Source organism: Lemur catta, chromosome 9 (assembly GCF_020740605.2).
Source record: "Lemur catta isolate mLemCat1 chromosome 9, mLemCat1.pri, whole genome shotgun sequence".
NCBI classification, from domain to species: Eukaryota; Metazoa; Chordata; class Mammalia; order Primates; family Lemuridae; genus Lemur; species Lemur catta.
The window spans coordinates 18,398,153-18,470,241 of record NC_059136.1 but is presented as its reverse complement, the minus strand read 5'-3'; the positions used below and the strand labels follow the sequence as shown (position 1 = coordinate 18,470,241).

General features: G+C 42.0%; 2 non-coding genes across 2 annotated transcripts; one reads left to right on the top strand and one right to left on the bottom strand.

The window, feature by feature from the left end:
- The first annotated feature begins 49,919 nt into the window (after positions 1 to 49,919).
- On the top strand, positions 49,920 to 50,023 carry LOC123645318. The gene has a single exon (XR_006737510.1). It is a non-coding gene; the product is annotated as a U6 spliceosomal RNA (small nuclear RNA).
- Positions 50,024 to 53,063: 3,040 nt separating this feature from the next.
- Positions 53,064 to 53,170, bottom strand: LOC123645296. Its single transcript, XR_006737489.1, has one exon. It is a non-coding gene; the product is annotated as a U6 spliceosomal RNA (small nuclear RNA).
- Positions 53,171 to 72,089: the final 18,919 nt, after the last annotated feature.

Here is a 72,089-nt window from a genome sequence, read left to right as displayed (position 1 = left end):
CTGGGTGACAGAGTGAGACCCTATCTCAAAAAAAAAAAAAAAAAAATTGTAGTCTTGATGCAAATACAGACAAATGGGCCCATAGCATAGAAAAGAGCTTAGAGACAGACTTGTATATGACAGAGGCTTAATATATGTTAAAGTAGAATCACAAATCAATAGGGAAAGTTTCTATAGAAGCTTTATAGGAAAAAATTTATATCTAGAGAAAAATGAAACTGGATCCATATCAAGCCCTGCATATAAAGGTTAAAAATAAAGACTTAAATGTGAAAGATAAAACTATAGAGTTAATTGAAGAAGGCTTAGGTATAGGAAGGACTTCTTAAAGAAAACTTCAAGAGCACAAATTATAAGTAAAAATAATGAATTTGATCACATTGAAAATTAAGAATCTCTGATCCACAAATCTACTTTGGGTAGCATCAATAGACAGATGACAGACTTGGAGGAAATATCTGCAATACCAAGGAACGATATACAAGAAACTCTTCTAAATCAGCAGGACCAAGAGGAGCCCAAATGGAAAAATGACCAAAGTATATGATCAGCCTTTTATGGAACAGGAAAATCACAAGGCTAAAAAGCAAAAGGAGAGATGCTCCAAGTCATTTTTAGTCAGAGTAGTGTGCATTGGAAAGCAATCGGCTGGCCTTTTCTAAATGAGAGGGACAGTGGGGCATCTGCTTCCTCTGAGCCTTCCACTGTTAGCTCTAACCACACACCTGCATGAGCTTAAGAAAATGATACCTCCCTACCCCTTCCAGAACTGTCATTTAATAATGACAGAGAATGAGAAGAAACATAAATAGTTTCCATTTGTAAAAGGTGGAGACATAGGAGCTAATTAGAAGGCATACTTTCGAGGAGAAAGGGAACAGTGGACCATAGAGGGGAGATGGACAGCTCTATGGGCAGAGAGGCCCCCAGGAGACCAGGTCGGGGCAAGAAGTGCCCCTCTGGCCCAGTGGGAAGCCGTGGAGGCTGAAGGGAAAGGAGGTGATGCTCCTGGTCACAGCGTAGGTTCCTCCTTCACCACTGGTTGGGCTACCCAAGATGGCAATAGTCACCACCAGGACAGAATCAGCCCAGAGTGTGGAAACTTAAGAGGCCAAAGACTCCTAATACTGATGCAGGCAGGGGTGAGAAGGGCAGGTTCTGACCCATCAGCAAGGGTGGTCCTGCCGCTTCCCAGGGAGGTACAAGGAGGGTTGGGAGCTAGAGGGAGAAGCACGGCTGCACAGTCCCCTGAGCGCTCTCGGGCAGTGGTGGGGTAAGGTCTTGGGGTCATTTTCAGTGTCCTTGTGCCAGCTGCCCCTTGGTGTTTGGTGTTCAGTGTCTCCTGGACATGGTGGTGAGGAGGGTGACCATTGTGCATGACAGTGTGGCAGGACTACTCAGAATTCCCAGGTATGCCAGGTGGGGGACAATCTGCCACCAGCCTGTATCCCTTCCCCACCTGGGCTGTTGCCTGAGGGCTGCAGGGAAGAGCTCCCTGATGACACTGTCAACCCAGCACTGGGGTCCCAGTGAGTATTCACCCAGCACCCTGGAGGCCAGTCACTGTTCCGGGACCTGTGGCTGCAGAGGTGACCAGCAGATGAGGGCTATGCTCAGAAGCTGGGGGGAAGACAGAATACATTTTATATATGCATAAAGAAGAACATTATCTGGTGAAGATAATTGCTGTGCAGAGTTAAAACAGGCTGGCATGATAGAGGACTACTTCTGCCTGAGGATGGAAATCAAGGGATAACCATTTAAACACTTCGTTGCATTGCAGACCTTGGTTCTTGCCCAGTCATGAAGCACAGGTCTATTCTGGCCCTTGGAGCATGTGTCCTTCCCTTGTTTGCTTATGCTAGCTCATGTGGGTTTCTGTGGTCTGTAGCCCAAAAAGTCTTTTGGCATGATGGCACCATGATCAGGCACATTTTTATGGCACATTCTTATGCATCCTGCTCAGTGTCTATAAGGCTGTTTTAATGCATTCATACACAGAAGAAAAGGAAAAGAGGTATAAACATTGGAAAGACAGAAACAAAACTATTATTCTTTGAATCAATATGATAATTCACCTAGAAAATCCAAGAGAACCCATTCATTCATCCAATTATTCAAAAATGTATTCTTGAGTGCTACTCTGGATCTGGCATCGTGGAATGACTTAGAATTATAAGAGTGTTCAGTAAAGTGGCCAATTATAAGATAATTATATAACAGTAGACTTTTCATGTTAAATAAAGCATATTACAAATTCTTTAATGTTGGACAAGGTTTGGGCCATTCCTGGAAGATCCCACATTAGATATACTCTTAGGGTCTTATGCCAATGTGAACTCCCAGATTCCTCCTAAGGACTGAGCTGTATTTAAAGACTTTGCCGTATTCTGTTCGTAGGAGGGAGTTTGCACTGCTGTGAGTTCTGTGAAATATATGACATTGCCTGCCATTTCTATGAGCCTCCCTGCATTGTTTCTGCTTAAAGCATTTCTCACCATTGTGAATTCTATGATGTATTCTGAGGCTTAATTCAAAAGAACTCCCTACATTTATCACTTTCAAAGTGATTCTCAGCAGTGTAAGTACTTTGATGTCAAGAAACTTGCTGGTGGTCATCAAAGGCCTCCCCATATTAGTCATGTCTGTGGGGTGCTGCTGCAGTGTGAATTCTCTGGTGTATTCTAAGGCTGCCACCCAGGTTAAAGGGCGTCTGCATTCCTTATGGTCATTGGGTTTTCCTCCATTTTAATTCTTTGATTCGGAGTAGGAGATGTATGCTTTTTATAAGCGGACATTTTCACAGCTGATTAGCTCATACCTTGACTCCAAATTTGGAAAATTTCTACTTTCTATTAGAATATCAAGTGCTTTCTTGCTGTTTCATTTAAGAACTCAGTTTCAGGGTAACCAGTGAGCTGCACTTGCTGAGCCAGCAAATACCTGTGCACTGTTACCTTGCTTCTTCCCTGATGGCCAGTAAGGGCCCCTTTCCTTGCTCCAGTAAAGAGATCACATCTGGTCAGACAAACAATGCCCAGCACTGAGATCAAGCTGCCAGTTCTCCAACCCCACATCCTGGTACAGCTTCTTTGGAGCAGGTCCAGACAGCCTGATCTATGGCCACATCTCTGCATGGCATTGACCTCTAGGCCGTGGTTTTTGACCTGCATATCTGATCAGTTCCCCTTGGATGTCTCCACTAGAGAAGCTCTAAAACATATCTAGAACGAAACATTGACTTTTAGATATAAAACAACATTTTCTTCCCTCCTCTTTACGTCCTTCTTTTGGAGAATAATAGGCCTCACATACATGATGAGATGGAATGAGGAGAGGGGCTGGAGCCTGTCCCTCTGATATCACTGCTGGGTCCCTGGGAAGAGCTCTGGGGATGCTGTGATTCTGAGCCATGCAGTTGCCCCTTCAGAGCTCTGAGGGGAGACCTGCTTAGACCTCCCTGTCCCAGAATGAGTTAGCTATACCTGCTTGCTGGAAACCTCGGTTCTAGGACTTGCTAGCTACTTTGCTTCTTAGGGACACTTCTCCGCAGGCCTATGACACACCCCATAGCACCCACTCACATAAAGCCACACGCCCATCACCCATCACGCAAGCACTGCCCACAGCTCCTACCACGCCCACACCCTTGCCTGGCCACACACTCAGCCTCTGACACACACACCTGGCACACACTTGACCTCTGTCTTACACACAAAAAGAGGTTCCAGTGATGAGACACTTTGTGCTCCAGGCCTCTTTGCCTTAAGTGCCCAGACAGATTTGTCAAGAAGTGCTGTTGGAGGATGGAGAACTTGCTCTCCTAGATAATAACGTTTATTATAAATAACAATGGTAGCTAATGTTTAGTGCTTATTTTATGCCCAGCTGCTGTATTAGTCTGTTTTCTATTGCTTATAACAGAATACCTGAAACTGGGTAATTTATAAAGAAGGAAATTTATTTCTTATAATTACTGAGTCTGAGAAGTCCAAGGTCGAGAGGCACATCTGGTGAGAACTCTGAAGAGTTCTGAGGGGGCGCAGGGCATCACATGGCTCAGGTCTCTTCTTCTTATAAAGCCACCCCCTCTTATGACAACCATTAATCCATTAAGTCATTAATCCATAAGTGGATTCATCCATTTGTGCAGGCAGAGCCCTCATGACCCAATCACCTCTTAAAGGCCCCAGCTCTCAACACTGCCGCAGTGGGGAGTAAGTTTCAACATGAATTTGGAATGGACACTCAAACCACAGCCCCAGCCCTGCTTTGTTTACTTTATCTGTATCATTTAATCCTCTGACCAACTTTATTAGGCAGGTGCTAGCTACTCTCCTTTTATAGGTGAGGAAACTGAGGCACAGTATGAGTATCTCATTTGTCCAGAATCCCACAGCTAATCCATGGCTTAACACATTGATTGCCACACTAGAAAAAAAATTTTTTCCTCTGGGGCCACAGTGTATTATTAAAAGAAAACAATCATTTCTAATTTATTTTTTTATTGTTTTCTGTGCATGAGTTATATGCAATACAATCTGTGTATTTACAATTAAGTTGTCAATATTAATTGTAACAATAAGGGCATCAATAAGTAAGATTTTCACGAACCAACCACAGGGTTTTGCTTCATGAGGCCCCAGGGTCAAAACTAGCCTGAGTTAAATACAACTCACATGGCAGTCAATGTGTTCAATGGGACAGATTCACACTGCTGTGCCGACAGACCCAAGTAACATGCCTACGGCACTGGCTGGAGTGGAGGCTCCAGGTGGGGGCAGGATCTTGTCGGGTGCCAAGCTTTTGGGGGTGCTACCATCTCCAGTGGCCAGGTCTGGAAATGCCACTCACCTTTTTTCTGTTTCTCTTTCATCAAAAAAAGAAATACAATCTAGTACAATCTTGGAGTGAGGGAAGCAGTTTCCAAACAGAAAAGTATGAGAGATATTTCAAATGAAAATATCTGTAGATTAGAATTTATTAAAATTTTTTTAAATGCACCAAAAGCTTACTAAACATTCTAAAAGGACCAGCTAAGAAAATGTCTCAATGCATACTTATGGGGTTTAGATGCCTCTACATTCATGGTGTCTACATGCCCACACTTAAGAGACGAGCCCAGGTGGACAGTGTCACCCCCTGCTGAGTTGACCCTGCCTTAATTCCCACGTACCCAGCCTGCCTTCTGCAACTCCACAAGGCAACACTTATCAGCAGAATGGTCTGCATTCACTGTAGAGTCTTTAAGTCCTGGGAGCAGTCAGGCTCACAGTAGTGGATACAGAAATTTTCATTGGAAAGCTCAGATTTTATCATCAGCAATAAAATACTGTTGGGGTTCTCTTTGAAGTGACAGTCTCACTCCATTCATTTTTAAGAGAATACCTGCCACATACCTATGTCTGAATAACCATAGTTGGTCAGTTGTTCGTTCAATTGAAAATGTTGTTTCGGGAACGTGCAGCTAGTTCAGGGTGCAGCTCGGGCTGTCACACGGGCACTTTTTCTCAGGACCCAGTGGGCACAACGCAGAGGTACTCAGAACATGGGAAACACTTGTACTCAGGGGTTGCTCGTTAATACAATTAGTTGTTCTCACAACTTCCTCAAGGACATTCTTAAGTTAAACCGGTTTCCATGTGTGTTTTGTGTTTGGTGTTTGGCTTTGTCACTAAGTGATGGTGAAGACCGTGAGGACTACTGGCACAGTCTTGTGCTGCTGCCTCGACTTGTGCAAAGGCGCCAGCTGTTTGACCCACCATTGCTTTGGCACCATCAGAGCATGGTGAAAAGGCAGATCTCATCTCAGAATGATCATGAAAATAGTCTTGACCTCATGGAACCTCTGCTTTGGGATTCTTGCATGGCATTGATGTCCAGACCCCTAGGTGGCGGGGGGACATTGTCCCCTCCAGGCTCCCCCAGCAGCAAGTGTCCGTGTTACCTCCACTTTTCCATTTCCTCTGGTTTCTGGCAGCTGGGGAATTCTGCCTTTTTTTTTTTTCTTTCCTGGTCTTCGTTAAGCATTCTTCTCCCTTGGTTTCCAGATACCACAGCTTTTTGGTTTCTTTCCAGCTCAGTGGCTGCTCCTTTCCCGTCTCCCTTGCTGGATCTTGGTATTTCCTTCTCTGCCTGACCTTCAGTGTTGGAGTTCTTGAAAGATCAGCCCTATTCCCCTTTAACTCAGCTCTCTTTGAGTGATCCCAAGTCCCATGGCTTTAAGTACCAGTTTTGTGCAAGTTCCTAAAGTCACACTTTCCCAGCTCAGAACTTTCTCCTGAGCTTGCGTGCGGGCTGCCGGTTGCTCGTGTGGTGTCTCCACGTGTTCCAAAGGGGCTCTGACCCTGCCTGTCAACCATCAGTCCTCCCGTTTCAGAGCAGCTTCGTCAATACTGAGACTTTCAGAAATTTTGGAGTCATATTTGACATCTTACTCTCCCTTCACAGCCAGTCCTAAAGTCACAAGAAGTTATTTCTAAAATTACCTTCTTTCCGTTGTCACTGCCGATCCGCTGCTGCCTCCCCACAGGCCCCAAGGCCTCTGCCCAGGACAGTGGCCATCGTCTTCCACCTGGCCCGGCTGGCACCCGCTCCAGCCCAGTGCCCATGGGTCAGGCCCTCCCTGCTGACCACCCATCGGCAGGCACCTTCCCACTGCCCTTCCTGTGAACCCCAGTATCTGCCTGTGGCCACAGAGCCCTCTCCGATTTGGCTTGTCCCTAACTTTTTGACCTCGCTTTGTGCCTCAGGTCCAAGCACATTGACCTCTGGGCTTTGCAGGGCTGGTTACGTTCTTCCCGTGGTGTTCCTTTGGGTCTCAGTTCAGCAACAGTGATCTGCTCCTCCCATGTGCTCCTGTGCACCCCCTGCAGACTGCTGCATTGCATCACCCTGGTCACCTCCCTCAGATCCATGGGCCCTTTGAGTTGTCACAGTCCTCTCTGCAGTGTGAGTCCAAGCCACCAGCATCTGCCTGTTCATAGCAGTGGGGACTGGGCTCGGTCACTGTAGGTCATGTCCGCGGCATCCGTAAAGAGCACTTACCAGTCTGTAAGGAAAAATCCATACTCTCAAGTGACCAAAAGACTGGGACAAACAGTTCACAAAAGAAAAATTAAAATGACCAATAAAGCTTAAAACAGCATTCAAATTCACTAGCAATTGGTTTCAGGAAAACCACCTGGCAGTATCACCAGGATCCTTCAAACTGACGCTCAGTGTCTCACAATTGCAGTTTAAAGAATCTTGCCAAAGGAAATGGCTCAAAATAGGATATAGGTTTCTATGTGAGCACATTTATCCATTATTATTTTAAATCGGTCATAAATACTTAGAAGCAGGGCACATGCCCCTCAACAGGATAATGTTTAAAGAAATAAGTAGTAGGTGAGGTGAGTGGCCTTGTGTGGCTGGAACAGAGACAGTGTCCCTGAGGACGCAAGCACTGTGTCGGGCCCAGGAAGTAGGGGGCACTGGGTGCCAAGTGAGCAGCCAGAACAAGTGTGACTGTCAGGATTTAAGGGGAGGTGCTAGTTGCGCCAGGGTGGACCTGGGTGTGTGTTACCTGTGAAGATGTATGTTAGTACATTGGTGTAATCATGTAATATGTTTGCATGAGTGAGACTGCAAAACTTAACGGTTTAAAACAACCCTTTCATTAAGCTCCCTGAATTCAGATACACACAATGTGCATGGCTCGTCTTTGCTCCCTGATGTCTGGGATGCCATCTAGGGGCTGCAATCACGCAATGGCTCATTCTGGGGCCTGGGTTTGGGTGACTCAAAGACTGGGACTGCCAACCAGAGCACCCACATGTGGCCTCTCCTGTGGCTTGGCTTCTTCACAGTGTGGCCACCTCAGGGGCTTTCTTAGATGGAGTCCCAGGACTCCAGGCTCATGTGTTCCAGTGAACGAGGGTGCATCACCCATGATGACCTATCCTTGCAGTCGGATCGCATCCCTTCTGCTGTATTCTATTGCTCCTAGCGGTCATGAGCCCACCCAGAATCAAGGGGCTGGGTCACAGACCCCTCCTCTCAACGGGAGGGGTGGCAAGGCCATAGTGCAGATGAGCAAACAGCGTGGGAGACACTGCAGTGACCATCGTTAGAAAATACACTTTGCCACAAGGGGTATTACTAACTTTAACCAACCAAACAAGAGGCTGATGTATAACCCACTTTTTAAATTTACCATGAAAAATATAACTTAAGTAGATCCAGAATATTTGTGCCTAGAGTCACCACATTCTTTCCCCTGTTGTAAGTTTGCAGAAGCTGTTGACTTTTTAGAACGTGGGAATGCAGGAATTCAGTGCAGTGAATGGCAGCGACTAGCATTTTCAGCCGTCAGATCTAATGCCAGGCCCTCTTTACTGTAGAGATGTGCTTCGCAGATGAACTTGATGGAAGGCTCAGAGGCTCCCTTGCCCTTCCTCCAATATGGAAGGCAGTTTGCAAAGCTCTTTCTTGCTGTCTGACTTTTGCAGTAAAGAAGACCCCTTTCATTAACTCCTTTTAGCTTGTCTTTTCTCCCAACAGGCTGCACTTCGGTGGAGGACTTTCTGTGAGAAATCCCTTATTAGTCCCTTTCCCGGCCTTGGTGTCTTCAGGACCACTGGGGGCTGGGGCTGTGGTCAGCAGACCTGGGCTCAGGGAGTCACCTTCACACAGCTGCCGCTGGCTCCCGCCCCCACCTCTAAGTACTAGAGTGCCTGCCTGTAAGCGAGGCTTGATTTAGTTTCTTTTACTTTTTAGTTTAAACCAAGAATTTAGTCCAGAGTGTGATTTATTTTCCCCTCTTAATTTCCAAAAGACAAGTAACTATTTCTCAATGTTTCAGACACCCTGCTTTAAAACTGTGTGTGTGTACATACACATACACACACATACATATATGCATTAAGTAGGAACTAGTGTGAATGTTACGTGCTTATTGTGTATGTTATTAGAAGTGAAGAAAACAGTAGGGAAATCTCCTGAGGTGTGCGAAATTGATCATGGTTGCTTTATTTTTAAGTGATTCCATAAACTAGAGGGGCAGATACTGCAGAAAGAGTAGTGTAATTGCAGCTGTCTTGGCTCGTCTGCTTCTGCTGTCCTTGTTATTTAGTCACTCCAGGCACTGTTCTCTGTTTGGGGATGGCAGCCTCCCTCTGAGGAGGGAGCAGATCCCAGATACATGCTGCTGTGTCCTGGGCTGGCTTCTGGAGACTTCTGTTGCTCACTAAGAAGATTTCAAAGGCCCTTACCAGAAGCAGTCAGTTTGTACAGTTCCAAATCACTGGTCAAGGTCAGCAGGAACCTTGGAGAGCATGAACTCCAGACCCCCACCTTCGGGTGCTTAGGCCCCTCCTTGGTGTCTCTGCATTGTGGCCCTCTCCACCCATCACCTCCATTTCCCTCTCACCCCCTCCACAGCCTCCAGAGTGGCCCAAGAAGAGGGTTCTGGTGGCCACAGCTTGACAGTGACAACCGGGGATGATGTTCAGGAAGTTTTACCAGGAGCCCAAAGCTGTGCTTTACAAGGTATAACGATACATTGAGGTCCTTTCCTGGGCTCTCAGACCCAAGCAGACTTCTGTTTTCAATATGTAGAGAGGCCAAGAAAAGGAGGTTTCTTCTTCTACCTGCTTCTTTACCATGAACTACCTTGTACCCAGCAACAGTGCTTTTTTTTTCTTGTAAAGCAAATGCTATTTATATGAACTGATTTGCCGGTGAGATAGTTCTAATATAACAGGTTGGCCTTATGAAAAGCAGAGGTTCCTCATACAGCTTCTAAGAACATGAATAAAAAGCACATGTGGCCTGGCTGCCTTCCAGGGAGAGTTTAAGTCAGTGAAGCATACTTTTCAGATTGCATTAGTGGCCGGCGTGACGAGTTCTGAAGGGAGTTGGATTTCAGAGTTTGGAGCCAAGGATTTTTTTTTTTTTTTTTTGGGTGATAGTGTCACAAAGGGCATGGAGACCCCAGAAGGTACACTTGGCCTTTGGGTTAGAGAATGCACCTGGGTTAGGGAAGTGCAGTCTTAAACTTTGGCAAGGATTCGGAAAGAGAGCTGCGAAGGGAAGGAAGTCTTTTATAAAATGACCCAAACTCGTCTGTGGAAGTGAAATGTTTAGATGTATTAAAAATTCCTAAAATAACTTTATTTTCACCAAGTAGAGTTTATCCATTCAAGATGTAGCTGTTCCCTCAAGCACCCATGTCTGTTAGGCTCCCTTCACAGTGCTGAATTATTGCATTTTTAGCCCCAAAATTCATGCCCATATTGATCTACATTCCATTCATCATGTTTGAATTATTAAACTGAATAGTGAAGATGCTATTCTCGATGGTGGACATGGAGATAGGAGAGGAAGGGCAGAGAAAGAAGGGAATCCCCCCCACATTCGTGTGTGTACGTAATGTGTATACATATATATGCTTTATTTTTTCAAAGAACTTATTTCATCTTTCCCTCATGCCCTCCAGCTGAGGAGAGATTTTCCTGTGCAGTCAGGTGTCCCGCTAATCCACGCACACACTCTTTCGTGTAAAGACCAGCACCCTCACACCTGGGCTGCCCCCAGTGGCTGGGCCCCTGCTCCCTGGCAGCACATGTGTTGTCCGTGGTTCATGGGCATTCTTCAGCTAGACTGTGTGAATGTGTGGTTACTTTCTTAAGTAAGTAGAAAATTTTTCCCATCTTTCTTTCTTTGGGAAATATAACTTACAGTGAGTTTCGTATTCCCAGTCCTTCCCATCACTTTCAGGGATCCGGATCTTCTAGCGCTCCCCCTGCCCCATGGCACATTTCTTCCCACCCAGCTGCCTCTGTGAATATTATTGCTACAATGTGACCGGCCTCCCCTCCCCCGTATCCCTCCGTGTGCTCTTAATCTCTGCACATTCTGCCATTCCCGCCATGCTAGTGTCTCAGGCAGATCTATCCCTTCAGCCCAGGCCTTTTCCTGACACTGACAGCCCTAGATCCCACTGTCCCACATGTGGCCAGCCACTAACAACCCTGTGTCTAAGAACTGTTCCCTTACCTCGCAATCACTCCATCATTCCTGCCTGCTTCACCTCCCCGTGCTCATGCCTGCTCTCACCACCCTCTGCTGCCACCTTAGGTTTTGCAAGTGCTGGAACTGCTTGGCTCCTTTGCTCTGACTCTGAGGCCATCCTCTCACTGGGCTCCTGCCTTCCGCCTCTTTGCCCACAGCTGCCAGAGTTCCTGGTCTGCCCCTAGGACTCCTCCACTGAGCCTCCTTTAGGCAGAACCCACCTACCCACCCACCTACTCCAGCGGCTGCTGTGAGGTCTCCTCAGTGTGCATCTGGCATGGAAGCCCCAGCCTGAGGGTGGAGAGCCTGCACCAGCACCAGTACCCCAGCCTCCATCACTTGCCTGCCCTGACCCAAGACCCTGGAAACCCCATAGTCCCTCCAAGGTCTACATATATCTGGATAGCCCACTCGGCAAGGATTGTATTTAATTATGGTTCAGCATTGACCTTCTGGATGACCTTGGACCCATGGATGTACCAAACATTGGGGGATGCCATAGACAGAATGTGTACCCCCCACAATCCATATGTTGAAGCCTAACCCCTAGGGGATAGTATTAGGTGATAGGTCCTTCAGGAGGTGATTAGGACATGAGGGAGGAACCCTCATGGATGGGATTAGTGCCCTTATGAAAGAGACCTGAGAGAGACCCCTTGCCCCTTCTGCCACGTGAGGATGTGGGGAGAAGGTACCATCTATGAACCACAAAGCAGGCTCTCGCCAGACATGAAATCCACCAGTGCCTTGATCTTGGACTTCCATCATCCAGAACTGTGAGAAATAAACTTCTGTTGTTTATAAGCCACCCAATCTATGCTATTCTGTTATAGCGCCCTGAACAGACCAAATTGGGGGTCAGATGGCTTTATATTAGCAAGATGCTCCATTTCACAAAAGGAGGAATGATAGAAACCTGTTCAATAGCCAGCCTCCCTGAGTATGCATTTAAAGCCCAAGTTTCATTTACTAGAAAGTTAAATGACCACCTTTAGGGACAAACTGATGTCAACAGTTCTGCTCACGCAACCCTCAAAAAGTGTTGCAAGGACCTTCCAGTTCCTTCAGACCCTGGCAGTCAGGGTGCATTGTAAAGCTGTTGCTACACAAGGGATACACTGTTTTTTCCTTGGTGTTCCTAAGTTTTGTGGTCATTTGGCTTTAATTTGGTTGTAGCTTTAGGTGAGCAAAGCAGGTTTCCACTGTTATTGGGATGCTACTATCCTCACGTGTAAATCTGACCACAGTAAATCTGAACTCAAGGAAAGGAAAGGTGAACCTCCTTAGGGCAGAGTGGCTGCCACTTCTCACCAGGTGGCTCTAGAGGCCCCTGAGGAAGGAGAAGGTGGTGAGAGGGGCTGCCCACTGTCGGGGTCCCCAGGCACACCACAGGCTAATAGGCAGTCCTTGCCCCTCGCCCTTGCTCCCCCCACAGATTCTGACAGCCACTGCCCAGGAGATACTCCAAGCCAGCAGAACTAAACAAAAAGTCACACCATGGGTTTGTTGGCCTTTTTGAAACATTTCTGCAAAGCTCGAGTGGTTTGGAAATAGGTGTGTCACTATGTGGAAGTCACACACTGATAGTATTATGTGGAATAAGCTTGAGCCACGGCCAGGTGGTGTGCCAGGCCCTGTTGGAAGCGGTGCAAGGCCGGCATGCTAAGGGGACCTGGCTGGAGCAGCTGTCAGAGGCCCGGAAAGCACACGCCTCCACCCCTCCCTGGAGCCCAGCCCAGCGCGTCCACTGCATGTCAACAGCGCCCTCTCCTTATACACTCCCCTGTGCCTCCTTCCCTGGAAATGTTCTGTGTTTCGTGTGGTGGTTGGTTTCACCTCACGTATTAATTATGTGACTTCTGGGCTGAAATGAAGCTTTTAATGCACCGCTGCTGGAAACCAAGCAACTATATTGAGAAATCAAGGCACTCCCCTGAGTGGTTTGACTTTTGTCCAGGCCCAGGGGCAGCCAGTTCAGAGTCTGCCTCCCAGGGAATGCGCTCACGTTCTTCTCTTTCTCTTTCATTCTTCTCCTTCTCGTCCCTGCTGCCTCGCCCACTTCTCTTCATTCTTTCAGGCATCCGTGAGCCAGTCTTGTCCCCAGAACCACAGCCCCATTCATTCAGTGGGACTGAGTTAAGAGTGGTATCCGCTGTGGGGGGGAAAAAAAAATCACATTTTGTTGCTTAGAAAAATCAGTCTTCAAAGAATATTTTCCTTCTATATACCAGCACAGCTGACCTTCATCAGGCTTTTGCACAAGTGTCATCTTCGTAATGAGGCTCTTTAATTTTACAGCCCACTCTCCTCACGCCACCCCCAGCAAGCCAGATTGTCTGTTATAGTCACGGCACTCACAGACTCATAACCTATTGTTTACTTGACTTATTTTTATGCCACATAGTGTGCTCTTTCTCTTTTCTTGCCTATTTGAATGTAAAATTCACCAGGACAGGGATTTTTGTTTATTCACTGATGTGTGCTTGAGCACCTAAAAGAACCCGCATCCAGACATGGTGGTGCGCTCCTATAGACCTGGGTACCTGGGAGGCTGAGGCAGGAGGATCTCTTAAGCCCAGAAGTTCAAGGCTGCACTGAGCTATGATGATGCCACTGCATTCCAGCCTAGGCAACAACGGAGTGAGACCCTGTCTCAAAAAAAAAAAAAAAAAAAAAACACAACACTCCATTATGCCATTATGTGATGTGATTACTTGTTGAATGAATAAATATGCTGCTTTTGTTATTTTAAGTGAATCCACTCTTTGGTCTTAAAAATGTACATAGGTCTGTACATGTTGGCATTTTATTTGGTAAGCAGTTGAGTCTTCAAGAAAGCAACTAAGGATGATGGTTACTGCAGTCAAACTCTCTAGAACATTGGAATGGCGAAATGCTGAGAGATGGGGGAGGAGTATGTGTGTGTGTGAGTGTGTGTGAGAGAGCATACTGTGTAGGACAGGAGAGAGAAGACTTGTGTTTGGGTATGACGTTGTGTCTCTCTTTCTTGTAGTATCACCATTTTTCACACTGTTTTCAATCAACACTGTCCCACTGAGAAGGCACCAGGCCCTCCTTGCCTGATGAAATGGCCTGGTTCCCACAAAAAGGCTTTAGAATCTTCTTTGGGTGGTCTGTGTATCCTCCTGGTCAGTTGACTTTTAATTTTGGAAGAAGACTGTTACAAGTTTTTTGTGTTTCAGTGCAAATGTCTTTTCCTGTCCTGAATTGAGGGGAAATGAATGGGGCTGACAGAGTCTCCTATACAACTAGGATCTCTTTCGAAGCCTCATAAAAAGTGTGCTAAATAATCTCTAGATGCCACATGGACACTGACGTTGCTGTGATCAGCAGCTAGAGGTGAGTGTTTGAGATTCCCCCCTCTGGAGATATACCTGATTGCTTTTATGTGGCTGATGCTAACATATCCTCACAGGTAGACGTGTGCCGGATCTTTATTTCAGAGTGGTGGGTTCAAGCCAAAATGTTTCATCGCATGCAGAGAGGCATTTGCTTTTCTTCTGGGCTGCTCTTTCTTAGTTCCATTTTTCTCCTCCTCAGAGGACAGTATTTTCCAAGGTGTTGGAAGCTCTTGGTGATTAAAGAAGTCTAAAAGCAGTCATGAAGGGCTGACACAGAGGCTTCTAGGTGCAAGGCATAGGGTGACCACAGGGCTGGTTGCAGAGCTGTCCCTGGATTGGCTGGGACCCACCTGGCAGCAGGCGGCCTGCTTCAGCCTGTTCCCGGGCTGCAGAGAGCACCTTGCTCAGGTGAACTTGCTGCTGACCTGTAGTTTTTTTTGTGTGTGGTCCAAAAAACTACTGAGCAACGTTCAGCTCCAGAATTCATTTCTGTGGACCACCACTGGCTTTACTGGGGGAAGAAAAGAAGCCTCTCACACTCCTCTCTCATTAAGAATGGCTGTGTGGCTACTCTTGGTTCATCTTCAGATAGCCTGGTTTTTATCTTTGTGCCGATTGTGCTATTAGCTTCATTTCAATAAGGCTCATAGGAAGTTTTCTTCTTGAGCATTAAATAGTACACTTGCTGGTGATCCATTCTTTTGTTGTTGATTTTAAAGGCACTGGTCAACAGATTGTGATGTGATTATAAAGTGCCTCTCCCAACCTCCCACCACCTTATTCCCCGTTTGTGTGGCACGTAAATATGTCGTGGGCAGTGGGAGAGTTAACTTATGTGAGTGTCTGTTGATTGATTGGAAACAACGTGTTTGTATATTTCATATGATTTAAACTTACCAAAAATTCCAACATCTACCTTGTTCTCATATTTCAGATGAACAACTGAAATACAAAGATTAACAAAGTCACCTGAATTTATACAAATGGTTAATAGTGGAACCTGGGATTGAACTAGTGTATGGATTGGACGTTTGTATCCCCGGGAATTCATATGTTAAAATCCTAACCCCCAAGGCAATGGTATTAGGAGGTGGGGTCTTTGGGAGGTGATTAGGTCATGGGGGTGGAGCCCCCATGAACAGGATTAGTGCCCTTAGAAAAGAGACTCCAGAGGCTCCCTCACCCTTCTGCCACGTGAGGATGCAGGGAGAAGGCACTGTCTGTAACACAGGAAGCTGACCCTCATCAGACATGGAATCTACAGATGCCTTGGTATTGGACTTCCAGCCTCCAGAACTGTGAGAAATGTCTGTTTTTTTAAGCCATCTAGTAGACAGTATTTTTGTTATAGCAGCCCAAACAGACTAAGACAACTGAATTGGGTCTGGAAAATGTTGCTTCACCAGATAATGAGTCTGTCAAAGAAAGTATCACTTATTTTACCAAACTGTCAACATGAAAATGTCTTATATAAACAACACTCCATCTTTGATTTTCTACATTGTATTAATATAATATTGAGCTGAGTACCTGCCAAATAATATTTGTTCATTAAATGTTTGTGGAATTCATCTATACAGATATATATATAGGATATATATATATAGAGAGAGAGAGAGACAGGTAATATTGATAGTAATAAAATCAGCTAAAAATTGAAAATAGTACAGGAAAACACCACTTTCAGCATTGTTAATATTGAAACAAGTGTTTATGTAACATTACTTGACATTATATACAAACTTCTTGAATACATTACAAATTAGCAAATAAAAGTGGTTGTCCATATTAACCACAGTTACAATTTAACAGCACATCTTGATATTTTGGGGCTTATAAAGTATATTTCAGGAGCCATTTGAACTTCACACATGTGTGGTGTAAATAAAAGGAATATAGTTTTCTTTTCTTAAAGAGCTCATTATTATATGATTTTTTTCAGAGAGTATATGTCAGTGGTTCCCTAATTTTGCCAAACATTGGAATCACCTGGGGGACTTTTAAAAGTACTAATGTATGGCCCTCATCCCTAGCCATTATGATTTAATAACTATAAGATTTAATCTGTATATTGGGATTTTAGAAACCTACTTAAGTGATTCTCTTGTGCAGCAAAGTTTAGGAATCCCTAGTATATGCAATGCATGAAGAATCATCAGTTTCTGTGTATGCTCCACAACTCATGGATTTATTGCTTTATTCCTTTACTCACTGTGCATTTGCATTAAAAAAAACCCACCAACTATCTGCCAGGCATTATGCAGATGCCAGGTACATAAGTGTGAATGAAAAAGGCATAGCACTGCCCTCCTGCAATCTTAGTCTGGCAGGGGAAGACAGACAGTATACAGGAAAATAAATCAACACTCTAAAAATGTTTTATATTAAAGCTTGCAGAAAGTGAGAAGGTCATGAACTAAGTGCTGTTGTGGAGAATAAATGTAAGTCCAGGCAGGAGAGCATGTATGAACACTTGTGGTTCTAGGACCAAACAAAAGACTGAAGTGTCCTCTGGGAGAGGCTTAAGAGAAAGTTGGAGAGAGGTTTCTAGTGTAGGGGTTTCAAAGTCATGCCAATGACTTTGGATTTGGACTTGGAATATTTTGATGGTATTGGTTATTTTAAGCAAGGGGACTTGGGTAAGTGGGGGTGGGGACAAGAGTACAGTTAACCATCTTAGAAGTTCTTTGTGGAGGCTCTTGCATCATTCAAGTAAGAGACGATAATGGATTGAAGAAAACCGGTGTAACACAGATGGATTCACGATATGTTTGAAGATACAACCTACTGGTGTCACCATGAAGTGCATGTGTGATACAAGGGCAAGAAAGATAATTGCAAGTGTTTGGCCTGAGGAATCAGGTGAATCTTGGTGCCATTTGGTGGGAAGGGCGGTGGTCCATGGGAAGTTGACATTGGGTGTGGATTTGGGAGTAAAATCAATCATTCTATTTGGCATAATAAGTTTGAGATGCCTGTTTGACATCTAAATGGAGCTGATAAATAGGCAGTTGAATAAACCAGTACCCAGAACAAGAAAGAGAACATTACCAGATCACCAGCAATGTCTCACTCCTCCTTCAGCATCTACTCTCCTGTGACCTTATTAAATTTATGTTTCAGTTCTAGTAATTTTCATATAGATTTCTTGGAATTTTCTACATTGAAACTCATGTCATCTGTGAATAAAGTTAGTTTGGATTTACTTCTTTCCATTGTGGATACCTTTAATTTTTTGTTGCTGCTGTTCTTATTTCATTGGCTAGAGCCCCCAGTACGATGTTGACCACAGTGCCTTTGCCTTGTTCTTGATCATAGGTACAGAGCATGCATACTGTCATCACTAAGTGTGATGCCAGCTGTTGGGTTTTCAAAGACGCCTTCTGTCAGGTTGAGGAAGTCCCCTTATATTCTTAGTCTGTTAAGAATTTTTATCACAATGGATGTTGGATTTTGTCAAATGCGTTTTCGGCATTTTCTGCATCTATTGATAATGTTATTTTTTATTTATTATATTAATATGCTGTATCATATAATTTATTTTCCTATGTTAAACCAACCATACATTACTGGAATAAATCCAAATTGGTCACAGGGTATAATTTTTTTAATATGTTGCTGAATTTGGCTTGCTCATATCTTGTTCAAGCTTTTTATGCTGTGTTCATGAAGGATATTGGCCTGTAGTTTCCTTTCTTGTGATATCTTTGTCTGGTTTTGATATCAGAGTAATACTAACTTCATAGAATGAGCTGAGCAGTGTTCCTTCCTCCTATATTTTATAAAGGATTAGTGTCATATTTTCTTTAAATGCTTGGCAGAGGGCACCATTTTGAATTGGGCTTTACTTATGGAAAGAATTTTTATTACCAATTCCATTCCTTTACTTGTTATTGATCTCAGATTTTCTATTTTATTCTCATATAATCTTTGGTAATTTGTTTATTTCTAAGAATTTGTACATTTCATGTGAGGAGTCTGACTTTTTTACATGAAGTTGTTCATAATAGTCCCATATAATTAATACTTTTAGTATCTGTGGATTTGGTAGTGGTATCCCCTCTTTCACTTATGATTTTTCCAATTTATGTCCTCTCTTGAATTATTGGTAATCTGACTAAAGGCTTTTCAATTTTGTTCATATTTTCAAGGAACTAACTTTTGATATATTGTTTTTCTGTTTTCTATTTCATTGATTTGTGGTCTTCATTGTTTCCATTGTTCTGCTTTTGTGTTTAGTTTGTTCTTCTGTTCTCTGTCCCTATAGGTTTGCTTTATTCAGAGTGTCATATAATTGGGATCATATGCTATGTAATATGTTGGGACTAACTTTTTCACTCAGCATATCACATTTGAGATTCATTCTTCTTGTTGTGTGAAACAATGGTTCATTCCCTTTCATTGCTGAATAGTAGGCCATTGTATGGATGTACCACAGTTTGTTTATTCATTCACATTTTAAAGGACATTTGGGAGGTTCCAGTTTGGGGCTGTCATAAATGAAGTAGCTATTGACATTCATGTACAGGTTTTGAGAAAGCTAAATTTTCATTTCTGTAGAATAAATAGCTAGGAATGAGATTGCTGGGACATGTGTAAATATTAATATATGTTTAATTTTATAAGAAACTGCCAAACTATATTCCAAGTGCTTTTTTGCTTCATGTATTTTGAAACTCTATTGTTAGGTGCATACACATTTGGGATTATCATGTCTTCTTGGTAAATTGAACCTTTTATCATTATCTACTGTCTCTCTTAATCCGTGGTAGTTTCCCTTGCTGTAAAGTCTACTGTCTGATGTCAGCATATCTGATATTAATATAACTACTCCAGCCCTCTTTCCATTAATGTTTTCATGGTATATTTTTGTCCATCCTTTACTTTTGACCTACCTGTCTTATTATACTTAAAATGGCTTTCGTGTAGAGAGCATATTGTTGGGTCTCATTTTTTAAATCCAATCCAATAGTCTGTGTCTTTTAATTGATATATTTCAACCATTTGCATTTAGTGGAATTATTGATATATTTGGACTTAGGTAGACAATTTTATTATTTGTTTACTGTTCGTTCTTTCCTTTTTGTTCCTCTTTCCTATCTCCCTTTTGGATACTTGAATTATATTTTTTTTAGTATTCCATTTTAATTTACTTATTTTAATATTCTGTCTCTTTCTATAATTTTAAATGATTTTTCTGGAGATTACAGTATTCATATTTATTTTTCCACAGTCTGTGTATAATTAACACTGTACCATGTAAGGTGGAATTAGAAACCTTATCACTGTATAAGTCCCCTTACTCCCTTTATGTTATACAGATATCTTGTATCTTATTACATCTACAGACATGGAAAGTCCCATCAGACAATGCTATCACTTTTACTCCCAATCATTGATATTTTGTAGAAATTTTGAGAAGACTCTATTATATTACCACATATGTACCATTTCTGTTGCTTTTCATTCCTGAAGTTTCAAGTTTTCCTCCCATATCATTTTCCTCCTGTCTGAGAAGCTTCCTTTAGCATTTCTTTCAGAGCAGTTTCAGTAACTGATTATCTTAATTTTCCTTCATCTGAGAATATCTGTATTTCCTCTTCATTCTTGGAGATTATTTATACTGAATATAGATTCTGGGTTAACAGTTCTTTTCTTTCCTCCCTTTAAAATTGTGGTGTCTCTGTGGTTTCTGATGAGAAATCTACAGTCATTCAAATGATTCTTCCCTGTTTATAATGCAGCATTTTTTCTTGGCTGCTTTCAAGCTTTTTGTCAAAAACCATATCTTTGGTTTTCAGCTGTGTGATTATGATTTGTCTGGGACTGGATTTCTTTGATTTTATTTTGTTTGGGGTTCCCTGAGTTTCTTGAATCTATAAATTTGTCTTTCACTAAATTTGGGAAGATTTCAGCCACCATTATTTCAAATATTCTTTTATGCATCAGACTCTTGCTCCTCTCTTTGAATTTTGATGACATAAACTTTCAGCCTTTTGAGATTTCTTTCCCCTCAGGTTCTTGAGTCCCTTGTAATTTTTTTCAATCTTTTTTCTCTCAGATGTTCAAATTAGACAATTTCTATTGCTCTCTTTTCAAGGTCAATACCTCTTTCCTTTGCCATCTCCATTCTGCCATTTAACCCATCCAAAGAATGTTTTTTTAATTTTAGTTATTTTTCTTCATCTCAAAAAATTCCATTTGATTCTTCTTTATATCTTGTTTCTTTGTGGAGATTTTCTATCTTTCCACGTGTATCCTTCCTTCTTGGAGCATGGTTGTAATAGTTGCTTTTGTCTGGCAGTGCCAACATTTTTGTCATTTCAGGGTGGCATATGTTGTTTGTCTCTTCCTTTGCAAGTTGAGGTTTTCCTGGTTGTTCCTATACCAAGTAATTTGGATTAAATCCTAGACATTTTGAATCTTATGTTATGAGAGTCAGGGTCTTTGTTTGTGTGTTTGTTTACCACGCAATTGACCTAGTTTGGTTTAGGCTTCAAGTTCTGACCCTTCTTGGGATGTGGTTCCAATGTCAAGTCTGTTTTGAGAGCCTTTATAATGCTATTTAGATCTTTCCAGCTTATGGACCACTCAGTGGCAAGTCTGGGACCTGGAGGTAGTTAGTCCTGTGATTCTGTTACCAAAGCCTGCAGTGCACTGTTTAGGGTTAGATCCATGAATGCACAGCTCAGAGGTTAGCTTTATGGGCTTGGCTTCTTCTCCTCACGGTTTTTCTGGTTCTTGGCTCCTTTCAGTGTGATCTGATCAAGAGCCAGAGCTTTAGCGTCCCTGCACTGCCTTGCGCTCCCCATGGATTCATCTGTGTTAGGGGCCACATGGGGAGGGGGTAGGACAAGGAGAGAAAAAGAAGCAATGAGGCTTTGCTCCAAACCCTTGAGACTGTAGCTCCTGTAGGCAGAAAGGGGGGTTCCCATCCCTCAGAGTGTTAGGTACACGCCTGGAAGCTACAGCCAGCACTCCTGCTGCTGCAGAATTGGAACCTCACCATAGGGTTCTTACTGTTCCTTTTGAAAAAACAATTTGATTGTGATATAATCCACATACCATAAAATCCACACATTTAAAGTATACAGTTCATTGATTTTAGTGTATTCACAGATACATGCAACCATCGGCACAATGGAAATCCCTTATGCATTAACAGTAACTGTCTTACATACCCCACCCCCCAGTTTAGGCAACTATTAATCTGTTTTCTGTCTTTATAGATTTACCTATTCTGAACATTTCATACAAATGGAATCATACAATATATTATCTTTTGTGTTTGGTTTCCTTCACTTAGAATAGTATGTTCAAGGTTCATCCGTGTTGCAGTAAGTACCGCTACTTTGTTCCTTTTTATTGCTGAATAATATTCAATTATATGGATATACCACCTTGTATGTATCTGTTCATCAGTTGATGGATATTCGAGTATTTCTATGTTGGGCTATTATGAATAACACTGCTGTGACAATTGGTATACAGTATGTTTACATTTCTCCTTGATATCTGCCTAAGAGTAGAATTGCTGGGTCAGATAGAAATTCTATGATTAACTTTTTGAGGAACTGCCAAACTATTTTTTCAAGTGGCTGTATAATTTTACATTCCTACCAGCAACATATAATGATTAGATTTCTCCACATCCTTACCAACACTTATTATTGTCTTTCTGATTGTAACAATCCTACTGGCTATGAAGTGGAATCTCATTGTGGTTTTGATTTGCATTTCTGTAATGACTAATGATGTTGAACACCTTTCCATGTGATTATTGACCATTTGTGTGTAGTCTTTGGAGAAATATCTATTTAAATCCTTTGTCCATTTTGATTGATTATTTTTCCCTTTATTATCGAGTTGCAAGCGTTGTTTATATATTCTGGATACAAGTCACTTATCAGATATATGATTTGCAAATATTACCCCCCATTCTAAAGGTTGTCTTTTCACATTCTTGGTGGTATCCTTTGAATCACAAACATTTGTAATTTTGATGAAGTTCAGTTTATCTATTCTTTTGTTCCTTATGCTTTTGGTATCATACCTCTAAAACTATTGGCATAGCCAAAAGATCACAAAGATTTACTCTTATGTTTTCTTCTAAGAGTTTTTATAAAAGTATTAGCTCTTACTTTTAGGAGGTCTGTGACCATTTCGCATTAATTTTTGCACAGTATGAAGTACAGATGCAACTTTATTCTTTTGCATGTGGATACCCAGTTTCCCAAGCACTATTTGTTAAAAAAGACTTTTCCTTCCCCACAGAATTGTCTTGGCATCCTTGTAAAAAAATCAATTGACCACAACTCTAAGGATGTATGCAAATACTACACTATCTTAATTATTGTAGTTCTGTAGTAAATTTTGAAGTCAGAATGTGTGAGTCCTTCCTTATTTTTCAAGATTGTTGTGGCTATTCTTAGTCCCTTGAATTTTCATATGAATTTTAGGATCAGCTCGTCAATTTCTGCAGCAAAACCCAGCTGGGAGTTTGAAAGGGACTGTGTTGAATCTGTACATCAATTTAAGGAGTGTTGCCCTATTAACAATATTAAATTTTCTGGTCCATGTGTATGGGATATCTTTCAACAGTAGCATTGGGGGCTGGAAGACAATGGAATGGTAACTTCCATGCATTCAGTGCAAAAGCCTGCAAATCTAAAATTCTATTCCCAGTGCAAATATCTTTATAAAATGAAGGAAAAAGAAGTGAGCATTTGGTGACAGAGAGTATAGATACATCTTTAAAGATTGCTGCTATAAAGGAGAGCAGCAAAGGGAGTGGTAGCTGGAGGGATTTAGGCAGTGTATTTTTAGGATGAGCAATTTGAAAGCATAATCAAGTAGAGAAGGAGAAATTGATGATGCATTGGAAATTGAGGCTAATTGGAGGGATGATGTCCCTTTGCCACCTTTAGCAGGCGAGGGTGGCATCCAAAGGGAGGTAAGGTGAGAGAAAGGTGAAGGATGAGGGTGCAGAAGCTGAAGAGTTGGTGATGGGAAGGTCGGTTCTCCGCAGACCAGTATGCTGAGTAGGCAGGGAAGTCATCAAAGAGACTGAAGGTGGGGGGAGAGGTTGTTGGAGATTTGGGAGGAATAGAAAATGAAATAGTCATCTTAGAGAATGGCAAAGTAAATTTCTAAGGAAATAAAAGAGTTTGGCAGTTTTCAGTGCCTATATGGTATAAATGTGAAAAGAGTCCAGTCATCAGAGTTTTAAGATTTTTTCCAAAAATGTTCAAATGCTTTGGAACAAGTGCAAAGTAAGTGGCGTGGAGTGGAGGGAAGGATGAGTAAAGGTGTGAAGATGATGTGTAAAAGCATGGCTGTGTGTTGAGCTGTGCTCTTGTAGGCTAGGCAGCTGGAGAAGCAGGACTCAGAAGGAAGATTAAGTATGAAAGATGAAAAGACCAGCAGATTGGAAGTCCTGAGAAAAGACCATTGGATACCTTGCAGAAATCAGCGATTACTGTTGGAATAGGTGCCAACCTACTAAATAAGTGGTATTTGACTCTGGCAGTACATCATAATCACCTGAGGACCTTTAAAAATGTATCAGTGGGGTCCAACCCAATTGATTCCAAATCTCTGAGCATCAATGTCTTTTAAAAGATTCACAGATGTTTCTAATATGCAGACAGACCTGATAGCTATTACAAGAGAGCATGGAGCACCAGAGACCCCAGGGGTCGGAAACACAGAGCTGCTGCCTCGCGCAGCTCCTAGCAGTACCATTGATGTGGGATACAGCAGCTCTGGTTGGAGGTTGCAGCAGTTGAGAGTATTCTAAGATTGAAGACCCATGGCAAGAGGAATAGACCCATTAATGTACTGAGGATTTAAAATATCTAGAGCCATGATTCTTAACCTTGGGGATGGGCAGCTTTAAGAAAAAAATTCAATGCCAAGATAGCACCCCAGAACCGATTATGTCAAAATCACTATGGGTGAAGCCCAGGCTAAACCAGGACTTTTAAAAGCTCCCCAATTTTTGTATAGGAACTACTAGATGGGGTGCAGGTTTGGGTGGAGATCTGACGATGTTTGAGGAAGCTATGCTTCATCCAGGGAAAGATGTCAAAGGGGCCATTATCTCCAGGTCGGGAGCTCAGGAGTGAAGTCTTGAGCTGAAGCAAGGTAATTCCCCCCACTCTGGCTGTATTGTTGATTGCCGTATATTTTTAGAGCATATTAGTTTTGTGATGTTCCAATGAAACCCATAGTCTTTATAAATAGCCACATGTCTGCACTGTGCTTTGCGCAGCATTCACATAACCAGAGACGGGAACACAGGCAGTTCTGGCACTGATGCAAGGTGCTCAGGCAGCCACAGAGTGTCGAGGAAGGGCAGGTTCTATAGAGCTGGTGTGATCTTACCTGCTAATTTTAAAGTCAAAGGCCCAGACTGGTAAGTGACCCAGTAGAGTGAGACCAGCCGTGTCTCCAGCCCTGCGTGGCAGTGCCATCCTTGGCCACATACACAGGCAGAGATGACAGCGTACTTGGCAGGAAGGAGCTGTCATTTCTTGTTTTATTTGCTTGTGTGTTTGCTTTTTGTTTTTTTCTTTTATATGACAAACATGTTGGTATTTTCCTTTATCCAAATGATACTATCCCATTTCCACATTTTTCAGTCTATTTAACAGGAAGTTTCTATCTTGAATTAGTTTTTGAACTTTCCGTGAATGACCTTTTAGGTCCCTTAGTCCACTTTGATAATTTACCAACATTAAAAGTAAATGAAAGCCTGCGTTTTTTGATTCATATAAAATAAAAATCCAAGACATTTATTTTTATGGGTTCCCTTAACATATGTCAAACTACTTGGCATTATATATTATTATTGTAATTGCTTCAAGTGAGAATCTAACCATTGTTTGGGGGTCACAAAGTGCTTGCCTCATTTGCTCTAATTCATTTGTGGGGGATGCTCTACATTGTCAAATTTATTTTTATGGAATATTTCTTTACTCAAACCATTGAGAATGCCCTTTTTTCTATTGATATGGTAAATACTATTTATTGGTTTTTGAATATTAACCCAGCCTTACATTTTTGGAATACACTCTACTTGGTCTTGATTCTTTTTTATATGTTACCAGATTCAACTAATATAGTATGAGTGATTATGCCTATGTTCATGATGGTTATTGATCTATACTTTTAATATTTTTCTTTGATTTTAGTATGAGAGATATGCTAGCCTCATATAAAACTGGAGAAACAACAAATGTTTTCTGCTCTTTTATTTTTAGAGTTTGTATAACGTTGGTATTATTTTTTCCTTTAATTTTTGGTAGAATTCACCAGTGAAATCATCTATATCTTATTTTTAAGTTAAGAATTTTCATAATGAATATAATTTCCTTAACAGTTGTAGATTCAGAATAAAATATGCTGTTCAAACTTTCTATTTCATATTATGTAACATTTAATAAGTTACAGTTTTTAAAGAAATTTATCCATTTCTTCTAAATTATCAAATTTATTATCATTTATATAGAATATTCCCTTATTCTTTTTATGTGTGTATAATCTGAGGTCCTATCTTTCATTCATGACACTAATTTAAGCATATTTTCTCTCCTTCTCTCTCCATCTCTCTCACTCTGTCTCTTATCACTCTTGCTAGATATTTACAATCTTATTAACCTTTTTAATGAACCAAATTTTGGGTTGTTTCTAAAGTTCTCTGTTGGTTTTTTTTTGTTTGTTTTCTATTTCACTGATTTCACCTCTTCATTTTTCCTTCCTTCTACTTCAGTCTTCTTATCTTTCAAACATACTTAAGCCGAAAACTTAGATCATTGATTTTAAGCCTTCTTTTTTTCTTATATGTGTTCAATACTATAAATTTTACTCACAGTACAGTTTAGCTGCATTTCCAAAATTTTGATATGTTTCTATTATCTTTAAGTTTTTTGACTTCCCCTTTGATTCATGAATTGTTTACCTGTATCTTATTTAGTTTACAAATATATGGGACTTTGTTTTGATATCTTCTTGTTAACGATTGCCAATTTATTCCCATTGTTATTGTTGTAGGACTAATTCTATTCTATCTCGGCATTTTGAATTTTATTGAGACATGTTTTGGGGCTTAGCATATGGCCTGTTCACCAAGATACAAAGGCTCTCTTTCCACTTGAAAAGAATTTATATTCTGCAGTTTTAATGTGGAGTGTTCTATAAATGATAATTAGATTATATTTGTTGATGGCATTGTTCAGATCTTCTATACCCATACTAGATTATTTTTTTCTTGCTTTCTTTTTCTTTTTTTTTTTTTTTAACCTAGCTGTTCTAGCAATTCCTTGAGAATCTTCAAAAAGAGACATTAAAATCATCCACTATGGTTGTGGATTTGCCTACATTTCTTTTTAGTCTTGTCATATTTTACTTTATATGTTTTGAAGTTGTATATTTATACACATTTATTATTATCATGTCTTCCTAGTCAATTGATGTTTTCATCATAATGAAATGTTTATCTCTGGCAATACTATTTTTCTTGAAGTCCTTTTTGTCTGATGGTAATACATCCATTCCAGCTTTCTCATGCTCACAATTTGCATAGTATATATATTTTCACCCTTTTACTTTCAAGCTACCCACGCTTTATATTTAAAGTGAGTCTCTTGTAGATACTGTATAGGTGGGTCTTGCTTTTCTATATAATATGACAACCTCTGACTTAATTGAAATGAATGCTGTATGTACAACATGGAAAGAATATTCTGTAGTTTATCCATTAATATTTATTTAAATTATGTATATGTTTAAATTCAGTTCTGTTTTACTGTGGTAGGAAAAGCTTTTGACACTTTATAAATAAATGTTTGTGCCAGTTTTTTTACCATATATCAGATATATCCTTCTATATCTATTTCTTAGGGTTTATAAAATTTCAGATGAATGTCCAGTTTTTAAAATGCTTTTTCTGTATGCATATATTGAAACACAATGATTTATTTTTCTCCTTTAATCCTTTGATGTGGAAAATTTTATGTTAAACCATCCTTGCATTCCTGTGATAAACTCAAATATGCCATGATATATTATATAATAAATGTATATAATCAATCTTTGTGAATGAGATTGCCCTGTAATTTTTTTTCTTTTCCTCTTACTACCCATTGTCACATTTTTATACCTAGATGATGTACTAGCTTTATAACATGACCTGAGGATTACATCCTCTTATTTTCTGTCAGGATTAGATTGTGAGACTGAATTTCTTAATAATAATTTGTTGAGGAAACCATCTGCACCTGGAGCTCCTTTTGTAGAAAAAAAATATTGATCTGTTAATTTAATTTGTTCAATGATTATAAGACTACTGAGGTTTTCTATTATTTTAATTTTATTTTGTTTTTCTAGGAATTTGTCCATTTTACCCATATATTCTGATTTATTTGTGTGGTATTATTAGAGGTTATGATCATTTTATTCTCTCATAAAATTAATTGTTGATTTTGTTGATCCTAGCTGTTGTGTGTTTGTTTTCCATTTTATTTATGTATGATCATTATTATTGCCTTCCTTCTAATTTATATGTGTTTATTTTGCTGTTTTTTTCTAACTTATTGAAAGCATACTTGGTTCTAAATTTTGGGTCCTTCTTATTTTTATATATATATTAATACATTTATTAAAAGCAATAAAACTCCCTCTACCTATTGTTTCTATTGTATCCCGCAAATTTTGATATATCTTATTATCATTTAGTTTAAAATATTTCACTATTTCAGTTGTAATTTCTTCTTTCATGCTTGGGTTATTTATTGTATTTTATTTTACATGTTGATTTTTTTCTGCTGACTTTATTTTACTTACATTTTTGAACAATTAACTGTGGAAAATACTGAATATCTATAAATGTGTACAGAACAGAATAATGAATCCCTATGTACCCATTGCCCAGCTGTGACCAATTTTGTTTTTCTATGCCCTTGCCCACTGCACCATTAACTGCCTTTGCTTATGAAGCAAATCCTATGGGTTATTTAGAAGTATGTGTTAAATCTTCTAATCTTATGGGGATTTGCTAGTCACTTATCTAATTTAACTGTAGAATGATCAGAGAACATGGTCTATATAATTTCATCCTTTGAAATATATTTATGATGCACTTTATGGCCCAAAGAGTGACAAATGCTTTGTAAACACTCCACATATACTAAAAGCATTTTGTATTCTGCAGCTCTTGGGAGTATAATTCTGTATGTCCTTTTAGGTAAAGTTTGTCAATAATATATTCAAATCTATGTCCTACTTTTATTTTGTCTGATTTAATCATCATGAAATAAATCTCTTCATCACTAGTAAAGGTCTATTCTATCTAATAGAGCTGTACCGGTTTTCTATTGGTTACAATTCCCGTACTGAATTTCTTACCTACCCTTTCAATTTTATCCTTTCTGTACTTCTGTATTTTAGATGTAGTTTATGAAAGCATGTAGTGGAATTTTGTATTCAGTCTGCCAACTTACTGCTTTTAAGAGTATCTGGTCTCCTTACATTCCATTTAATTAGTGGCACATTTAGGTTTACCTCTATCCATTTCCTCTTGTACTTTCTATTTGTTTCACATCCTCTGGGTCATTTTTCCCCTTCTTGTTTATTGCCTTCTTTCGGATGCTTTTTAAAATCAATTTTCCAAAATATATTGAGAATTCAACCACTTCATCTCACCCCCACGGCTGCCATCCTCACCAGACCATGCTCCTCCTTCCTCTGGAGCAGGCAGTGGCCTCCTGACCCATCTTCTCCTTGCTTCTCCTTCCTCCCGGTCCCCCAGCCATCTGCTCGCTGAGCAGCAGCCAAGGAGAGGCTGGGAACACGTGAGCTCCGTGGTGTTCTGTGTGCCCTGCTCAAAAGCCTGCAGCGACTCCTGCTTTCACGCGGAGGGAAAGCTGTGAATGTCAGGGGGTGTGTGGTGACCGAGGCCTCAGCCGCACGGCCACCTCTGCTCGAGGCAGTGCTGACTCCTGTGCCCACCTGAAGTGTCTCCAGCTCTGGGCTCCCCCACACCCTCTTTCCCCACCAGGGGGCCCAGTCACTGGCTCACCCCTTCCACACGCTTGCTCCAGAATCACTTTTTAGTGAGGCCTGCTGCCACCGTCCTGTTTAACATGTGCCCATGCCCACCTCGGCCCTCCTCCTGTCCCTTACTCTCTCTCTTCTGCTCTCGCTTTGCCACAGCAGTCACCTGCAGTGCACTGATTGTGATTTCATTGTTGGCTTGTCTGTGTCTGTTAGAAAAGAAACCCCAGGGGAATTTCTGCCTCTCGTGTTCACTGATACATCACGCGTGTCTCCGGTAGGATCTGGCCTATGGTATACCTCCAAAAGATAGTTGAATGAAGGCAGGCATTGCATTTTTTCCCTTTGTAGTTGTTTGAAAGTTATATACTCTGTGTCTATTTTTTTAACACTGCTATAGAAATGACAACATGCTTATCATTTAATCAAAGTCTAAAGTTAGTTAACACTGTTACTTTCTTCCTGGATTTGACAATGACCTGTGAATACTTTTGAAACACTCTATTTACTTTTATTTTATTTATTTTTGAGGCAGAGACAGCTGAGAAAGAAAGTTCACTTGTTTTTGATAAACAGAATATAGTATTTTCAGTATTGGACTGGATACCATTGTGTTTCTGAAAGACACAGGACCTCAAATTATATTCTTTATAGAAATCAGCCAACCCACAGGTGTCCATGGGGTCCCTACAGTGGCTTCAAACACTCAGTGCTATGAGAGCCTTCAGTGGTTTCCAAAGCTGATTGATCCAAGGTGAGTGGCATGAAAATACCCGGCGTGCTTGTAAAAACACATTCCCCAACCCCACACCCAGAAATTCCCAGGGACAGGTCTGGGCTGCCAACCGGGAATATGTGCTTTTGTAAGACCCTGGTCTCTCCAAAGCCCCCACCAAGTGGAGAGCCTCCCGCCCTCCAGAAGGCCCCCACCCCCCAGCAGTGTCTGATCTGACCCCGGGAGGTCCTTGGGGGAGTCCCAGCATCCTTGTGGGAATACCCTGCTTTAAGGGAACCTAGTAGGTGTAAATGAGTGTTTAAAATCCTCATCTGAAGAACAATTTGGATAGTCTTAAAAATTGGGAAGGCTTCTTAGCTCTTCTGCATCCAGGCTGCCAAATGCCAATGTGTGGAGGGCGCCGGCGCAGGCCTACCCAGGAACGCCCACCCCGCGTCTGCACCTGCTCTGTCTCCCCGAGCCAGGTGACGCTGCGGCTTCCAGATCTGCCATAGGAAGCCCCAGCCGGCCGCTGTTGCTGTCCCAGGAAACATCAGTATTTTGGGTTACGGTTGTCATGGGGCTGGATTTCAGGACTCCATACGCCACGCGTCACAGAGAGAGATGCGCAGAGGGGTGGCATTTGCGCAGGTGGTAACAGGCCCAGCCAGCACCAGGTCACTGATCCCCTCCTCCGAGGAAGCCGATGTAGCAGATAATCCTGGACTGTCGAAGTTGGGGATCACTGTCCTGCTCTATCAGAATGCCTCTAGGACCCTCTGAAACTGTGTCGGCCTGCTCCGAGGGGGGTGCAGGCAGCCGCTCTGCCTCCCTGGACCTCCTTTGCTGGTCCGGTGTGATGGCTTAACGCGCACTGAGGTGCCCATCCTCAGATTCGTCATCGCTCCTCTTTACATTAGGATGCCAGTTACAGAGCTGGAAGGTAAGGGCTCCACCAGCAGCCTCTGGCTCTGTGGACTCCTCATCATTCGCCTGGAACCCCTGTCGCTCCCCCACCTCCTTCTGTGGCGGTTCACCCAAAGTCCAGGTTCTTCTGTGATTCTGTCTTTATTGGCTCCTACTTAACTAATTATCCCCTGTTTGAAAGTCTCTTTCACTTAATTTCTCTGGCAAACTCTTACCTTTCACAAAAATGCTCTCAATTAATTTTTATCACAAAAGTATTGATATTTTCACAGCCTCTGAAACAATGAAGTTTAAAAATGTTAATAATGCCAGTTTATACTTCCCTGAGATAATAGATATTGTGTACAAATTATCAGTTACATCTTTACAGTTATGAAAATGACTATGTACTTTAAAAAATATATACTTTTTTGCAACCAAACGTCTATGATTCCGTACGTGTTATTCTGAAACTTCCCTTCCTCAGTAAACTGTGCAGCATGGTCCTTCCACATCAGCAAATCAAATCTATTTCTTAAAAACTGTCTAACAGTGCCATATGTACACACCCAGTTTTTCCAGCTATTACCTATTGAGAAGCATTCTGATTTTCTCCAGTTTCTGCTACTTCAAAAATTCTTTATTAGTTATTAAATTCTACTATACTACTGCTTTTATTTCTGTAAGATATATTTCCCCAAATGGGACCACTGAGCCAACAAGTTCTTGTATTTTGAATTTGAATCACTGTTTCCAGATTGCTTTTTAAAACGGACATAGAAATTCATGTCTTTACCAAAAATGCAGAGCATGCAGAGTTCATTGTAATCCCTCTGGCCCTGGATGTCACCTCCAGGTTTTTTCCAGTTTGTGTGAAATGATTTCCCATTGGCAATTTGCATTGTTTGTTCATGACTACTGCTCAGATCAACATCTTTCTGTGCATCACTGGCCATCTTGATTTCATTTTCTATAAACCGTCCATTCATGTCTTTTGCTGCAGTTTCTGTTGGGTTGTTTGTCTTCATCTCAACAGTGCATAGCAGTTCTTTGTTTAGAGGACTATTAGTGGTGTGCCTGCATATGGGTTGCAACTGTTTTTCTAAGTCCATTAATGTCTTTTTACATAGTTTATTTATTTTGCCATATTAAAAACATCTGGTTAAATATTTCTATTATTTTCTTTATGATTTCTACATATCTTGCCTTGCTTAAGGTCTTCTTCATGCCAAAGTTATACAAATATTTGAATATATTTTCTTCTACTATGTTTATAGCTAATTTTTTTACATTTATATCTGGAATTTATCTGGAATTTATTTGTGAGTGTGTGTGTATGTTTGTTTTCTGCCAGCTCTTCCCTGGGGACTTAAATGCCACCTTGAGCTTATATTTGTCTCATAATGCAGTGGCTATCACAGCTTTATGGTGAAGCCAACTCCCCCTTACTGTTGTTTTGTTCTACACATTTCTTGTTTGCTCTTGGAAATGTGTGACTAGATTTAAAGAGCTTAGGACAGTGCCTTTTTTTTTGTTTTTTCCTGACTTTATTTTTACTTATATCTTTAAACATTTAAATATGGAAAATATTAAACATGAGGCTGATGTGGTGGCTCATGCCTGTAATCCTAGCACTGTGGGAAGCCAAGGTGGGAGGATCACTTGAGCTCAGAAGTTCCAAACCAGCGTGAGCAAGAGTGAGACCCCAACTCTGCTAAAAATAGAAAAATTAGCCCAACGTGGTGGCGCACTTCTGTAGTCCCAGCTACCAGGGAGGCTGAGGCAGGAGGATCACTTGAGCCTAGGAGTTTGAGGTTGCAGTGAGCTATGATGATGCCACTGAACTCTAGCAGCTAGGCAACAGAATGAAAGCCTAGCTCAAAAAAAAAAAAAAACCTATAATTGTATACAGAGTAATATACTGAATCCCATTTACCCATCACCTGACTTCTGTAATTATCAAGTTTGGCCAATCTTGGGGAGGGGAGGTTTGTATCCTCACCCGTTGCCAGCACAACCACAAGTATAAAAATGTTCACTACTTTTATTAATATTACTACTATTCTTATCAGTTCTTTCCTTCATACTTCAAAATAATTGTATCCAGTTCCCCAAAATACAACATCGGATCTCTGATTGACATTGCATTCCAGTTTTGTGTTCTTTTTGGGAAAAAACTGACATTTTTATAATGACATATTTCACCTTCCCCTGATGAAACTTGATTGGCTTCTCCACCTTGTCCTGTCTCTGTGCACTGTGGCTTTCAGGCATCCTCTGAACACTCTTGGTCTGGATGGCTAACTGGTATCTCCTCTTCCTCTTGACTTTGGATTTTATTTCTTCTATGTATGGCTGAGACTTGAGTCCTGAGTTCTCTTTCTGCCAAACTTATTGTTTGAGAGCACTCAGACAGCGTTCTGTCTGTAGTTGAATCCCAAGGTGACAGTGCCAGCTGTGACTTCATTTATTCAGCAAATATTTGTGGAGCACTTATTATGTCCCTGTGCCATGCTAGGCTCTGGAAAAACAGTGGTGAAGAAGACAGATGTAAGAAAGTGGGGCTCAGACAAGTTGCCAGCTTGGCCAGGTTTACACAGCCAGCAGGATCATAAGTCAGGATTGAAACTGGGACTACAGAGCCCACCATGGCAAGCTAAGACACTGTTGAAGAGCTTTTTGCAGGAGACTGGCTGAGTTTTACCTCTTATGTTTCAGCTGTTGTATGAGGGAGCAATTAGAGATTGAACCAGTGGTTGAGGGGAGAACATCAAGATTGCAGTTTGGGTAACATTTGATGCAAAGTTAGCAAGACATGTAGACTTGCATGGTCCCCAACCGCCGGGCTGTGGACCAATACAAGTCCGTGACCTGTTAGGGACCAGACTGCAAGAAAAATTGTCTTCCATGAAACTTGGGAACAGTGGGTGGGGCACACAGCTTCATCTGTATTTACAGCCACTCCCCATCACTTGCATCACTGCCTAAGCTCTGCCACCCCATCCCCTAGCCCCATGAAAAAAATTGTCTTCTGTGAAACTGGTCCCTGGTGCCAAAAAGGTGATGTAGACAGATACCCAAAGGAAAGTACAACTAGGAAAATGGGATGTAACACCAAAAGCAAACAAACTAAAGCAAGTATTATGTGAGAAAAAGCACTGGGAGACGTATTTAAAGGTGGGGAATGGAAAGAATGACACAAGTTAGCCATCAGACTAAATCCAGCTTCACCAGGACTTCACCACCTGCTGTTCTCCTGGCCTTGGCTCCTCGCTTTTTGGAGAAGAGGGTATTGGAGACAATGGCATCCTTGAGGGCTGGAAGCTTTCCCAGCCTGCTTCCTGCCTGCAGTAGGTTGGGAGGCTCTAGGGTCATTTTAAGTCTGGCTCGGCCATAGTTCTCTGCTACTTGAAGCTCACAGTTCCTCTTCCCACAGTCACTCACAGCCCAGGAGGCTGAGGATCCCGTGCAGGTGCCATTGCCACACCTGCATTCCTCTTGGAGCCATCTCAGATACGTTGCAGTTGCATTTCTTTGTTTTCTTGCCCCCTTCCCCTGCCCCTCTCTCTTGACTTCAGTGTAGGTGGCTTCAACAGGAGGACCCACCCTAAAGCTCTTTTCCCTGAATCATCATGTCTAGTTTTTCCACTCTCTGTGTCAGCCTTCAAATGACCATGATCCAGAGGACATTTCTCCAGGTAAAAGTCATTCACTCCTTTCACTTTGGCTTTGAGACCCCACCACCCCTGCTCTTGTATTATGACTGTAGAAAGTGTGGTCTCAGGTGTGCAAAAGTAACTTGTGTAGCTCAGTTTCTCTGCAGGCTCCCATTCTGTGAGTAGCAGAAACAAGCTCAGTCCCTTGAAGCGCTCACCCTGCCCCATACCAGCTTCTATCACACACTCCTTGTGTCCTTAGGATGGCATCGAAGGTGTCTTTAGTGTATAATAAATGTGGTATTTAAAATCAGCGATGAAAAGATAGATTATTTGACTATGTAGTAACACTTGATCATCCATGCAGAAGCAATTCACAAGCTAAATCTCTTACCATTTACAAATGTTACTTCCAGATGTATTAATGTGTGGACATATAGGAGAAAAATAACTGCAAGAACTATTAAAAGAAAATATTGTAGAATAGTAATTATTTTAGGAGAAAGATTTTCTAAGCAAGCCACAAACCCCATAAGCCATAGGAGAGAAACAGTGCAGATTTTATTTCGTTACATTTTCAACTTTATCTGTAGGTAAAAGTCTTTTATAAAAATGAAAAGACAAGCAACCAGTGATGAGAAATTAATTAAAAATGTACTATCCATAATGAACAGAGTGCCTCAAGTCAATAAGAAAAATGAACAAGTAAAATTATTCAGGGCATATACATAGGCATTTCACAGGAGAAGAAATACAAGTAGCCCATAAACATGTGAACAGTAGGTCAATTCCATGAGTAATCAGAGAAGGGCAAAGTAAAACAACAATAAAACTCTAAGATACCGTGTTTTGTTCACCAGGCTGGCAAACAAAATATTAAAGATGCCCAGTGTTGCTGAGAGTGTGGGGAGACAGGCATTGTCATGGTTAATGGCTGGTGATAGATTAGTTGGTACATGATCCTTGAAGGACGACATGGCAGTATCTATCTAAATTTAACATGTAATTCCACTTAGACCCAGCAACTCCACTTCCAGGTATTATTTTTCTGCAGCAACTTTTGCCTGCACAGACTAAGCCAGACAGACAAAGGTCCTAATTTCACTCTTGTTTTGTAATAAGAAGAAACAAAGCCCATTAAATGGAAACAGTTAAATAAATCACAGTACATCTGCACAAGGGAAATTGACACAGCCAGTGGGGAGAAATTAATTAGCTCTGTCTACTGACATGGAAAAATATCTATAGTATATGAAAAAACAAATCACCCCAGAACGTATAACATAATCTTAATTATATCATTGAAAAAGTTGAGGGCTTGTGTGTAAAGGAAAAGCCCAGAAGGATGTATGACTCTCATTTGTTTCTCTCAGCAAGGCTGCCACTTAGCTAAAGTCCCCTGCCCCCCAATTTTCCACAACTGAGAGGTGGAGCATAGACTTGCAGAAGGCAGCAGATCAGTCGTGCCTGTGTAGCACCAGTCCCACCACTGGGGCAGGCAGTGCTGTGAGGCCCGGCACCAGCTCCAGCGCTGAGCGATTGGAGCAGAGAAGATGGCTGGGTGGCCGCCTGACTACCCCACCCCAGCAGGGCAGCTCCAGCCTCTTGCTCCGTGGCCCTCCTGAGTTCCTGAGGCTCTGCCCAGTCTGCTTTCCTCTCTGGCTGGGCTCCTGTCCTTGCCTTCTCCCCCTCCTGTACTCTTTGTCTTCCGTTTCTGCTCCACTCTCCTGACTCTTCCCTCCCACCCCCAGTCCAGCTCCCTGTGGTGGGGTCACTGTCCTTGTAAGAGGGGCCACTGGCCGACAGCATCTTCCCTGCTCTCTTCCCCTACATGCTGCTGTTGAGGGGCTCAGGGCATTCGGGTCACAGCTGCCCAGGGCTGGCAAACAGGCCCGGGACCCAAAACTTTCCTTTTTGACAGCCAGTTGGAAGCCCCATGCCCTTGGTGTGTGTCACTGCCCCTGGGATGTGCTCTCTCTGTTTTGCCATTTGTGAGATCAAGGAATGGACAAGGTGGTGCTGGGCTTCTTTCAACCCGAGCACCCTGCGGCCCAGCCTGGCTCTGCAGCCCCCAGTGCCAGGCCCCTCACTGATCCCTGACAAGCTCATAGCTGAATTCCTCTGCGATCAGGAGCAGAACCCAGCAAAGGGGGATTTTCGCTTTTTGTTCCCTGTAATTTGTGATTTGATTTTTACTCAGACCATATGTGATTTAGTTTACTTTTGAAAAAGTAACAACGAGGAATAAAAACAAAGAAAGATTCCCGAGAAGACTGTAATTCTCTGAGGCCAAGCTTCATTCTCTCATCACCCACCCCCCCACACACCCCCCACCCCCGCCCCAGCCCTGGGTGGTGGCAGCTCTGCCAGCTCTGGTCACTGCCCCAGGCTACAGCTTTCCTGCCTTCATCCCATCCATGTTCAAGCTGGTGTCCTCACGGCTCTTTCGGTCATGGTCCTCATCTCTCTAATGGGGGTCACTGTCACTCCATGCCGCCAGTGTTTGGGGCCATTCGTGGGCACACACACCCTATTCTGTGAGGAGCTTCCCATTTCCTGAGAGATCTGTGAATATCTACCTTGGGTCATAGCCACAGAGTACATACCCAGGCGGGCCCTGGACAGCTTGATTTTCTCAAGGTGGGAGCTATGACAGCCTCGGAAACTTCAGGGCTGCTCCTGGGTCACCGAGGTGCCTGTGGCACTACCGTGCCCCACCAAACACACCTGGTCCCCACTCCTTCTCCAAGTTCCTATCGGGGGGTCCCAACCTCAGGGGTATGTCTGCTCTGCACCCACAATCTGCAAGGGACGATGGGGCTGTGCCATGGGCCGAGGCCACCACCAGGCTTCAATGGCACGTTCCTGGTGGATCCTTCCTGACTCTGTAGTTTACACAGCACATCCTGCCTCCTCCCCTCGTTATCTATTCATTCACTCAGGCAGTCAGTCGACAGGTTTGCACTGAGCACCTGCTTCGGGTCAGATGCTGTGCTGCGTGTGGGGAACGTGATGAAAAGGTGCAGCCCTGACCCCAGGAACCTCAGGTGCACGCGTGGCTGCCGGGCAGCGGCTTCCCAAACACAGCAGCGCCCCTGGGCTTCTCTGTGGGATACGTGCTTGTGATTTTTCAATGGCCTCTATTAATTTAAGGTTAAATTTTAATTTTATGGGCAGAAAAAGGAAACAAAGTGTTGCTCAGATTGGTTTAGAAATCGTTACATTATTTTGTACTAGACAAAGTTCTTAATGTCTTTCACACATGATACTGGAGAAAATGAATGGTAGGTTTTTTTTAATGTGATTTTCAACTTTTATTCTTTAAAAATTCTTCAAAAGGCTAACTGTGGTTGAAGATTGTGCTGTGAGGGAGAACACAAAAGACACATCGATGAAGGAAAGAGCAGGATCTCTTGAGGGGAAGGGATCTCCTTGAGGCCACCTTGCTTTGACCGCACAGGACACAAATGGTGGCCCAAAGGCCTTGATGATGTTGCTCTAATGCCTTTTCCCCAACTGTAAAAGCGTCTGCTGCCTCGCACTGTAATATCACACCCTAATTACCTCAAGAGCCACATGCACATGCATGCACACACGCACAAGTAAATGCGTATACATATGTGTATATACACACATGCATGTGCATGCATACACCACACACACTGATTATGTAGAACTACAGTCATATATTGCTTCACAATGGGGATATGTTTTCAACAATGTGTCACTAGGCAATTCTATCATTGTGGGAACATCATAGAGTGCACTTACACAAACCTACGTGGTACAGCCTACTGCACCTCTAGGCTATGTGGTACAGCATGTTACCATACTGAGTACTTTAGGCAACTGTAACACAACGGTAAATATTTGTGTATCTAAACATACCTACACATAGAAAAGGTACAGTAAAAATATGGTTTAAAAGGTAAAAAATGGTACACCTGTATAGGGCACTTACCGTGAATGGAGCTTGCAGGACTGGAAGTTGCTTTGGATGAGTCAGTGAGTGTGAGTGAATGTGAAGGCCTAAGGCATTACTGGATACTCCTGTAGACTTTATAAATACTGTATACTTAGGTACACTAAATTTGTTGAAAAGTAAAGTAATTTTGCTACGGTGTTACAATGGCTACAACATCACTAGGCAACAGGAATTTTTCATCTCCCTTGTAATCTGATGGGACCATGCTGTCCATGGTTGATGAAAACATCACGAGGCACATGACTGTACATAGCAACTTTATTGCATGTGTCACAGATGGAACTTACTTAAAATGTGAGCAAATCACTGGGCTCCCTTTTTGTTGGTGTCTTGTGAGCAATTTTAAACTCTTCTGCAATTATTTCTACGTTTTGGAATGTTTCAATTAATTTGCATTAATATTACCATTTACATTTTTATTGAGCCTTTACGGAGAACAGCTGCATTTCTTAATAAATCTCTGGGTACAAAATGTATTCGCATCTAAGCTTTAAATAAAAGAAGAAAAATGTGATTGTCTATAGCGTGATGCTATTGGATTTTCTTTGACTAGAGGTAAGCAATACCTTTACAGGTTTTCAAACTGACTTAAGGGTAAAGAGAAGCCCAGCACACCTGTTTAACCTTGTGTATCAAAGATACACCAAGGTTTCCCACAATACAGTGCACTAGATATCCTAAAAACTGTTTCTCTAACTAGAAAATCTAGATAAGATGGAAGGACAGCCTTTAAAATGCAGAACTCATTGCATTTCAATTTAATTTTTAAAGTATGTTTTGTGTATCCATTTAGTGCCAGGCACCACATTAATGAACAAATAAAACTCCCCGTCCTCATGGAAATTACATCTCAGTGGGGGAAATGGACAACAAATACAACATATGTGTGTGTGTGATATAGACTGTTAGTGATCAGTGCTAAAGAGAACAAATAAAGCAAGAGAAGGGAGGTTGGAAGTGGAAGGACCAGGGGAATTAAACATGGAGATAAGGAGGTCCAGGGAGTCCTCACTAAGAGGTGGATTTGAGGCAGAACAGGAGGCTCAGGGAGGGAGATGGTCTGAGCCGTCAGGGCAGGGTGTGTAGCTGGTGTGCGGGGGGAGCACTTTCTGGGAACAACCAGAGAAGCTGTGGCTGGTGGGGAGGGGATAGATGGCATCAGAGGGGAACAGGGTGCCACGTCATTCAGAAGATTATAAAATGTGATAGGACCTTGGCTTTTACTCTAAGATGTGACATTATGGGAGGTGCCTGGGCAGAGGGACTTGATCCAATCCAGGTTTAAGGAGATCACCGACCATGGCTGTTGTTATCAAACTAAATGTCAGCCTTGCAGGGCGAGGAAACTAGCCAAGAGACAGCTGCAGTGATGCAGGCGAGGCATGAGGGTACTTGGACAAGGATGGTGGCAGGGGAGCAGTGACAAGTGAAGGGCTTTCTCTTCAAATTAAATTTAGAATCCAACAGGACTTGTGGCTGGGCCAGATGCAGGGAATCAGAAAGACGTTAAAGTTGACTCCTGCATCTTTGGCCTGAACAAATGGAAGCCTCAAGAAAATTACAGGAGGGTTTGATTTGCAAGGAAATATTAGACTCCCTGCAGCTGAATTTTGGCATGTTTACTTTGAAATGTATATTACACATCCAAGTTCTCAAGAAAGTAAGGGAGTATCTTGGAACCTGCAATAAAGGAGGAATTTAAAATATAATGCCACAACTTTCAGCATGTGAACAATAAGGAGAAATTGACACATGCAAATTACAGTGAGAAACTGACATGACTTTCTCAGTGATTTAAAACAACAGGAAAAAATTTAGCAAGATCTCAACACCACGATGATGAGACTCGCAATCTAGTAGATAGAACCCTATAGAACTGCAGGCTATGTAGAGTCAGAGGGTTTACACTGAGTTTTTTTCCTGTTCGTTTATTTAGCAAACATTTATTGAGTTCCTCACATAGACCAGGTAGATGCTTTATGAGGGTACAAAGACATTTAAGTCATGGACGAACTGCTTAAGCCTAAACAAGCAGGCACAGTGCAGAGTGGATGATAACGATGGAATAACTTGGTCATAGCAAGATTTGGGAAGGGAAGATGGGAAGAGAGAAGTTGGGGAAACTTTCTAAGCTGATACTTTAAAAAAGTGATAAAGGCCAGGCTCAGTGGCTCACGCATTTAATCCCAGCACTTTGGGAGGCTGAGGAAGGAGGAATTCGTGAGGCCAAGAGTTTGAGACAATATAATGAAACCTCATCTCTATAAAAAAAATAAGATACATTAGCTGGATGTGGTGGCACATGCCTGTAGTACCAACTACTCAGGAGGCTGAGATGAGAGAATTGCTTGCACCCAGGAGTTCAAGGCTGCAGTGAGCTATGACCATATCACTGCCCTCCAGCTTGAGTGACAGAGCAAGACCCTGTCTCTAAAAAAAAAAAAAATCAGTAGGAACTATCCAGCAAAGGAGAGGATGCCATAATAATAGATACACAGAAGCCTGGTGTATTTGCAGAACTAGGACTTCCAGAAAAAAACAGGTGGCCCAAAGAGTGATGTGAACTTACCACATGACCACTGGGACAATTTAACCCTCAAACAAATAATTATATTAATAGTAGCAAGTTATTACTTATCAAATTAGGTGGTGATTCTTAGCACAGAAAAAATGTATATATCTGTATTGGTAGAAATAAATGAATAAATATAGAAATAAATGAGGGAGAAGGGAAGGTGCTCTCTTGTAGTGGTGTGCTGGCCAATAACAATAGAAGAAAGGAAGGAACTAGAAAGTCACCATCTGACAACCACCAAGTGCTAATTATTGCAGACAGGAAAATCATTGAATGCTGAATCCAGTGGGAGAAAATTCAATGAGAAATAGAATATTTACACAAAGTATCTCCCTGCAAGATACAGATTAATTACAAATGGAAAAATAGTAACTGTTTAGAGAAGGAAACTGTTAGAAATCACCTTCACCAAGAGATCAAAATTAGCACCATCAGTATGGGCCAAACAGACATCGCATGCCTCCTGACGTGTTCACTGGAAACACAGAGTCCCTTCCGAGGCAGTCCTGCCAGAAATCCATCACAGAGTCTAATCACCAGGCATTGCAGGACAGACCCATATTAAGGGATATTCTACACTTAAGTAGGATGACAGGATCATGAAATGATAGACTGAGAAACTGTTTCAGATTTTTAAAAACTAGGTTACAGACATGAGAACAAAATGCATTGTGGGATGCTGGGCGGGATCCTGAACTGGAAAACAACAGTTTTGCTGCAGATAGCGTTGTTGGGACAATGGGTGAAACTTAAATTAAGTCTGTAGATTAGACTTGTATATGGAGAGAATGATAAAAGAAATGTCAAACATTCAACTTTGGGGATCTAAGGTATATAGGAATTTTTTATACTATTTTTGCAACTTTTCTGTATGTCTCAAATTATTTCAAAATTTAAAAAAATTAAATGAAGTAGACAAAGTTAAACCAAGGAAGGCCTTTTATGGTGCATTACAGAGGGGTGTGTAGGACTGATCCTGCAGTCTTTACGATCCAATCCCAAAGGTGTAGGCCCCAGGGCAGCTTCAGCAAGGGAGTGACCCACCCCAATTTCTCCCTTTGTCCATGAGCACAGGTGCTACATAGCACAGTCACAGGGAACATACCATTAGGAAGTCTGCATTTTTCCATAATTTTTTATCTGAAAAATGGTCCACTGAAGTTGATAGAACAAATTTCATTGCAGCATTCCCCACTTTTGGGTCCTCAGGTTGCATCCAGGTGGTCCTTGAGCTGCAGTCATGAAGGTATTAGAGCGGGTAGCCTCTCTTCCTGTGGCATATTCTCAGCGGTCCTGTTGCTGGCCCAAGTGTGCCCACAGTCTGATGGCTCCTGCTCCTTTCTGCCACGTTGCTTTCTGTGGAGGTTGTGCCCACTCACACATTGTGTGGTTGTTTGCCCCACTGGCTTTGAATGCCTCAAAACTCAGCACGGCCATCTCCTTTTAGACCACAGAATAAAGGTATTAATACAAGCGCATTATTGAAATAAAACTATTATATGTATATATACATGGGTGTGTAGATTTTCAGAAGGGCTACCAGTAAACTTTTCTCATGTTTTTTCTCTGGTTGTTTCTTTGGGTTTCTGCAAAAAAAAAAAAATAATAATAATAATGATAATTGTAAGGTTTTTTGGATTGGCCAGCACCACAGAAAGAAAGATGAGCAGAGTTGAGAGGGATAAGTAAAGAGGCTTTATTGGAGCACCCCTGGGTGAGGGTAACGGGTCCCAAGAGAGGGGGGGCCCAGGCAAGGTTCTCAGGTCCCGGGGGAGAGAGAGAGAGAGACCTGAGAAGTCGCATCGCCCAGAAGTCTGAATGGATTTATATATGTTTTTAGGGCTGAAAGATGGAGGTCTCTTTGGCGGGAAGATTTCGGAGCAAAAAGTGAGGAATTTCTTTGTTGCAGTTTTAGGGCGGGTATTGAGAAGTAGGAGGGGCCGGTGGTACGTGTGGACTTTAGGAACCATTGATGCTTATCAGGGTAACCATCCAGGTGTGGTCATCCTTTAACTTAGCTGGGCCTTGCAGGCATTGTTCTCGGCAGGTCTCATGGGCTTCTTCTTTTTCCATTAGGGAGGGGAGGGGTGCCCACCACCAGCCTTACAATAATAATAATAATATCGGGGGTTTGCAGTGCCCCTGATATAACTGGGTCCCTGGGCAGCATGCGTTGCAAGAGATGGGAGAGAAAAAGACATGGACACAAAAAGTAAGCTGAAAAGGTGTGGGGAGGTCAGGGGACCACCAGGATTCCCGTGATCCAGGTGGTACTGACTTAAGTCTAGCACCCATTTTTTTTATTTTTATTTTTTCATGCTATGGATTACAATGATTTCACATGAAAAGCTCGTGAGTTAGCAGTAAAGCAAGCATTTAATCTAAATGGGAACAAAAGAGATCACGTACTTCCTTCTACTTTATCTAGTTCCTCATTTACTGAGACATGAACTCAGGAGAGAGATAGGAACATTGCCTCAGGCTTAGAATAGCAAACTGCTCTTATCTTGCTGGGCTGACAGACTTTGATCATTCTCTCCATCTTCGGATTACAAGCCCAGGTCCATTTGCAGACATCCAGGCTGTAGCCCTCAGGCTTCAAGGCAGGGTCCCATTTGCAGACATCCCTGATCGGTGGAATGTCCCCCTCAAGGTCGAGCAGCTTTTGCTCAGTGAACTGACATGTCCGCAGGTTGCTCTTTGCAAAGTCCTGTCCCAGTCCTGGGGTTCTCATGTCTCGACCCTAACCCTCAACATAATAATAAGAAGAAGAAAAAGAAAAAGAATTGGTTTCATTTGCTTAATTTTTTTTACAATTATATAACTTCCTCATAAACCAGTAGGAACCACAATAGTCTCTTTGTGTGTCACTTCACCACTAAAATGTGGACCACACCTGTGTCTTCTTGTACCCTCAGAACACAGTGAACTGTCAAGCACCCACAGGAAAGACTCCACACAATTTTGTTGAATGGAAATAGAAGTGAACCCTTCAAGAAGGGGTCACTCTGGAGTTTAGGAAAAGGATGAAATGCTCAGATATAAAGCAGAGAAATATATTGAATGGTCAGTTGCCTTTATGATTTTTATTTATTTCTTCAACTTGTTTTTTACCTGTAGCTGTTATATGCCCTGACCTATGCTGGGCCTCAGGGATAGAGAAGACAAAACAAGCAAGTTTCTGGAACTTAAATTCTCCAGAGGGAGCATATACGGTCAGACGGTTGGAGGGATGGATGATGTATAATGTTATTACAGATAATGATGGTGCCACAGAAGAAGTAATTGGTACTCAATGAAATAATGGGGAGGTGGTTTGGCAGAGGAGTCAAAGAAGCCCTCTCAGCAGTGGAAAAATTGCAGCAGATACTTAAAATAAGGATGGGAGCATCATGGAAGCTCTTCCAGGCAAAGTCGTTCATGGTGTGAAGAGGAGTCACGACAGCAGCTGGCATGTGTGGGGGTTGGGAAGGCCCAGCCCCCAGTGCTGGACTAGGACAGCGGTGAACCTGGAGAAGTGGGGTGGCCAGGTGTGCAGGAAGGATGAAGACACGCAGAGAAGTTTGGATTTCAATGCAATGCAGTGGGAAGCTATTGGTGGGTTTAAAGCAGGGAATGACATGATATAATTTACATCTTCTAGAGATCCTTCTGGCTGTGTTGAGAAGGGACTGGAGGAAGGGCAGACGTGGTTTGCTGATGTTAGTAAAACCATTCAAACTGAATTAAACAATCGGGAGCGCACTAGCAGACATCCAGCTGAATGCCAGGGAGGCTGTTTTACAAAATTGTGTGTAGACAGAAGTTGGATTGGAGAAGCCTTTCACGAGCCTGTGTATTAGCTTTGCATAAGGGCTCTTTCACGGTCCATAGATTTTTATTGCCCATCATTTTTATTGAAGAATAACACAGAGAAATGCACATCAAAATATACTGCTTCATGAATTATAAAAATTTAAATATGCCTCTGTAATCACCACTCAGCTCAATAAATAGGACATCACCTGCAGCCATCCTGCCCCGTGCTCTCTCCTCCCCTTTTTTCCTCTGTTCACTCTTTCCTCTCTGGTGGCTTCTACACCAGAGATTATTTTTGCCTGTTTTTACACTTAATGTGATGAATGGAATCAAATAGTAGGTCTGCCGTGTGTATTACCAGGTAATTTGTTCAAGAAGCAATGAACATGCCCGGGAGGGCAGGGCAGCCTGTGCCACTCCAGGCTCCCACATGAGACAGGTGTGGAGTAGCACCCTCCTCTTCCTCCACACTGCCACCCGGCACACTTAGGTAAAGACGGATGCCAAGCAGAGCCCTTCACACCAGGAATTCTTCTGAATTTTTCCAATGGAATGCATTTTAAGGAAGTACGGAGACAAAAAAATAGGTTAAATTTTGGTTACCTTCCCTATGTCCTGCTCATTCAGTTTCCCTTTATCTGAGCAGTTCACTCCTGACCCGCAGTGTCACCCTAGGCAGAGATGCCTGATCGCTCAGGGCCTGCCATACCTGTGTGAGGAGAAGCCCAGCTAGCCCAGAAGTGCCTTGTGTCCTGTGGCATAGTGGTGCTTCTTTGTTGCTGTACCATGTAGGTGTTCAAGTCAAAGAAACTGGAGAGAAACACAGAAACACAATCTGCCCAGGAGGCAGGAAAAATAGCCTTTGGGACCAGTGTCCTGGTGTGTGGTCTCCCAGGCACTCAGAGTTTACATACAAGGAGAGCTGCTTTAAATAATGCAATTGATGCATCTTAATCTGAGATTACATAAACATAAAATACACTCCTTCTCCTTTACTTCCAGTTATCTCAAATGTGCGCTGGTCTCATATGTTCTTTGAACATCAGTGCGAACCGTGGAATCAGCTCTCAAACTGAAACCCAGGGAGTTTTGCAAAATAGCTTGCTCTAAAAGACGTTAGGGAGGGAAAGCCTTTCTCATTCTTGGATTTGTATTTTTCCATTTTTCAAAACTCTGTAGTTATTACAGATATCATCATACAATTTAGAATTTAATCCTTCTGGAAAGTCACATGTCTTTAAGGTGGTTTATAGCAAGTGAAGTTCTCAGAATTATGGAGAGTGGTGATAAGAAGTAAGGGAAGTCAGGAGAGAGGGAGAGAGAAAGGAAGAACTATTTTGAGCAGAAGAATTAGGATCACATGATGCTGTTTAAAGCTTAAGAAAGAAGTAAGATGTTTGAACACAGTATATTGTACCAAGTGGCATTAACTGCACGGCTCGCCCCATGGAGCCAGCTCTGGGAGATGGGCTGGCTCAGGGGGTAGAGACAAGGTAGGACCTCACCCTGGTCTGGCCCTGAAAGAGTAGCTGAGAACCTGTAATCCATTTCACATTCATGTCAAGTCAAAGACTTTCGGATCACTCACGCCTCTGTCTAATGAACTGTTTTCCATTGCCGGTTTGGGAAATCAAGCCTTCATCAGCTTGTGAACTATCCAGTTAACAGCATTTAGCATAAGACTCTTTTTATCATGCTAATTCTGATTCTTTCTGGGTCACAACTACGCTGGCACCATAAACAGAATGGAAAGAATACGCGTCGTCCCCCAGCTCTTAACCATACCCCTGCATTTCTACCAGTGCTGGGCAGTCCCATGCTGCATGCAGGAAGGCCTCATGCCCTAGGCTGGGCCACTGACTTTCCTTGCACACTTACAACTAAGTCCAAGCTCATACCACTCCCTGCATAACAGCTAATAAGTTGAGAGACAAGGTGTTGGGGCAAGGAAAGTGACTTTCATTCATAGAGCCAGCAAACTGAGAAATGGCAGACTAGTGACCCAAAGAACCAACTTAAGTTAGTATAAACTTTAGGATCCCTTTTGTGTTAAGGGAAGTGGGAAGTGGAGGGGAGTTGCAAGAAGTGACCGAGACACCTGGGCATCAGCAAGGGTCTGATGAGGTTGTGAAACCTCTTTGTTCTTTGTCCATTATCTTTGGATGATGTAGGCCAGTTCATCATGTTCCTAGAAGTCTTTTTTTTTTTTTTGAAACAGAGTGTCACTTTGTTGCCCTGGCTAGAGTGAGTGCCGTGGCATCAGCCTAGCTCACAGCAACCTCAAACTCCTGGGCTTAAGCGATCCTACTGCCTCAGCCTCCCAAGTAGCTGGGACTACAGGCATGCGCCACCATGCCCGGCTAATTTTTTCTATATATATTTTAGTTGGCCAGCTAATTTCTTTCTATTTTTAGTAGAGATGGGGTCTCACTCTTGCTCAGGCTGGTCTCGAACTCCTGACCTCGAGCGATCCACCCGCCTCGGCCTCCCAGAGTGCTAGAATTACAGGCGTGAGCCACTGCGCCCGGCCCCTAGAAGTCTTTAATGTAGCACTGTTACTTGTGTCCACACTTTCCTTATCTCCCCAGGAGTTAGTTTTGGGAAAGGGACAGTTAATCATCTTCCTTCCAGGGTTGAACTACAAACTAAATTCTCCCTATAATTGGCTAGCCTACGTGCAGGGCCAAGCAGAAGATAACCCAAAGGATATTACTGCAGGGCGTCAGAAGCAAAATGGAGCCGGTGGGTCGCACTAAGCCTCCCTTCCTCTGCTACACACCCTGGGAGCCACCCTGGGGGCAGTTGGCTCGATTGCTTTGTCCATATTCTAAAAGATCCCTTTGAACTCAGGATGTGATGAAGCAATCAACAAATCTCGTTGGAAAGTATGGAACCACATTATGGAAAGGGAGGCCTAGTACATGAAGTTTAGTCATAATCTCAAGGTCAAGCTGCTTTAAAATAGTGTATGAATAGGAAATTTGAGGTATAGTAAGGCCCACAGATCAGGAGACTACTGCCATTGAAAAGACAGTTACTCACAGTTCCCAAGAGGAGGGAACACACCAAACCACGGGGGGCCACACAGGGACAGGCCATCACTGGTGAGGGGGCAGAGGGAGGGGGAGCTGTGGACGAGAGCTGTCATTGTGTTTCTGTGGGAATGAACAGGTGAAGAAGGGTAGACAGGCTCGGGATTGGCTGGTGTGAATAATTTCAGCAGGCTCTGGGGCACAGGCGCTGCCCCTAGTTGTCTGGTCCTTGGGTGATTCGGGCAGGTGGATCGTGGCCCAGAGTGTGGGGGCCCAGTGATGGAGTGGTTGGAGGGCATTCTCTGCTTCAGTTGGTTTGCACATAAAAGGTGCCCTCCTCCTCCGGGGAGAGTTCTTTACATCCCTAGGAATTGGCCAGCCCCAGGAGGGCTGTCCCTGCAGGGTTAGCAAGACCCCAAATGTGAAAGCATCAGAACCCAGCAAATACAAGACATGGCTAATACATAGGTACAATTCGTACACAGCACCAGTTCACTTTGGGGTGGGTGGAAGTGCAGGGCTGACCGGGCATGTGGTCCTGTGTTCACTACAACCTCTCCTTCTCCACGCACAGTGGATTTCCAGAGGTGCCATACCTGAGTAGGCACCTCTGCCCTGCTCGCCACACTCTGGGGGTGTGAACTGGGGTGTTAGTCACCCTTTGACTCTTCCGTAGCTCACATTTCTCCACAGGTGTTCCTGGCAATTTTAACCCTTCTCCCTCGTTAACCTGCCAGCTCCAGGCGTGCGATGACATGCTTGCCCTCGTTCCCCAGTGCCTGGCACAGCTCTGCACTGAGACACTCACTTAATACACATTGGGGAATCTGAGTTGGGTACTGGTTCAAATGGTGATGTGGGGCCACCAGGGTCAACTCTTCCACTCTATGCAGCCATCCTGGAGAACAAGTGTTATTACTGCAAAGAAGTCTCCATCTCAGCCCAAATTTGCAAGTGCTTCAAGCAGATAGGGCTAGCATTTTTTGTCTCTATCGATTAATGCCCTGATACAGGCAGTGCAGACAGATTAGATCGAATCCCTTCCCAACCCTCCACGAAGTCACATGGACTCTTCCTGTTCAGCAGGTGGTGAGGAAGGCCCAGTGTATGGGTCACCTCAGCCTTGGTCCCTTGTTGGTGTCCCTCTCTACAGAAGTCTTTCTGAGTTACACTCTCAAACCTCCCCCGGGCTGCCGGGGTGGGGGTGTTGCTGTTTAACCATGTCGTGCCCCACTTACATACTGGCTACAGTAGCAGTGATGAATGTAAAAGCATTTATTTATATATAACCTCTTCGGGGAAATGTTCCTTCCTGTCTTTTGCTGTACTCTAATTGGATTGTTTCTCTTTTAATGTTGAATTATGAGAGTTCTTTATCTATTGTAGATATGAGTCCATTGTCAGAGATGTGGTTTGCAAATATTTTCTTCTAGTCTGTAGCTTGGTTTTTTACTTTTTAACAGGGTCTTTCAAGGAGCAAAAGGCTTAAATTTTGATGAAGTCCAATTTATCAATTTTGTTTTTGATGTCACCAAGCTGTATGTCCCGAATATTTTCTCCTATGTTTTCTTCTAAAAGTTTTATAGGTGTATGTTTCATATGTAAATCTATGATCCATCTTAACTTAATTGTTGTGTAAAATATGATGCTTAGGTTAAGTGTTTTTTGTTGTTGTTTTGCTGATGGATATCCAATTTGCAAATAGATATCCATTTGTTGAAAAGACTATCCACCTTTCATGAAACTGCTTTTTCACCTTTGTCAAAAATCGGTTGGCCAGTACTCACTTCAGCAGAGTATATACTAAAATTCAAATGATACAGAGAAAATTATCATGGCCCTTGTCAAGGATGACATGCAAATTTGTGAAGCATTCTATATTTTTTATTATTATTATTGAGACAGAGTCTTGCTCTGTCGCTTGAGCTAAAGTGCCATGGCGTCAGCCTAGTTCACAGCAACCTCAAACTCCTGGGCTCAAGCAACCCTCCTGCCTCAGCCTCCCAAGTAGCTGGGACTACAGGCATGTGCCACCATGCCTGGCTAATTTTTTCTATTTTTACTAGAGACAGGGTCTTGCTCTTGCTCAGGCTGGTCTCAAACTCCTGAGCTCAAGCGATCCTCCCACCTCGGCCTCCCATACTACTAGGGTTGCTGGCGTGAGCCCCACCCATACCCGGCCCCATATTTTTTAATACTACTGAATTGTGTGCTTAACAATAGTTAAAATGGGAAATTTTATGTTATATTAATTTTCTGCAATTTAAAAATTTAGTAATGTGATATACCAACAACCACTGAGTTGCATACTTTAACTGAGTGTGTTATAAGATATGTGTCTTGCTTCTGATCTTAGTGGAAAAGCTTTCAGCTTCTCATCACTGAGTTTGATGTAAGCTGAGAGCGTTTCATGTAAGGCAAAGTTACTGTGTCATGGTATGTTTCTTCTGTACTTAGTTTGTTGGTGTTTTTTTTATCATGAAAGGATGTTGGAATTCTGTCTAATGCTTTTTCTGTGCCTAGTAAGAAGATCATGTGATTTTTTAAAATCCTTTATTCTGTTAATGTGGTGTATAACATTGAGTTGAATGACTTAATATGTGGTACCATCTTTGCATCCCAGAGATAAATCACACTTGGTAATGGTGTATATATGAACTTTTTGGTACACTGCTAAATTTGGTTTTCTAATATTTTGTTGAGGATATTTGCAACCATGCTCATCAGGGTTATTGGTCTATAACTTTCTTTTCTTGTGATGTCTGTCTGGCTTTGGTATCAAGGGTGACACTGGCCTCATAAAATGAGTTTGTAAGTGTTCCTTCTTCTATTTTTTGGAAGAGTTTGAGAAGACTTGGTGTTACTTCTTTAAGTGTTTGGCAGAATTCACCATTGAAACCATCTGGGAGGTTTCCTGATTACCAATTCAATCTTCTTCTTTGTTATTGGTTCATTCAGCCTTTTTATTTCTTCTTGATTCAATCTCAGTAGGTTGTACATTTCTACGAATTTATCCATTTCTTCTGGGTTGTCCAATTTGTTGGTGTGTAATCGTTCATAGTCATTCCTTATTATCCTTTGTATTTCCATGCCATCAGTTGTAATGTCTCCTCTTCCATTTCTGTTTTTATTTATTTGAATCTTCTCTCTTTATTGTCTTAGTCTAGCTAAAGGTGTGTCAGTTTGGGTTATCTTTTCAACAAACCAACTTTGAGTTCCATCAATTTTTTCTATTGTTTTCATATTCTCTATTTCATTTATTCCTACACTAATCTTTATTATATCCTCCCTTCTGTAAACTTTGGGCTTAGTTCTCATTTTTCTAGTCCTTTGAGGTTTAAAGATAGGTCGTTTATTTGAGATCTTTCTTCTTTTTTTAAAGAAAAGCCATAGCCAGATGGGGTGACGCATGCCCATAGGCCCAGCTACTCGGACACAGCTGTGGGAGGATGCCTTGAGCCCAGGAGTTCAAACCAGTCCAACCTGGGCAAAATAACAAGACACTGTCTCTAAAATACAATAAAAATTTTAAAAATATATTTAAAAAATTAAGTAGGCATTTTCTGCTATAAATCTTCTCTTAGAACTGCCTTTGCTGCATTCCTTAAGTTTTGGGTGCTGTGTTTTCATTCCGATTTGCCTGTAGATATTTTCTAATTTCCCTTTTGATATCTTTTTTGACCCAGATTGTTCAAGAATGTGTTGTTTAATTTCTACATATTTATGAATCTTTCCATTTTCCTTTGTTTTTTTTATTTTATTTTTTTAATTTCAGAGTATCATAGGGGTACGAATACTTTAATTGCATAAATTATCTTCACACCACCTGAGTCAGAGCCATAGCATGCCCATTCCCCAGACAGTGCATACCATTAGGTGTGAATTTACCCATCCTCTCCTCCCCCTCTCACCTGCCCAACACTCAATGAATGTTACTTCCATATGTGCACATAAGTGTTGATCAGTTAGTACCAATTTAATGGTGAGTACATGTGGTGCTTGTTTTTACATTCTTGTGATACTTCACTTTGAAGAATGGGCTCCAGCTCCATGCAGGATAATATTAGAGGTATTTGTTTACCATTTTTTTTGTGGATGAGTAGAACTCCATGTTATACATATACTGCATTTTATGAATCCACTCATGGATTGATGAGCACTTGGGTTGTTTCCACATCTTTGCAATTGTGAATTGTGCTGCTATAAACATTCAAGTGCACATGTCTTTATTATAGAATGTCTTTTTTTCTTTGGGTAAATACCCAGTAGTGGGATTGCTGGATAGAATGGTAGTTCTACTTTTAGTTCTTTCAGGTATCTTCATATTACTTTCCATACAGGTTGTACTAATTTGCAGTCCCACCAGCAGTGTATGAGTGTTCCTGTCTCTCTACATCCACACCAACATTTGTTGTTTTGGGACTTTTTAATAAAAGCCAATCTCACTGGAGTTAAGTGATACCTCATTGTGGTTTTGATTTGCATTTCCCTGATGATTAGAGATGTTGAGCAATTTTTCATGTTTGTTGGCCATTAGCCTATCTTCTTTTGAAAAGTTTCTGGTCATGTCCTTTGCCCACTTTTTAATGGGGTTGTTTGATTTTTTCTTGTTTATTTTCCTAAGTGCTATATAGATTCTAGTTACCAGGCCTTTATTGGATGTGTAGCATGCAAATATTTTCTCCCATTCTGTAGGTTGTCTGTTTGCTCTAATGATAATTTCCTTGGCTTTGCAGAAGATTTTTAAATTGATCACATCCCATTTATTTATTTTTGTTGTTGCTGTGATTGCTTTTGGGGTCTTCTTCATAAATTCGTTTCCTAGGCCAATGTCTGTAAGAGTTTTTCCAACATTTTCTTCTAGAATTTTTATAGTTTCATGGCTTAGGTTTAAGCCTGTTATCCGTCATGAGTTGATTTTTGTCAAAAACATGGAACACTTCATAAATTTGCGTGTCATCCTTGCACAGGAGCCATGCTAATCTTCTCTATATCATTCCAATTTTAGTATATGTGCTGCTGAAGTGAGCACCCATTTTCCTTTGGTTTCTAGTTTCATTCCAGTGTGGACAGAAAAGTTATTTAATACGATTTCAAGCTTCCTAAATTTGTTAAAACTTGTTTTATGAATGGAGAATGTTCCATGTGGGCTTGAGAAGAAAGTGGATTCTACTGCTGCTGTTGAGTGGCATGTTCTGTAGATGTCTGTTCTATAGTCCTGTTCAAATCTGCTGTTTCCTTTGTTGATTTTCTGTCTGAATGATCTATCCATTATTGAAAGCAGAATATTGAAACCTCCTACTGTTATTGCATTACTGTCTATTTCTCCCTTCGCTGTCCCCAGTGATTTTGTACAGCTTTACCTTGTCGGGGTGAAGGAAAGATTAAGTGTCTAATAGTTCCTTTTGGAATTGAAATGCATCTGAGAGATGGGACATTATCTTCTTAAAGAGTCTGTTCAAGTGCATTCACACCCCTGGTCTTACTGTGAGAGGAAGAAAAGAACAATTGTTTCTCTTAGGTCAGTCTGAATCTCAGGCTGATAAAGAAACTTCAAGGATTTGGGAAGAGTCGTAGGTGGTCAGGTTGGGGAGGTCAGAGAGACCTCGAGGCTTCTTCAGTCAGTCTAGCACATCAAAATGCCATATTTGGGGGTAAAAATATTTCTAATTTCCTTCAACTGCCCAGAACAGCAAAGTATCCTGGGCCCCAAAGTGACAAACTCAGGGGAGGAGGGGGGTTCTTTCTTACCACCAGTTGTCGGCCTGGTCCTCCTCCACCTCCCTGCAGTCCCCCAGGCCTTGCTCTCACCTCTCTGCACCTCCAAGCAGCGCTGGGGGCCACGCCACGAATCCGTGGGTATGATGGGCAATGGAGAGAGGGAAGACCTGCCTCTGCTGTGAGCAGGAACCTGGCTCTGAGAGCTTTTCAGGCGTGTATTCCCGTGGCAGTGCAGCTGGATAAAGTTCGAGTCCTGTGGCTCAGTGGCGGGTGCTGGTCTTTCAGGACACACACCTGAGGCACACGTGCAGGTGGGGATCTCCAACTATGTTCATTCAGCTGGACTGGCTGTGACCTGACTGGAAAAAACCTTTTCTGTGATGAATAGCAAATGGATTTGAATGCTTTCATGCCTTTGTGTTTGTTTAATGTCTATGTTTTTCTGATTACAAAAATAATATATATCTATTGGGGAAAATTCACAAAACTCATAAAAGAACAAAGATGAAAATAACAATTATCTAGAATCCTATCACTCAAAGGCCTGTGACTAATAACATTTTTTATTCCTTGTTTTTATTACAAAACCAGTTCACACTCTTGGTAACAAATATCTCTCTATTTGTAGTCTTCCCTTCCCAGTTCTGTGCCTTCTCCCAGCTTAGGAGTGGCCTGTGTTGTCTCCCCCTCTCCCTCTCCCTGTCCTCCCTCTCCCTCCCCCTCTCCCCTGACTATCTCTCTGCATCACCCCCACATCCCGCTGCATTCTGCTTACATTCTGACTGCTCTCCTCCCACAGTCCCAAAGAGGAGCCCAGTGTAATCCACCCTCTACTGCTTTCATTTTCTGCCTTATCTTCTCTGACATTTCTCTCCACTGGGCTTTTGGCCCAGGAAGAGCACAGGCCGCCTGATTCTCTCTTACTTCCTTCTCCAACTCCCTCCCTGCCAGAGTCCCTTGCAGTGGTGGGCTTTCCATCTCTTAGTCTCCAAGTCTGGAGGAACCCCTGTCCCTGGCAGGTAGTAAAATTCTCTCATGTAGGCCTCCCTCAAAAGGCCCTTGAAATGCTAATGCAGCTATTGGAATTGAAAAAATTGTTTAATTACTTCCTCTACTTCCAGGAAGCCTGGATTTCCCGAGGATACTCCTGCTAAGGATGTTAAGAGAAGTCAGTACTAGGGGTCAAAGCTGATCAGTGGCCTCTTTGATTCTGAGTGTAAGGTGATCTGAAAGGGGAAAGCTACAAAGGAGACATGATTTAAGGAAGAAAAGTGTGAACGTTCAAAACTGTATGCTCATTACAATACGATGTGGCTATATCCAAATTCACCTATCCTCTCCCCTCTGGATGGTGTTCACACTTTTGCTTTCTCAAATAATGCAGAAGAAGGAAACACCTTTTATACATATATTTTTCTTTACCGACACCCTTAATTTCTGTAGGATAAAATCCTGAAAGTGTGGTTCAAAGAGCATGTGCAGTTTAATTTTCTGAGTGCCTGCTGGTACATCTTCTTTCAGTTCACACTCCCACCGTTCATGGATGAGGCACTTGCTCCCCCACATCTTCACCGCCTCTGGATCTCAGAGATTCTTTTTAAATTGTTCACATTTCGTTAGATTACAGAACAAAAGCATCTTGTCTGACCTTGCATTTCCTTGACTGCTTATGAGAGGCAGATGGTACATTCTTTCACATCCCATGGGCTGTCCTCATTCCCTCTTTGGCAGGAATGACTTTTACTCACTGTCCCCTGAGGCTGTTGTTCTTTTTACATATCAATTGTGTAAGTTCTTTGTACATTAGGAAGTCTAACTTTTGGTGAGATGTGTTGGAAATTTCTCCCAATGTCTTCTTCACTTTGCATATATTGTATTTGTATTTTGCCATAGGAATGCATACCAAAAGCAAAAAGTATGAGAATTATGAACTTTTATTAAAGGACTTAAAAATCTAAATAAATGGAGAATTATACTATGATCACGGATAGGGAAACTAAATTTGAAAACATCAGTTCTTTTCAATTTAGTCTATAAATGTAATGCAGTTTTAGTCAGTACCCTAGGTTTTTGTTTTAACTAAGACCAAACTATCCACAAATATCAGTAAGAAATACTTGAAGAAGAATAGTAAAAGGGGTCCTATGTCATATTTGATACAAGAGTATCACATAGCTACACTAGTCAAAAGAATATTATATTTGTACCAAAAATGAAAATATTAAAATCACTGAAAGAGAGTAGAGATTTTATGGACAGACTGAAGTATAGATGTATTTGAGCTCTCTGGGAAAGGAAAGCATATTTAATAAAATATCTTGTCATAACCAATGATGTTGGAAGAGAATAGAATTGGATGCCAACAATGTGGCATGCACAGGAATAAATTCCAGATGGATTTTAATTCTAAATGCAGAGTAAAAAGTCAAATTATACAAATAAATACTAGGATAAAGTTTAGAGCAACATCCATATAATCTCAATTGAGGGAGGCCCTCGTAAGTAAGGCAGGAATCCCAGAATGATAAAGTAATAGATTGGCAGATTTGGCTACATGGTAACATTTTAGAGTGCTTTCTTTTGGTCTTCATTCTTGAGGTTATTCCATATATATGGTTTTCTCTTGAATTTTTTTATTTCCTAAGTGTTTCCCCCAAACACATAAAACTTTAAAAATGCAATTTCAGTGTCTGTTTATGTTCCAGTTGATGTATGTGCTATTATTTATTTAGAATTTACAATTTTTCAATGAAAGTCACAATTCTTCAAGATTATATTTCAAAAGTAGAAAATACATTCCATAATATCATGAATAAAAATTTGACATGTAAGACCTGTGGCAAACTGTGGTACCAACTCTCGGGATGAGACAATTGGGTGGCATATGGTAAACTCCACCTTGTGCTCATACATAGAACCCGGTGGAAGAACAAGGTTTAATAAGTTGTTAGCATCAGTTAGTGTGAACTGGGAAGAAAGTTATCTGTTTTTTTCCCTGTACCATACGTATGGATGAATAGAAGATGGAGTAGATGGAGATACCTCAGGGACCAAGCACTGATTACAGATATGTGTCAAAATTAAGAAATAAAATCACCAACACATCCAGGGGACTTTTCTTTGATAGTAGCTCAAGAATTTTCATTAAATAAACACTTTTTAGAAGTTTTAAGAGGAAGAAGAGATATTTGGTTCTGCAAATCATGGCAGTAATGTCAACATTACAAAATATTCTGGGACAGATATCCAGAAGAAAGGAGTGCATCTGTGAACAGTCACGACTTGAAGTGGTGTTGGCTGGAAGTCCTCGTAGGGTCTGACTTCATTTTCTATCTGGATAGAGTTTTTGTAGGGGAACACCAGGGACATTATACATCTGAATTTTTGCAGTGCATTTGATTAAAGAGGTAACATAGTGTTGTTGTAAAAAAAAATGCATTTGGAATCAGAAAAAATGGGTTCAAATCCCTGAAACTGTTACTTACCTGCTGTTAACTTTTGAGAAGTCACTTCACTTCTGAGTCCAGGTTTTCCATTTGTTGGATTTAAGTCATTTCTAAGTTCCCTTCAAGCTATAACATTCTGCTCTTGTAAAGTCCTCGTGACAGTCCTCTGGCAAAGATGGAAAATTATAGCCTAAATGTCGATTTCTGGGATAGGATTCACTGTTGTCAGTGATCACAACCAAAGAGCACATTTATCTCTTAGTCCTTTAGTTAAGCCTAGAAAGGGGTCTCTAGTAGATTACTGTGAGGCTATTTCTTCCTTTCTGTCTAGCCATTTACAAATGCTATAGGAAAAGTGTTGGCAAAGTTTTATAAAGGATCAGATAGTAAATATTTCAGCCTCTGCGGGCCCTATGGTCTCTGTTACAACTAGTCAACTCAGCCATGCATGGAAGCACCAGTAGACAACATGTAAATGAATGGGTGTGCATATGCCAATAAAACTTTATTTACAAAAATAGGCAGCTGACAGGGAGGCCGAGGTTCCTTGACACCTGCTATTGGAGAGAGAACTTTTGTGGCCTCCAGATCAAATGGCATTTATTTGGTTAGGTTTTATTTAGTGCTACATCTTGGGGTTGCAAACATGCATGTGTCAGTTCCTGATCTCCAGGAACTTCCCAGTGAAAAGACAGCAGGGGAATGAGATTGGGGTGCTCCTTAAGATAGGGAGATGCATGGGGTGTGGGTCCCGTCCTGAGAGTGCACAGAGCGGTGACTGTCAGATTCTGCCTGGAGGGTCAGGCGGCCAAGTGGGGCTGAAAGGGGCCCAGATAGCTTCTCCTAGGCAGGAGTCACAGTGTGCTCCATCCAACAAGATGAAATTCAGTACTGACAAAAGTAGGATGGTGAATTTAGACTGAAAGATATGGGCAAAGAAGCAAACAGAAAACAGCTGTTTGAGTGGGAAGCAAAAGCTGTCACTTAACCAGTAACTTCATGAGAGTTTCTACAGCTGCAGGAACTAGAATGTTATAAATGGGTCTCAACTCACAGGGCATCCAACTTCTCCATCCTGTGGGCTGGATGCTGTGTGAAGGGTTGCTTCCATCTCTTGGCCAGTGCCAGGAAGAGGTAGAGGGAAGTAATCTCCTGACACTAGGTCAGCCGTGATGGAAGGGAAAGAGTGTTCTGCTGGGTGTTCTGCTAATGGTCACATCAGCTTTGTGAGCCAGGGATTATTATTCATTAGAGAGCAGCAATTCTCAAACTTCAGAGTGCATGTGAATCTCTGGAGATATGGTTAAAATGCAGGTCTGGTTCGGTAGGTCTAGCAAGGGCCTGAGAGCATTAATTAATTTATTTTTTTAATGACAGAAGTTGTATTTTCTTTTCTTTTGACACTTCTTGTTTTATTTTATTTTTTATTTTTTCAATTTCAGAATATTACAGGGGTACAAATATTTTGGTTACATGAATTACTTTTATGCAGTTTGAGTACCTTGCTATACTCTTATTAGTTCTAAAATTTTTTGTAGTTTCCTTAAGATTTTCTACATGGAACCTCTTGTCATTTGCAAATAGCAAGTTTTTTCTTCCTTTTATTCTAATCTGTATGCCATTTATTACCTTCTCTTACCTTACTGCACTGGCAAGAATATCCAGCACGATGTTGAATAAGGGTCTTGAGCAGACATCCTTGCATCATTCCCAATCCTTGGATGCATTCTGTCTTTCACTATTAAGTATAATATTAGCTGTAGGTTTTTGTGGATGCTCTTTATTAAGTTGAGAAAATTCTCTTTTATTCTTATTTATCTGAGAATTTTTATCAAGAAGGGGTGTTGAATTATTTCAATTTTCTTCTGCTTCACTTGATATGATCATGTGACTTTTCTTTTTAGTCTGTTAATATGTTGGCTTACATTTACTAATTGTCAAAGATTGAACCAGCCTTGCATTTCTAAAATAAACTCCACTTAGTAATGATGTATAGTTACTTCTATATATTGCTGAATTCTGTTAGCTAATATTTTGCTAAGGATTTTTGCATCTATATTCATGAGGGATATTGGTCTATAGTTTTATAACCCCGGCCAGGGTTTCTATGCCACCTGCTGACATAAAGTTGGATGCTGATCCTGGGGTGAGAAATAGGCCCTGATGCTGCAGAGTTCTCATGGGATACTTTTTACTCGCCTGTTGCCACAGGCATAGTCACCTCTTTGCAGAAGTTTCCCTGGCTTGAGCCCAAAATGTATCAGTCCCATCATGGGCTCGTTCCTGTTTTGTTGCATCCCTGTCATCCTCACTTCCACGCCACGTGTGGGCTTCACGGCCCCATGCCAGCTGGTCCGAGGGCCAGGCCCAGGCTGTCCTCTGGCGTGTCTGCCTCTGGGACCTATTTTGGAATCCAGTTACTTCCTCTTCTGTCTTTAGGGCCAAATGATGTGTTGAGAGATAAAGTTGTCCTTGGTCCAGTAGTTCCAGGTGTTTTATACTGACAGGTTCATCGCCCTAAGCAACTCTACCCTTTTTAAAATTTGGTACAACTAGTCCTCTTCTCCTTAACATCAGCTTGACATTGCTTCCCTAGGAATTCAGAAATGGCTTTTTCAGATTGCTGGAAATTTGTTGAGATTCTATTGATTTTAACGTTTAGAGAACCATTGGCATTGAAATATTATCTACCTGTCCAGGAACATCATCTGCTTCTCCATTACCTATCCAGGAATATTGTCTGGTTCTTCATTTATTCTGTTTTCATTTATATTTTTAGTGAAGTTTTATAGGTTTTTCAAATAATTTCTGTACTTATTAGGCTTTTCCATAAGTGCCTTTTAGGATTTTTTTGTTATGTATGCAACTGTTTTCTTTCTCTCTCTTTTTTTACTGTAAACTATCTATAGCATACAATAAAACATGCATTGAACTGTTTAAGAATAAAATAAACAGCCATGCATCCATTACACAGGTTAAGAACCTGACTGTCCCCCAGAAGTCATCAATGTGCCTGCCCTTCTCTGGCCCTAGCCTCTCCCACCCACAGAGGTCACCACTGTATAAACCACCTATGTTTATATTGCCAAACAAAACACTACTTGGATTTTCCCATTATTTGCACTTTATATAAATGGGTTGTGTGTGTTCTTCTGTGATTTGCTTCTTTCCATTAATGTTGTGGTTTTAGATCCTGCAGTGTTGATGCTTATTATTTAATAGGGTTGTTTGTCTTCTTGTTGTTGAGTTGTAGGAATTCTTTATATATTATGGATATTATCAGATATATGATTTGCTAATATTCTCTCCCATTCTTTTGGTTTCATTTTCACTCTATCTGTAGTGTCCTTTGATGCACAAATGTTTTAAATTTTGATGAAGTCCAATTTATCTATTTTTGTTGCCTGTTCTATCATTCCCAAGAAATAATTGCCAAATACAATATCATGAAGCTTTTCCCTAATATTTTCTTCTAATGGTTTTATAGTTTTACCTCTGAGATTCTTGATCCATGTTGAGTTAGTGTGGCATAACATAAGGGTCCACTTCATTCTTTTACATGTGGATATTCAGTTTTCCAAGCACCATTTGTTGAAAGACTGTCCTTCCCCTATTAAATGGTCTTGGTATCCTTGTGGAAAACCATTTAATCTTATATGTGAGGATTTGTTTCTGGGATCCCTATTGTATCTCAGTGGACTATAGGTCTGTCTTTATACCTATACCACATTGCTCTAACTATCATAGCTTTGTAGTATGTTTTGAAATCAGTAGATATGAGACCTCCAACTTTGTTCTTTTTCAAGACTGTTATGGCTACTGATACTCATTCTTTTGATTTAGTCTCTTCCTATTTCTGTTCAAGAACTAAGAAAATTTATTGCCTACAAAGCCATTTTGAAATAACTATTTAAGGATTCCTTCTAGTAAAATAAAGAATTAATTTAATAAAAGAGAAACAAGAGATATGTAAATTACCCATGATCGAGTAGCAAACACTAAAACACAGTCTCATGTTATAATTATTAATAATATGGCCATGAAGCTTACAGCAATTAAGAAATGATTCCTAAGAAGGTAGAAACATGGAAATTAAAAGCAATTTCTAATTAACATTTTAAATGATTTTAACAAAACAAAGCAGGTATCATAGGAAGAGAAGGGCATTAGATTCAAATAAGGGCCTATCCTATGTGGAAACTGGAGGTTATATATATTGATTTATTGATTAATTCTCAATTTTGATAGAAAAAAATGAATATATATGTGTGTTATAAATTTAAGGGAACTATTAGAAGAAAATATACATAACCTCTAAAAATATTAGAGGAAAAATAAGAACAATCAATTCAGTTAAAGACAGCAAAGAAAAAAAAAACAGCAACAAGAAAACTTGAGAAGTAGAAAACACAAAATAACAGGGAAAATTCCAAATATACCAGTCATCCCCTACCCTATTCCCATCCCCTGCCAAAAAACAAACAAAAAAGGAAACAAGTTCAATTCCCCAATTAAAAGACAGATACTCAGCAACTGAGTAGAAGATTAAATTTTTCTATAGGTATTAGATGAGACACAGCTGAAATAAAATGACCTAAAAAGGTGAAAATATATAGACATCCGCTGACCTCTGGGATCCCTCGAGGACCACACACGGTCTGGGCTGGGTGCATAGGGCTCCACTGTGCAGTCATGAACAGTCATGAACAGCCTCCAACTTTGGGGCTCCCTGAGGACAGCAACACCAGAACTTCTCTCCAAGAATCTCAGAAGTCAGGGTTGGTTCTCGAGCCCCTCTAAGAAGCACAGTCAACCCCCCAAACATTGGCTTCTAGGGGTTCCGAGCTCCCTGTCACTTCTCTTGAGTCTGCACGGAGGAGATCCTTCCCCTTTACCTTTGTCTATCTCTTGATGCCGGCATTCATTTAAGAACTAAAGAATGGGGTCATGTGTTAGGAATAGGACTCAGTAGTGCCGGATTCACCATCCAGACAATTTCAAGTGCATATGGACTATTTAAAATCATTTTTAACTTTGAAATATTAATATTTAATTTTTAAAGTATAAAAATAATTCTTAGAAGTTGAATTTTAAATTCTCACTTTTCATAAAGTCTGAGCATTCTCTTTTACTCTTGTTCTCTTTTCCAGAGTTCTCAGGGGCTGTGGTCGCACACCTTCCACTGGGGCAACAATGGGCCATTTCCAGCAGGGATGGTACAGCGCTGACCTGCGTGCCTGACTGCCGTGCATCTGCAGAGAACCAGGTGTCTGAAAAGTAAGTCCTGTGTTCGTGGAATCCTAGTGACATGGCTGGAGGGGCAAGTGCCATCAACACCTCTAATGACAGAGCTGGTAGTGACTCTTGGAGCTGATTACCTGGAAATCAGGTCTAAATCCTGGATAAATTTGTGTTATCTACCTAGTCCACTGAGGAAGAATCATGAAATGTGTTTCATATTGCATTAGAATTCGAGGTTATAATAATAGACATTATTCTTAAAAAGAACATGACTGTACTAATTGACAAGTGACTTGATTTAAACTTGTGCAAAATTTACTTTCTCTATTGCTGTCTGTTGCAACAGTGATTGGTTTTTAAAGTAATATAAACAGGCCCGGCGCAGTGGCTCACGCCTATAATCCTAGCACTCTGGGAGGCCGGGGTGGGGATCGCTCGAGGTAAGGAGTTTGAGACCAGCCTGAGCAAGAGCGAGACCCCATCTCTACTAAAAAATAGAAAGAAATTAACTGGACAACTAAAAATATATACAGAAAAAATTAGCCAGGCATGGTGGTGCATGCTTGTAGTCCCAGCTACTGGGAGGCTGAGGCAGTAGGATTGTTTGAGCACAAGAGTTTGAGGTTGTTGTGAGCTAGGCTGATGCCACAGCACTCTAGCCTGGGCAACAGAGTGAGACTCTGTCTCAAATAAATAAATCAAGTAATATAAACAAAAGAAAAATAGTCCCATCATCTTAACATACTAATTATTTTCATTTTTAATGTTTCATCTTAGTTCTTGTCCAAAAATATAATTTTTATGTAGTTGACAACATAGCGTAGTTCTTCTTTTGCCTTGTGACTCTTGGAACAAACATGTTTTATTTACTTTTTTACCTACTTTTTATTTTAAAAACTTCAAATCTAGTGAAAAGTTGAAAGAGTAGAACAGTGAATACTCATAATTCTTCACCCAGATTTACTGATCATTTACACACACACACACACACACACACACACACAGGGATTGTAAATATGTATTAATGTGTGTTTTGTATGTGTTTGGTTTTTTTTATTGTCTGAATTATTTGAAAGTTGCAGACATCATGATACATTCTGATGTCATCTCCTAAGTACACAGCTGTCTTCTACAAAACTACAATACCATTATCAATGTGAAATTTAACATTGATAATATTGTCCAATATATTGTTCCTATTCAGATACCCCTGGTTGTCCCCAACATATTCATCTTGGCTGTTTTCCCCTGTCTGGCATTCAATTAAGTATTGTGCCCTAAATTTGGTTATGTCTCATTCAACCTAAACCAAACCCTGCTTTTGTTTTTATCTTTCATGGTGATGTTTTTGAAAACTCTAAGCCACTTGTTTTATAGACTGTCTCACAATCTGGACTTATCTGATTGTTTCTTCATACTTAGATTTAGATAAAATTCTGTCCATTTCTCTTCATAGCTCGGTGGTGGGCACACCGATTCGTTTGACCTGTTATTGGTGGTGATAACTTTGTTCACTGGGCTAAAGTTGTTTCTGCCAGTGCCTCCTCTATAAAGTCACCTTTTAAAATTCCTTGTAATTAATAAGTAATCGGTGGGCCAAACTTTGAAACCCTGTAAATATTCTCATCTCTGACTAATGTTCATCCAGTGGTCTTAGCATCCCTTGATGGTTGTATTATGATTTTCAATGCATCAGTTAATCAGGACCTCAGACTTTCTTTCCTGTCACATTGTCCTTCATTTTTCATGTTTTCTATGGTTGTGAGATTATCACACAAGGGCATATATATTGAGGCAGTCAAGAAATTAGGCCATCTACATAGGCATTTAGATATGAATCTCATCTCTGTCACACGCCACCCGGATGACCTGGAGCAAATACTTCACCTCACCAACCCTCAGCGTCTTTATCATTAAAGCTAGGAGACTCCGAGTGACCATTGCATGAGGCATCTGGCGCAGGGCGGAGCCTGGGGCTGGCCCTCACTAGGCATTAGCTGTTAATTATTATCAGACACAGGAGGGATGGGCGGAGAGCCAGCTGGATGCTGCTTTACACCTGAGGTCTTCTATAAGACCTTTGGCAAAAACGCTAATAGACCTTAGTGACAGAGCAGAGGCTGTCCGTGATCTGAGTGAGTAGTCACAGCGTTAAGTCCCTGCAGTTGGAAGGTCGCATGGAGAAGTGAAATTGCCAGGACAGGAAACGTCCGTCAGAGAACAAGGTCCTGACAGGTGCACTGCGCCGTCCGTCTGGTTCCTTCTCATCCTCCCGCTCACCCCTAGCTGCCCCCCCACGGTGCCAGGACCTCCTGGGCTGCTGGAAGTTTTGCCCTTCAGTTACCAGTAACCCACTGGACTTTTTATTTGGAGATTACCAGATGTCTTTCTATTTAGATCAAGTTCATACAGTTTTATTTGCACTCTATTGCCGCAGAATAAATCTTCCTTGAGAATGTTTTGAAAATGTTACCAAGAAAACAGCATTTGAAAATACAAGTTAGTTTAGAAGCTATACACGAACATGGATTAGACTGAGTCGTGAAAAAATTTTTTTCCTTGGGAGAACATGTTAGTATCTTAAAAATACTTCCTCTGGGAATTTTACGTGCCGAGTTTTCTTCCCCACAATTCTCAAAAGCAGATCAGGGCTGGTGTTCGCACAGAATGACCGTCAGCGGTGTGCACCCGCAGCCAGCATGCTTCCTGTTTGCTTCTTGTCAGGCTGAGCTTGGGGGATGGCCCAAGGGGGTCACCTGTTCCCCTGCCTTCTGGGACGACGCCAACCCAGCCGGCCTGTGGTCAGCCGGGACAAAGGGTGGTCTCTGCAGGGCTGGCAATGACACCTGTGGTTGGCTCCAGCCCCAAGCCTCCCTGAAGTCTCACCACCTCCTTCTGGCTCCTTCTTCTCAGCCGTCCGTGTGCCAGGGATACTCTTCTTGTCTCCTTGTCCCCTGGGTTTGCTCCTCCAGGATGGCACTGTGCCTTTTCTGTCTTCCCAGGTGCAAACACGACATAATAGTTAATGGGATGAGTAAAGTGCAGTTAAAAATCAAATCTCTGGTTCTGCATCAACACTGAGGAAATCACTTGGGTTTCATTTGAATACGTGGATGGAAATATCAAGAATTCCTTTTTTCAGTCTCCCAAAGTGCATCCTGTGGAATTTCTGACCACTTGGAAACCTGGGTTACGTGGTCTTGAGTGAGCACCACACTCCCAGCCTGGGTGCTGGAGAGCCAGAGGGAGGTGGCTTGAAGCCAAGGCTAAGCCCCCTGCAGAGAAGCCCCCTCCCAGGAGGCTTGCAGGTCCCGGGCCACATCAAGGGGAGAGGGCCCCCTCTTCGCCACCCTGGGCCAGGCCCTGCATCTCCCTGTTCCCATTCCCTTCCCCTGGCCTGTGGCAGCGCCATCCTCCAGCTGCTCCCACGCCCAGGCCTCGAGAAGGGTCGGGAGCGAGGGGGCCCAAGGTCTGCCTGGGGAATCAGGCTCTGCTCACTGGTGCCACACTGTGAGGCAGTGGTGGGGGACAGTGCTGGGGGGCACAGGCTTGTCCTTCAGCCTGTGTGCAGCACTAGCCTCTGCTCTTTGTGGCCCCGGGGTCCTGGCACAGGTGCTCACCCCCTGCTTTCTAGGTGGGTGGCCATGGTGCATCCCTGGGCCTCATGGAGCCTCAGTTTCCCATCTGCCCAGTGGGGTCAGCCTCCTGGTGTTGTTTTGGGACGGTGTGTCCCTGCGGTTTTGGACGGAGAGTGTCCAAGAGTGTGGCTGTGAGTTCAGCCTCCCTTGTCCACACTCTTCTGTTCATGCATTTAGCATCACAGGTACTGGGGATCCACACAGGGGACTCGTTTCCTGGCCCTCCACGGGGTCCATAGTTGTCAGGGACAGAGGGTGAGGCACACAGGTGCCGTTCATTGGAGTGCTGTGACATTTTCTTTTAACTAGTATTTTAAATGAAAATATCTTTAAATCCAGCCTTCTGTGGGCAGAGGCAGCTGTAGCCGAGTCCCCTCCTGAGCTTTCTCCGGGAGGACGAGGACAGGGACGTAGGCTGAGTCTCCCACTGACACTCCCTGCCTGGCGAGCTGCCCAAGATGCGCGGAAGCAGTCTGTGCTAAGCGACTGCAGCAGCTCAGCTCCTGGACACTCCAGGGCCTGGGGGTGGGGCTAAATGTGGGCATAAGCGGATCTCTGTGCCAGAGTGTCCTCGCCCCAAAACGTGGATGGGATGGGAGTGCCCACCTGACAGGGCTCGCGGAGGGCATGAGAGCTGCTCAGGGCAGCAGCACCTGCGGAGAACACTAGAAGCCTCAGTGGGAACAGAAGCCTCATGTGGGAGGAGCTAGGGCTCCCCTCCATCCCCTCCCCCACCCCTCTGCCTCAGTTATTAGGATGAGCAGCTGTGCTGTGGGGTTGCAGCACAGCGCTGCTTTGAGGTCATTTTGCACTGGGTCAGGCTGTGCCCCCAGGAACAGGCCCAGGGAGCAGTGATTCAGTATTTTGGGTCTGCTTTTTGTGGTTTTCTTGTGTCAGGGCATCCAGAATTAAGAGCCCATTGTGTCTGCTGAGGGCTTCCCATGTGCCAACATTCTGTCGGGCACTTCAGACTCCTTTGAGCCCACAGCACTGTGCCCCTGGCCACATCTTGCCACCCAGCTGGGTGACCTGGCAGGTTAGCTCACACCGTGCCATCCTTCCTCAGCTCTCGGGCCCTCTCCTGGCCTTTCCATCCTGACCAGAGGGCTCTTCCCCAGGGCCCAGGAGAGCTCCAGGGACTGCAGGAGCAGCCGACTGTGCTGAAAAATTTTCTTCTGATATTCAAAGGATAGGTCCCCACGTGACTCACTGCTGTCCCTCAGCTAATCTGGGAATCCTGTGTTCCCACATCTAAGTGGACATCTACTGCTGTACATCATAAATGTAAATGGATGCAAAGATATCATTTCTAGCATATTGTAAATAATGACACTTTGAAATAGCATAGCTCTATCACTTTTTAAAAATAGACACAGTAGAATATAAATATTCACCTTTATTTCATTCAAAATACAGGGCCAAGTCCTTCCTTCACCTTGAAATTTTACACTCTTTTGTTTTCTCCCTGAATGTGTATTTCTTTTCCATATCCCCCACAGAACTTTATTATAATTTTCTGCTTGAAAGTCATTACTAACCATTCCATCATATTTCTTTGTATATACATGCATGTGTCTTTATACAGACCTATATTAATACATATATATGATAAGATATTTCTTATAGATTATCATTTATGGTTTATTATTAGTACATAGTTGATCAAAGCAACATTATTACTTAAAAAATGAAATATAACAGAGAAGTGTCTCTTAATGAGATGGATGACAGAGGGACCCCTGGAGAGACCGGGTATGAGGAATCGCTGATTTGTCCCTTTGTGTGGTGCCAGGGGCTTTCCCACCTGCAGCAGCACACACGTGGGAAAGAGGAACCTGCAGGGCAGGCATCTTCCCAACAGGTGAATTTTAGGACAGATTTTATATGGAATTTGAGAATTTGGAAGTTGATTATTTAAAAGTTTCCTGTGCTCATGTCCCCTTGAAAAACTGGATGTTTTTCCTTAGGGGTGTCCAGGGCTCAGTTGGTAACCACTGCCCTGGACTCTCCCTGCTCAGGCCTGGCTCCATCCCTCTGCCAGTTTGGGATAACTTTTTCTGTAACAATTAGCTAAAAGAATATGGCTGACAAATTAGCAGTGATCATGTAGCACCATCTTAAGGGGCTGCTTTTTGGCCTGAACGATGAACTTGAGCTCTGGTGTAGATACTGTGAGGGCATCTGTGGTAGGCAGTTTCTGACCCGGTTCCCATTTTTGCCTCCTGACATCCCATCCTCATGCCGTCCCCTGCCCTTGGGTGTTGGCTGGAGACAGTGACTTGCTCCTAATAAACAGAATGCTGCAGAAGTGATGGGTGTCACTTCCAAGATCAGGCTACAAAGACCTCGACTTCCCTCTTGCTGACTCTCCCGGACTCTGCATATGGTTGCTCTGATAAAGCAACTTTCACTTTGTGATCTCACCTGCGGAAAGGGCAGAGTAGCAAGGAATGGAGGCTCTTAGTTCAACAGCCGTCAAAAAGAATTCTGCCAATGATCACATCCATGAGTGAGCTTGGAAGAGGACTCTGCCCGAGTGGAGCCTCCAGACAAGAGACTGCAGCCTCAGCTAACATTTTGATTGCAATCTTGTGAGAGACTCTGAGCTAAGCTGCACTCTGATTCCCACCCCACGGAAACTGTGAGATTATAAATATGTGTCATTTTACATCCCTAAATTTGGGGGTATTTTGTTTTGTAGCAATGGATAACTAATATAGTACCATGACATTTATAGTATTGATTATACTTGGATATGTTCTTCTCGACAGAGCCCTCTTTCATCTTCCTCTCCTTCTCCCATCTCCCTTCTCCTCTCTCTCTCCTCCACTCTCCCCATTCTTTATTTTATTAATCTTCCTTCCTTGATTCCTGTTTCATTTGGGTTCCCCTTTTCTGCAGCTCTGATTGCATCCTTGGCCATTGATAAGAGAGGCTTGAAATCAGAGGCACTTTATTTGTGGGGACAACATACAGTTCATAAAGAAGTGCCACATCCTTGGCCAACAGCAAAGGAGTTTTCCTTGTTGAAATCAACTGCTGCTAACTTGCTGTGACTATTTCCTCCGGGCTGCAAGGCTTAGTCTTTGGTCTTGAGCCAATGCTTAATGTTCAAGTGAAATTGGTTTTACCATTCTTTTCTCAGGGGAGTATGGACAGATACATTTTATGCTGAAAAATGCAATTTTTTTATTCAAACAGCTGATCCTGTAAACTTGGACTTCATAGTCATCAGTTTTAATTTAGAACCAACCTTTTAAAACTTACAAGTTCTTTTGATATGATATGAAAGTTACCAAAAGGCTACCTGAAGAAATGGAACTCCAGAGGGTTTTACTAGATTTATGAGGTTATTTGTTTAAGAGTATGTTTGCAAATATTAATAAATACATAATAACAACAATAATAATAATACCTAACCTGTCTGTATTCACTATGTGCTGGGCAGTATGCTATGTAATGACCACCACAAGCATATTAAAATAGGAGCTGCAATCCTGATTTTAAAGATGGGGCAGTGAGAACCGGGGACTAGATATAAGTTGTCCCCAGGATTTTTGGAATGTCTATGTGGATTTATATTTGTTTAAGTGTTTCTAGTGACTAAAAGTGAGAACCCAAGGGACCAAAGAAGGAAACAATTAATTTGTTAACTTATTAGGTCATAAAGTTGCCAGGGTATTATAGAAACCTGGGTTGGTCCTTAAAAATCCATCTATATCAGTGTTATCTATTTAAAATGTTCAAAGCCATCTGGGGTGATGGATGTATATGGATGTCTTTTTCCTTTTTATTCATTTGTTTGTTTATTTATCTGGCCAAACTGGTTTGTTCTATTTGGAAAGATAGACACTTAGATGAAACACTAAATTTCACCAGTCACTGACTTGTAAATATTCAACTAATATGAGCCTATTAAAAAACCCAACAGCTGAAATTCTCCTGTGCTTATGAAATTTAAATTTTTTTAATGGAAAAGAGCTATTGAATCTGCTCCCTTGGTTCCACATACTGTAAGTAGGCTGGAAACTTTCAAGTATAAACATCCAGATCACTGGAACTTCTATCCAAATGTCCCTTAGACACCCTCCCCCTTCTCTCTCTCTCACACACACACAGTTATGCAGACGTGCACAAACATGCACATATATTCACCCACATACAACATTAACCACGTGCACACTAACATACAGAAGCTCACAAGCACACACCCACTTGAACAAATGCACAAACTCACATGGACACAATGCACACACAGAAGCACACACATGCACATGCTCACACATAGACACCTAAACACACATGTACACATGGTCTATGATCCATTTAAAGTTAATTCTTATATGTAGTGTGAGATGTAGGTTGAAGTTATTTTATTATATTTTATTTTAAATATGAATGTCCATTTGTTCCAGGACCATTTTTGAAAAGTCTGTCCTTTCTCCATGGATTTTGCCTTTGTGCCTTTGGCACAATCAGTTGTCCGTTTCTGCTCCGTTGATATGTGTGTCCATCCTTTCACCAATATTGTCTTGACTAACAGGAAGCTTATAATGCATCTTAAAATCTGCTAGTGTGAGTCCTCTAATTCTTCTTTTTCAATTTATTTTAGCTAATCTAATTCCTTTATATTTCCATACAAATTTTAGAATCAGCTTGTCTGTGTCTTCAAAGAATCCTTCTGGGATGTTGACAGGGATTGCACTGAATTTATGGATCAATATGAATATAACTGACATCTTAAATTTAGTATATTTTACAGTCTGTGAAAACAGTACATCTCTCCATTTATTTAGGTCATCTCTGGTCTCTTTTTTCTGAATTTTGTCAATTTTCCTACAGTTTTAACTTTTGGATTGTGTCCTTGCTCTGTTGTTCTCCAGGTCTATATGTGCCCTGTTCCCTCTGCTTTCTGACTCTGCATTCACTGTCTCTATGCCTCCCCAAATCACACGGAGCCCAGCCCTCAACTTCTTTGCAAAATCCCCAGTGCTCCTGTGGTTTGCAGATGAGTTGTCACTTCTTCAGAGCCTCTCCTACTGTCTCCTCCACTCCAGTCTAGGGAGGGTGCCCTTTCCCTGTGCTTCTGCCCCATCGTGTCCCTCTCATAGCACTAAGCACCGTGTGATGTAACTGCTGCTTTAACTTGGTGTTTTAGACCACCAGCATGCATGCTCTTAGAAGGCAGAGACCATGCCTGATTTGAGGTCGTGTCCCTGGACATAACACAGAGCCAGGGCTCAGTTAATAGCGGTAGGTTATAGGAATGGAGCAACGAGGGAGTGAAAGGAAATGAACAGGGAGGAAACAAACTAGCAGTCATTGAGGCTCTGCACTGTGTCAGGCACCATGACGGGGCCTTGACAAGTAAATCAGTTGGTAGACAGAAGTTAGACTGACAGAGAGATAGACAGTCATTAGACAGTGAGACAGACAGACAGAAAGAAAGGTACAGAGCGGGGAAAGAAAGGAGGGAGATAGACATTCAGACAGGTTATGGGTAGATGGGTAAAAGGCATACAGTCAGATGGATATATTTGTGGGCATATAAATACATATACAGATGAATAGGATAGGTTGAAAGATGAATAGACAGACATAGAGACCCACATATGGATATACAGAAAAATAGAGAATTACTAGGATAGAGGGACAGATAGTCAAACAGATAGATAGCACAGAGACACATAGACATGCTGACAGTAGACACACAGAAACACATGGGTGGGTGGGTGGGAGAGTGGATAGACAGATGGAGAGAGAGAGAAATGACAGGATGGCAGAAAGACAGAAACATGGATAGTTAGACATCTACCTAGGTAGTAGTAAGACAGACACACTACAAATAGAGAGAGAGAGACACAGACAGAAAATCTGGAAGGAAGGAAGGCAGACTGACAGTGAG